Below are 72,089 nucleotides of genomic sequence, written 5' to 3' on the forward strand. Positions count from 1 at the left end.
TCAGCGTGCTTATGTCCTCACTCACACGTACCCTAAGAAACTTCTCAGGAGGTCACACATCCCAAAATTGTCCCCTAGTGATGCACGCTTAACTTTGGAGTTCTTATGTGATGAGCTACCGAAAAAAAGATACATCTTCTTGATATGAGTAGTGCATATCAAATCTTTTAAGCTCTCTTCAACTGTACAGTCCATTACATTGAACAGTCTCGGAATCCCTCTCATTCCGGTGTGGGATCGGTTCATTCACGTTCCCTCCACATAGAAGCCTGCCAGAAGCTGCTCATTGTCCGTGCAACCTCATGGCACCGGCGATCACCCCCACCCTCTTCGGCCCCGGGCCTCACATGCCCACCAGCTTCCGCTTGGTTCGTCCCCGAACCACACCGTACTAAGAGAGGTCGGCTATGAGACCAACTCTAACGTACCGTATTTTGAACTACTTCAAATTTGCGGAAAAATAAAAATTTTCTTAAATATAAAATAAACTTTCAAATTGTGATCATAAATCAACTGTCCAACCAAAAGTATTTGTAATAAGATAGATCACATATAAAGTTTGCTAGAGAAAAATACTTGTTTAAACATCATAAACCAAAATGTAAAATCAGAGTAGTTGAAGCATTGCATAAAAACTTAAAAACATGGGCGGTCCTCGGGTTTAGCCTCCCGCTCAGTCCAAGCCAGCTCATTGGTCCTCACCTCTCATCTCCTCAAATCCATCCTCACCTGCATCGATCAAGTCTAGTGAGTTTAAAGACTCAACATGCATAAACTAGAAATAACAAGTAATACGTAATAAAACCACATGCACCTTTAAAATAAGACGTACATACTTGAAACTTGAACTTAATAGCATAAACGTAGACGTGCCATCATCATAAGAATTTTCTTAAAAATACTTGCATCATACATACTTGAGCATACATAACATCATTTTGCGTAGAGATATGTTTCAAAGCAAGTGACCCATACATAAATACGCCTGATCAGACTAAACCACAGTACTGGGCTGGCAGGGAAAGTCCACTACCACATACATGAGATCCCCGTTCATAATTTAACGGGTGGATTGGTCCCTGGTCATACTTTACCGCTTTCCAATCCTGATCTAAACCCGATCATACTTTACCGGGGTGGAGAGGTCTTCGGCCACGTTCACCGACTTCCAAACCCGTTCATAATTTGATCACAAGACATTTAGCATACCTCAAAAACTTAAAATATTTTCTTTTGCACGTCGAACATACTTACTTGGCGTTGAGGGATTCGTTGGATCTCGCTTGGGGCCACTATTGCACATACTAACATGAATTCGAACCCTTATCTTGCATAACTTAGACGTATAGTCATGCTCACACCCAAAAATGACAAAACATTCTAAATCTCTCGGGACTTGACCTCGTTTAATCATTGTACTAAATCATAACATCAAACCCCAAAACAATCCAAAATAGAAAATAAAAAAAATTTATTATTTTAAAAAAAAAATTTAAAGGGACACGGACCCCGTGTAAGGGTCCGTGTTGAGGTCCGTGTAGATGCTGGAAAATTGCATTTTGAAAGAAAAATGAGCACAGACTCTGTGCCGGGGTCCGGGTACCCTCTGGACTTGCAAACTCGCGAAAATTCACTAATTTATTGATTCATTCTTCCAATCCAAGCCCAGGGACCATGAACTAACACCTCGAGACTCATCATAGGATGCTATTACATTGATTCAAACCCGTACAAACACTCCAAACATCCCCAAGCATCGACAAGCACTTCAATATAACAATAACCCGTAATTTGACATCATTGAGCTTCCTAAGACTTCTATTACATCCCAAGCCATTCCCGACCCAAACGAACCAGCAAATAACATCTAAATACATCCCATAACATATCTAAATGCACAAGAGTGATATATACATTAGACACTAGAATATGACGGTTGGGAAATGTTTTGTACTATTTCTAATATGAAACGATCATATTTGACTTTCTGACAGGTTGCTGGTACGGTTCGGTTCTAGGAGCAAACTGTTGAATGAATGAACTGGTCGGATGAGCAAACAGTTGAATACATCTAACCGGTTGGATGAGCAAAACGGTTGAATACGTATGGTCCGGTCCGATTATTATAATTCTTGATTCGTTGATTTATGGGCAACGTAATAAACATAAAAGTTGTAGCTCTTTTCTTGGTTTTCCATAGAGTCAAGAGTCACTCAATTTGGAGGGGATATACTCAAATACTAATATTACTCATGTCCAACCGGAAGTTGTATCTGTGTTGCAGACCATCAATTTCATCGTGATTTATCAACTTCTTAAGCTTCGATTCGGACTTCAACCTTTGATGATTTTTTGTAGATAATTTTCGTATATTTCCAACGCATTCTGAATCCTTCCATTATGATAATTGAGCTGAGAGATATGCTCAAAATACCAGAGCTGATCTATCGAGTCGTCCGGCTCAAGGATATTTGGCTGGTCGGATTTTGTGACCGCCATTTCTTCTCGATAACATCCAAATTCACTTGACCGTCCAGATTATTATTTCTAGAATTGAATTGGCTTTCCAACCGTTTTGGTCATTAAAAATTTAAATCATTAGTTTGTGAGATATCATCGAAATATTTGACATCGCTAGATTTTCAACTTGACTTCATTTAAGTTTTATCTTGTCGAATATCTCAACTTGACATCTTGAAACTACACACTTGATTAAATATGTTAGAAATAGAAGAAAAATTTTGATATCATTAAAATCAAGATTGCTAGCATTTTGGCAACCCAACAATCTCCTCATTGTTTAAGATCACAAAACTTGGATAAAAAAATTTTTTGTTTAACATATTACTCTCTTTTTTTGCGAGAATAAAAAAGGTTGATTTTTATTTTTAGAAAAACAAAATTAATCACAAAGTTTTTCTGCCCCTCAAAATTTAAATTCAATCGGCCCCTTAAAGTTATAATTAGCTATCCCCCTAAATTTTTAAAGGTTGAATTGATAAAAGTAGAGAGATGAATAATCAATGTAAATATTTTCAAAATATGCAATGCACAATTAATAACACAAAAATATCCAACTATGAATACAAGAATCAGCATCTATTTTCAATAAGAATAAGCAACTCAAACTCATAAATTTCAACCAACACAAAATCAAGACATGTTTGCCAATTCCAAAATTCATAAGCATTAAAAGTGTTTCTTAGTCATTTAAGCACACTCGAAAAATGAAAGGGAATTTTTAATCAAGCTAGAATAAGATATAATATCTAACTGACATTTTACTCAAGTATCATAGAATAGATACAACTTGGAGCAAGTGTACTGATTTTTCTTGATGATATGTAACTGAAATTTTAATATAATCTTTTTTTTATGAGTGTAACATCCTTGAACTTCTTGACAAAAACACCAACTTTTGTCCATGTACTGTTTTATGCCGCAGCTCACATAATCTGACTTCAACGAATAATCTATTTTTACTCGAGCATGGCCAAGCTGCAAATTTTATACCGCTGTGATCATCTACAAGTGTAGTTTGCAACGCAAAAGCGGTTACTACAAGCTGCCAGAAATCTCAACTATGCATATATGTTAGACAAACATGAAAATTTGAATTTTTAAATATCAAATTCAATTTCAAATTATCTTTCAAGAACAACCCGCTCTAATACCACTTGTTAGGATCAAGTTAGAATTTAGAGGGGAGGTGAATATACATTTTTAAAAATTTTATTTAAAGCTTGAGCTACAATATCTCGTTCTTGAAATGTTCAAAAATCAACCGAACACCAAAAAATTAAATCGAGTTTGGTTCTAAAACTAAGCAGAAGAAACTCAAAATAATCTAACTAAAAATCGATTAAATATTTTGTAAAACATTTGAAATGAATGCAAGTTGGATGTATGAAAATGTTTTTTTGAAGCATTTAATCAAATACTTTCTATGAAAAATTTTTGTATTCTAAAGAACACATAAAATGCTTCAACAATCTATACAAAAATAACAACAACAAATAAATGCACTGAAAAAGTTTGAAGGTCAAATCCTTCTGCATGTCCCCTTCTTCCTCATTGCCACAAGTATTTCACTAGGACACTTTGATTTATACAATTATTTGTACAAACTCATTTCAACTTATAATTTATTCCTTGAAGACTGCAACTTCACAATCTGCATAGTGTTTAATGTCTTTTATGTCAAGACTACAAACATAATTTTTAATGCCTTTATGTACTATCACTCAACTAAACTTTGAAGCTCATGTCTCTTATATATGTGAGTGACTGTGTGTGAAGAAATTAATCTATTACATTGTATATACTCTCGAATGTATCGTCACACACAAGGATAAAATATATCAATAAGATAATACATCTATTTAGACTCGTCTCCTTGGACTTTCTCTCATTTTAACTAATTTTTTCATGTAGATTGTCCATGCTTTAAATTTCCTTCAAAAGCTTGTATTTGATATTCAAGATGTTGTATATATAGTCTTCAAAGTGATATATAAATTAGACATAAGAATATGATCGTTGAGAAAAGTTTTGTATCATTTCTGATATTGAAACGATCATATTTGACTTTCTAACATGTTGCTGGTATGGTCCAGGTTCTAGAAGTAAAACGGTTGAATGAATGAACCAGTAGATGAGAAAAATGGTGAATGCATGTGGTACTAGTCCGATGATTATAACTCTTGCCTCATTGATTTCTGGGCAAGAGTGATATCATAAAAGTTGTAGCCATTTCTTTTACTTTTCTATAGAATTAAGAATCACTCAATTTTGGGTTCATATGAGAGAGATATGCTAGAAATAGGGCCATTACTCATGTCCATCCGGAAGCTGTATCCGTGTGCAGACCAACAGCTTCATCGTGATTTATGAGCTTCTTAAGCTTCGATTCAAACTTCGACATTTGAAGATGATTTGTAAATCACTGTGTTATATTTCCAATGTATTCTGAATCATTTTATTACGATAACTTGAGATGAGAGATATGACCAAAATACAAGAGCTGGTCTATCGAGTCGTCTGCCTCGAGGATGTTTGACTGGTCGGATATTGTGACTACCATTTCACCTCGATAACATCCGAATGCATTTAACCGAACTGAAATATTATTTCTAGATAATTGAGTTGATTTTCCAACAATTTTGATTGCTACTCATTTGAATCATTACCTTGTGAGATCATGGTAAAATTTGACCTCGTTAGATTTTCAGTTTGACTTCATTTAAGTTTCAGCTTGTCAAATATCTTAACTTGACATCTTGCAACTACACATTTGAGTAAATATGTTAGAAAAATAATAAAAATTTTGATATCATCAAAATCAATATTGCTAGTATTTCGTAACCTAACAAAGTATATAAATTTTCGAAAGATAAATTCAGTAATATTTTGAAAATAAAGATTTTTTAAATGGTTGATCAGTTCATCATTTTAAGGTGATTTACCTTTTAAATTAGTTCACATACCAAAAATGAGAGTTGAAACTCAAATTCATAAATTCGATAAAATAAAACAATAAGTGCATCACACATCTTTTTTAAAAAAAACTAAATCAACATTTATTGATATTTTGCAGTAATTTTGCATTTTGCATTACTCCACCACACGCATTAATTTTGAAAATACATTTTCGTAACGGCTATTTTGTAATGGCTATTTTGCAGTGGCTAGTTCATACTTTTATCCACACACACACACACACACACACACACACATATATATATATATATATATATGTTATATATATATATGTAGAGGCCTAAAAATCCGTGCTTGAAAATTTGCGGGAAATTTAAAATTTTTCTTTTCAAATAATTAAAATTGCCTCAAGTCATAAATGAACTGATACATAAAGTTTGATGTTTAAAATGGCAGCGGAAGAAATTAACATTTTTCGAAATAACAATAAAAAGTTCATCACGATTGTTGAGCAATAAAATAATAAATGCTGAACTGAGGTCCTCGGGTCCTACTACTGCCGACTCGAGCTGGCTCACTGGTCCCCGCCCTTGATCCCGTCATCAACATCAGTACCTGCAACAATCAAGTCTATTGAGTCTAAAGACTCAACATGCATATGCCGTAAATAACAAGTAAATAAATAGTAAGCTTGCATGCAAGTGGAAATATCATGTCATGAGACATATCGTGAAAATATCGTGTCATGATTAATTATAGTACGTGCATAACTGAAATGAAAATCATGGTGAAAATGTTTGCTCCTTGGAGCCCTGTACTGAAATAGCATGTAATACTTTTCTGGTGAGATTATGGTCTACGCAAGTGGTCCCTGAACTGAACTGAGCTGAGCTGACCCGTAACTGGCGACCGGGCCGGTAACTGGCGACCGGACTTAATAATGTACGTCTGATCAGACTACTGCCACAGTATACTGGGTGAAACAAGTGAACTGACCGGTAACTGACGACCGGGCCGGTAACTGGCGACCGAACTTAAGCATGATAGTAAAGTGACCACAAGCAATATCGCATAAATCTCAAAATAAGTATTTTTGCACGTAATATAATTAATTAACACAATTAAATATCCTGTAATAATTTTACTGAATGGATTGGATCGCTCCCAGGCTCGGTGCAACCTACATATGCCATGAAAAATATGCAATAGATTTATGGGACCAAACTATGCAATAACATCCAAAAACTGAGACAAGTGCGCCTAATGACTTCGTATTTAATCATGAATCCGAACCAACCCGAACCAACACTGAAACATCATATATTCATGATTAAAATACGCTTAAAAATGATGAATTAATGCCCCTAAAATGGTGAGGGTCGAATCTAGGTAAATGGAGGCCAAAACATGAAACGCTCTTTCGAGAGTCAATTTGGCACATCGCACCGTAAATTCTCGTACGACCTCAAAAATGATCCGAATCACGAACGGCCAAAAACATGACCTTACTAACTCGATGAGGCACTGTCCAGTCCAAGGCCATGGGCTAAAAGCCAAACAAGAACTCAAACGACGCCTGAGAACAACAGCATGCTTGTTGTCAAAATTACAGCAGCTGCACATTTTCTTTTCTTGTGTCGTTTTCAAGACTACCGGCCATTGTGGCTTGAACCACCTGACCAGAGACTCTTACCAACATCCCAAGGAATGATCTGAACCATGGCTAAGGGCCATAGGCCAGCCACCATTTGCACCATTCCAGCAAACATCAGAAAACTCCAACCGAGAGCACTCATATAGGCGTGTGTAGTGTTGTGTTTCATTTGCTGTCTCGTGTCGTCCAGTGGCCATTTGATTGATCATGGCACGATCTAGACATCTAGGGACATGGTATGAACCGTGGCTAAGGGCCATAGGCCAATCCAAGATCCACACCATTCCACAATATTCGAACCATACAGGCTGTGAAAATGAGAGGGCCGAAAGTGGGGAGGGGCTGTTTCTGCGTTTTATTGTAAAAACCGATTCACCATGAACCAAGCCTCCAAAAGGGCGACTTAGTCACGTCTTAGACATGCTAGGGAAGTGATTTAACCATGGCTATAGGCCTTGGGGCAGCCATGATCAGATTCATTTCTCCTTTGACAGCAGAAACAATTTTCGAGACACACTTGGGCAGAAATGGGGAGTTGCTGTCATTCCTTGCTTTCGCCTAGCATGGGACTCAAACCAATGGAAAAATGTGATCCTAACATGTCCTACTACATGCTTAGGAGCAGCTTTGGGAACCTGGAATCGATTCAATACCTGAAACCCACAAAACAAAGCAACCTGTGAAGCTGTCATAGAAATCGAAAAAAATCTGCATGTTGTTTCTAAAAAAATCTTGCTATGTTTCGGTTTTTGCCATAGAAATAATGATCATGCAATGAAAATAAATGATAATAGGACTTGATTGAAGAGTCAAGGAAGAACATATGCATGCCTGGTTTCGTTTTGAACGAAAACGAATGAATAAGACGATAAGGCGCGGAGGAGGTGGAGCGCTTTTGCTACCTTTCTTCTTACTCGATTTTTCTCTCCTATCTCCCACTGAATTCTCACGGTTTTTTTCCACTCTGAAATACTCTCTAATTCGGTGATGGGGGAGGGGAAAGGGTGGTTAAGAGAGTGAGGGAAATGGTTGCAAGATATAGGGAACAAATCAAGACCAAGTCTCCACCTTTTGAATTTTGAATTTTGGTTTGATATCAAATGATTTGTTGGTGTTTGTTGGGGTGAGGTGGCCGATTATTTACAAGCTAGTCTAGGTTATAATAAGGTTGATTATTAATTAAATGGTGCTCCCAAAAATAAAAGAATTATCCTACTAATTAAATGCAAAGAAAGGGTCAAAGGTGGTGAGGTGGCAAGGCATGTTGCTTAATCATCTAGGGGCCGAAATCTTACAATAAAAATGAAGGGAAATTGTTGTTTAGTTACTAAATTATAATCCTTAAAAGCCTCACCTATCCTTTAAATAATTTAGTGAACTAACCCCTTAATTATGGAACCTAAATGAATTTATTTTTTTACTCACCTCAAGTAACTAAAATAATTCCTTAAACATCCTTTTTAACTTAAATCAACTTACTTGCTAGCTAAAATAAATTCTGGAAATGATTTCTTAATCATAAATTCTATCTCAAAACTCCAACTCCAGTCCGGCCTCACTGAATTAACTGAAATGATAAAAATTTAAACGACTGCATAAAATAATAAAATAATTAAATTTAAATACTCATGCAATAAAATCATTTTAAATTTAAATACTAGAATTATGCATGACTTAGATATTTATTATTAAAACTTTACTATATTATATGTAATAAAATATAAAAATATGAAATAACATTAGTAATCGAAAAATACAAACCCCACACACACACTAAACTACATGACTTAAAAACATAAATTGCAAACCACGCACATAATAAAATACATGACATCAAATAGAAATTTCAAACCACATTATATGTTCAACTTTTTTTTTGAGCTGCTCACATATCGCTAGATGATTATGAAGTTGTTCATCTGTCATGTCTCGTGTGTCCATTACGAGGAGTTTATGAGCTTGAATGAGTTGATCCACTCTCTTGTTGTTATTATATTCCTCCATCTGTGTTACTGACTGTTTCATATCCTCAATAATTTGATCAACATGGGTTACTCTTTCTTTGCCTTTCTTTTTTGTGGCCTTATGTCCCATAGCACGAGACGGGGATTCATTGTACTTTGCATCAACACTTGGTGTAGCATTAGATGAATCAGCATGTGCACCTGATGATTCAGATGTCCTTGCCTTCTTTGCAGACCGGTGTCATGAGGATTGAGGAGCATACATAGGACTATATTTAACAGTCCTCCACACGTGTTCATATTGGAAAGTAGATTTGAAGGTACTCTTGTATTCTTCATGAGCATGCATCATCAAATCCTCGTCATTCCATCTACTTAGTCGATCAGTGTACCATTTATTGTAGATTCCATTATATCAATTCACGATCCTTTTCACAGCAGCCCAGTGTGCTTTGGCTTTCTCTGCAGTCCTTTATTTAGCTTTCTTGTCTCGATTGGTATTGTAGTATTCTACCATCCGTTTCCAAAAAGACTCACTCTTCTAGGCATTACCAACAGTTGGGTCTTCGCTCATCATTGTCTATGTTGCTGCAAGGAGCTTATCATCTTCCACTGTCCTCGTTGTTCTCTTGCCATGATCTCCATCTGAATCTTGGCTCGTCTCGCTTGCGTGATCTAGAGTAATATTTTCAAGTCCTATTTGGGACGAGAAATGAGAAAATTATGAATTTTGGAATTCATAAGTTGCTTCTAGCCCTTTATCACTGTCATTTGCATCAACACTAGCCGTTCTCGATTCAGTTGATTGAAGCCCCGATGATTGAAGAGGATTAATTCCATGGGATGGAGCTTGCACCAAATATGGTGGTGGATATGAAAATGTTGCAAATTCTGTGGTTGTTTTGTAAGAAATGGAAATGGAAGATGTTGGACACTCGGAAGAACTCGAAAATTTTCTCTACTTGAATTTTCGTCGATATTTTGAGAATTCAAAAAATCCCTAAAAAAATTATTGGAATTATTATGTAATATTTATTTGTGAGTGAAATATTTATATAGGATGTTGAAAATATGAATTTTAATTTCTTAAAAACTGATGTATTTATAGAATTATTTTTGAATGTTGGCTAACGTTCATGCCTATCTCCAACATTTTAGTCCATTGGATTTGCAATATAATTAAAAAAGTATATTAAAAAAAGAAATAGATATCCTGCAGCGAAAGAGATTCCATGTACATTTCATTTTAATAATTCAATATAATTAAAAAGTATTAAAAAAAAAAAAAACCAACCTATCGCTGTAAGCCTTCTCACGCGCGCGTGCAGTTCAAGCCAGCGTCAACCTCACGCTGGCAAAAACAAGGAAAAAATGAATAACCGGTAACCGGTTACAAATTTGTAATCGATTATTCATTTGACACATAAATCAATAAGTTACAATAGTGAATATTAAGAATTGGAAGATATTGGATGACATCACAATTGCAATACCCACTACTGTGGGTGTCCTAAGTTAGCCGAATAAAAATATTCCAATAGTTCTGTAATTAACTTTCAATTAATTACAATTTAATTTCGATATATAAAATAGGTTAATTAATATGATATGCCCAATATGTTAAAAACTTTGAATACTCAATACGACAGTGTGTAATTCCATATAATTAAAATCAAAATATATTACAGATAATAAATCCGATTATTTGTTTCTATCATTTTGAAATCGAGAATCAGTTATAACAAACGACTCATCCAACCATAATCATAATAATACTAATAATAACATGATAGTCTTATTATATTATCCTCATGTAAACATGGTAAAAACTTGTGTGAGACGGTCTCACGGGTCGTATTTTGTGAGACGGATATCTTATTTGGGTCATTCATGAAAAATATTACTTTTTATGCTAAGAGTATTACTTTTTATTGTGAATATCAGTAGGATTAACCCGTCTCACAAATAAAAATTCGTGAGACCGTCTCACAAATAAAAATTCGGGAGACCGTCTCACAAGAGACATACTCTATAAACATTTATTTGTCCTTAACTTCTTTTTCATTTTCTCTATGAAATATTATAGATTAAATATATATAAATAAAGTAGATGATTAGTCATAATTTTAGGACAATGCCTGGAGATAAGTTAAACTCAATCATGAAAATGTATTAATTTATCCCTGACGATGGACATAAAGGATCAATAAAATTTAAGATTTGTTCAAACAAAAATCATAACAGCTCAACTTCTTGTGTGTATTTCCATTTTATATTTATTTGTTTTCTTTTATTTATTCAAATAAATAAAGGAAAATAACCCTCCTTATTTTTTTTATTAAGACAGATGATATTATATTTTAAATTAAAAATAATATTATTAATATAAAAAATAATATTATTTAATTAAATTGAAGATCCGGTTTATATAATTAATGTGTTTGATAAATAATGAATATCGATTTAAAATAATAAGCCTGTAAAATTGCTTATCCAAAACTCGGGGGGCGAGAAACAGTGGCGAAGGTGAAATGGCTCTCCACTTCACTACTCCTATCTTCTATCCAACGTATTCTTCATCTACGACGTCTGTACCAGTTGCTCACCCTTGTAAGTTTGTTAATGCATTGTACATTAATAATTTGCACGATAATGCTTTTTCCCCCGCTGAATCTTTCTGCTTGAAGAAATGAATTTTTATTAATATATATTGGATTTAGGTTTATAGTTTTATGATTTATAAGTAGAATTTCTTTTCAAATTGCGGTTTCTTGTTCATGGTTTCTGGGTTTTGTTTTTCGCGTCTAGGGTGTGGTTCTTGCGCGTCGTTCTTCTGCAAATTATTTACAATAAAAAGAAATGGAATATTTGTGGTATGTGTGGCTTTTTCTTTGTTTCCCTTCTGTTTTTGAATTCTGGGCTCTGAACAAGATTGACAAAAAATTGTCTTTTTCCTTGTATTTCTACTACAACCATGCAATTTTCCTGTTTAAAATGATTAAATTTGGACAATGTGGAGCATATAGACCACATCTTTACAGATAGGTCTGTGTTAAAGGTACTTTGACTTATAATCTGTTCTGTATTCTAAATTGGATTGGCTGTATTGTTGTATGCAAACCTTAACGACACTTTTAGATTTGTTCAGAAACTAATTGTATCTGGTTTTTAGCTATGGACACAAGTGATTGCCTGATTGGAGTTGGAGATATATTACAGGTTGCTTAGTTGTGATGTTAAGCAAGGTTGAGCGGGGAACGTTACACCCTTCAAATGAAAGGTGGTTAAATCTCATATGTAATTTTATAACCTCGAAGGAGGATGCAAAGCTGGGGTTAAGCAGGGAATATTACACTCTTCAAATGAAAATGTAGTTAAATTTAGTGTGTAATTCTTGTAACCTCGAAGGAAACGTCTGGACCGTGAAGCTTATTTAGAAAAAAAAGGTGTTTTTCTAAAAGAATGTTTTTGTTTGTATTTATTAATAAAGGGAAAAACTCTTGAAAAGCCACAAGCCAGAAAAGTAGTCTTTAAACATAGAATCGCTTCTATTTTCTTTTAAAAACCTTGCTTAATAATATACTTTTTAAGCCGAGTATTTTTGTATCCAAACTCGCTCTTAGTCTCCCTGTGAATTTGTTTATTTTAGCATTGGTTTTTCTGTTTCTAGTCTTCTGTTTAGGCAATAACTTCATCGCTAAGCATCCAAAACCATCTGTTGGATATACGATTCGAGCATCTCTTGTCTCAAAAAGCAGAGATGCATTGATTGTTAAGGCATCTTCTGATGTTGATGGAACGGGAGCCAGTGCTCCAGATTCTCCTACTCATTCGGACACAAATGAAACTGTGCCTGTTGAGAATCTCCCTTTGGAATCCAAGATCCAGATGAATCTTGAGCAGAAGATGAAAATGAAAATTGCAAAGAAGATCAGATTAAGGAGAAAGAGGCTTCTGAGAAAACGCCATTTGAGGAAGATGGGACGATGGCCACCTTCAAAGTTGAAGAAAAACAAGAATGTGTAAACTTCATCTCAAGATAACTTGCAGTTTCTTTCATTATTGTTTGCTTTCTGTATAATCGCGTTTCATCAGTTTGTGACACAAAATTTATTTTTGTTTATTATAGTGCATCAATAGACTAAATATCATTTCACCTTCTAAAGCTACTTATGGATGGAATACGGCTGTTTTTTTGTTTGGAAACATGGATTTTATCCCCATTGTTTTTTCCTGCAAAGATTTATCGGTATAAACTATTTTTAAATGTGAGTTCTGCTGTTTTTGAAAGATAAAATTTATGCTCATCCTATCTTATTTCTTGTCTTGACAAGTTCTAGCAGGGTGAAAATCTCTATTTTAGTAGTGGATCAGATCGAATTCAACAGTTGAACCATTACACACCTTGAAGCTAGAATTCATTAGATTTCGTCTCACTTGTTTCAAATTTCATCATCTCATTTTTTTAAGACTGCTAAACCACGGCTTCAACTTGTTAGTATTTGATTTCAAATATATTTATGAAATACTAATAAATATAATACTCACAAACAGCTTACAATCTTAATAAACATAGTATTTGAATATATTCAAGCTCAATGTAAAATTTCAATATTTAAAATGCAAATCAATTGATATTTCGAAAAATTTGCGAACCAACCCGACTCATTTGCATCTTTAGAGGTTATGTACATCTTGAAATTTAATAATTCAGTTGAAGAAAATACAAAACTTGTATAAATTGGTATATAAATATGATTGTTCAAGAATTGTCTCCAGTTAGATCCATTATATCTATGTCTATGGAAGGAGGAATGTACACTCAGAATAATCTATGGACTATAATGATGATCCTCCAGAGTCAGCATCAACCATTCTAAAGTATTGGCTAAAATACCACTTCCGATATATCAAAATAAAGCTACATATTAAAGTCAAGTACAACATCCCACTCAGTCATACATCTAAAAGGAAAAATACAAGAAAACCCTCGAGTTAGATTCTGTTGAAGATGATTTGCATTTGCGTCTGAACTGTACATTTTGCAAGAAAAAGAGGCAAATCGCCAATTGTTCTTGATCATTTTCTGCTGTGGTAACAACTATTCGGAATCAAGTTTGGAACCTGTCAGACCAACATGTCGCCCCGTAGAATGTTAAGTTTGCAGAGAGGGCACGTTGCGTTGATACGAAGCCATTTCGCAATGCATTTATGGTGGAAATGATGGTTGCAGGGAAGTGAACATAACTCCACTCCATCAATATATTTGTACAGGCATATGCAGCATTCCTACATGGTAAAAATAGTCACACATTTGGTATAATGAGTGATTAATGCCTCACGAAATGATAAAAACAAGATTTATGTGATCGGCTATAATATGAATCCAACAACTAATTATGAATAAAAACAAAGCTCACAACATAGGGCATTGGATACTCAGAGCATTAAACGATTGTTCCAATTTGTAATTCATTATAATCGGATACATGATCTTAGTGATATGAACGAGCCTTTGCCAATATACCAAAAGTTATATTTTGTAGTGAAGGTAACTCAAATCTTTCAAGTAATACAGCAACTTCAGAGTCATTTATATTATTGTACCAATTGACAATCACACAAGACAGTAAGGATAGTTGTTGCTTTTCTAGCATTGGGGTTTTGAATTTTATCAAGAGGGAGGAAATTTGTATTTTTAAAAAGAATTTTAGATAAATTTTGAAATTTGTTTCGTTTAGGGGACAGCTTGGAAGAGGAGAGATACTTACAGAATCCTCAAGAGGAAGAACAAGCTCAGCCATAGAATTGCTATGGCTTGACAGTGGCGTTAACTGAACTTGTTTCCTTTCATTTTCGAATGTGTGACTTTGGTGGCTATATAAATATTTCGGAAGAGATCTGATATCATTTTCTGAGGCCCCGTCGCCAATGGTCATTGTGTATGCAACTGCAGCTAAGATCGGAAAGCAACAAAACAGTACCAGAAAAACAATACAAGCCACCGCAATGCAGAAGATCAGAAAGAATACGTCGAACGCTAAAAACACCACCAGCAGCCTGCAGTTTAGAGCATCCATTTCACAGGGCGTTGAATATCTTAAAAACTTCAATGCACGATTTTTTTTATTTGCGAAATGTACAAGTATGGTAATTACCAGTATAAACGCGGAGAATCTTGCAGAAGCAGCTGGCCTCCCATGACTATCCAATAGAATCCAAAGACCCACCAGATTGATGAAAGAACAGTACTGACGGACTCCAACTTTTGGATTATCCTGTGGAAAAAATAATTCTAAATATGCACTGTCCTCCAATAAATTTGCTTCCTCTTGGCCAACATGACTATAATGATAAATTAATTGAAGTAGAATAGCATACTCATTGCTGAAGCCTCGAACCCGGAGGAATAATAGGTTTGGGAATGTACTTCAGAATTTCATCTTGGTATTTATTATAATTATTCTAACAAGCTCATTGTGCATAATCTCACTGTCTGCCCCACTCTAGAGAGACTAGTGCATGACAAGAACAATATCCACGGGCTTGTTTCTGTATTCACTTACTTTTGTGGCTTCAGTTATCTTCAAAACGAGATGTAGGGGGAGACAAATGGAATGAAGAAAATATTCTGTAGCAACTAAAACGTTCCTTAAGTCAAAGTATATATCGATTTGATTGTTTGTTGGCCATAAACTTGACTTTAACACACAATTTTTCATCGTTACAAGCTTCACACTTCAGTTAGGCCAAAAGGAGTTGAATCCCTCCCTCCCTGCCTCTCTCTCTCACACACACCACACTCACTCTAAATTTTAGAACTATTCATTGATTGAAGAAAGGATTTGGGATCAGTTGTTCATATTGGTTTCTCTTCATCGATTACATCCATTTCTAAAGGCATGTCATTTGAATGTTTCTCTTCATCGACAAATTTAGCTCCATCAAATTGGTAGGACCTTCGCTTAAAATAGCTAGATCCTGATTCCAGCAAATTTTTCCCTGCACGGGTGACACTTAAACCATTTTGGAGCTACCTTCATGTTCATCTTGTTCCTTGTTCAACAACACACCAGCTTAAGATTTTTATCTCAATTACAAACTCAATTCAGTTACGTCGATTATGACACCAAACGAACTTCTCTTAATTATCCTAAACCACATCAGAAAAATTATTACCAAATTTCCTTAGGCGGATGCTACTCATACCCATTTGGTGATATGATCATGTTGTATTTGGTCCAGTCTCATTTTATTGTACACATCCATCACAAGATTTTTTCTCTAAAACTGCACACAGAAAAATTTACAAGAATTCCAACCTTAAATCTATTTTGAGAATCATCCCCCCACACCACAATCCAACCCGAAACAAATTATATACACGGGGTTCCACTCTATTCATTTCGTCGGAGCTAAATATGGAGGTTATAAATTGATCATATGTCCACTTATTATATGCCTTGCCATATAGTCAACGATTAAGATATTTAAATTTTAAATGTCATTCATCTATAATAATACCACAAACTCCTAACAACTAGAACTTTACATAACAATCGCAAAAATAACTCAATATAGGCCTCTAGCATTTTCATGATTGCATCAGGGTTAACAAAATATCAACAAACTCTTAATCCAATAAATAAGAACCAGTCAAAAAAATCATTACTACATAAAACCAAGAAGTCGTCGTCAATTTCTATCCCTCAAACTTGCCTTGAGCTAAAAAAAATAAAAATATTGAACTAAAATTTTACCTGTTGTGACGGAGAGAAGTGAAAGGGAACATCCCATAAAAACGAAAATCTTGATAACCTCCAAAATCATCATCAATGCTCCGCCTTTGGTACTCAGCCCACACAAACACCATGTGCAGAATGCATTGCAAAGCATACCCACTAATCCACAGCCTCAAAGGAGTGCAGGGCCTCTCTTGAATGGTGGTTAAGATCACAAAGACATAGACCAGAACAAATGCCAAATTCCACACCATATCAAGAAACAGAAAGGGTTTTGAGTGGCCATAATCCCTACTATTTTGAGCTGCTAAATCATCATCCTCACCAATACCATCATCATCAATAATGTAGATTTCTAGTTCATTATCAACCAAGATCCTATGCTGGTCAGAATCGGTGGCTATTCTTGTAAAAAGGTGCGTGAATGAAGTGGCTATGGAGTTTCTGGTGGGCCTCACGTCGTCACCACCTCGGAAAAAACGCTGGTATTCTTGGTTCATTGTTTCGGTGTCAGTATTTGGTGCAGTGAAATGGGTAAGATGGAGCCGGAAAGTGCCTGGTATTATACGAAAAATGGAAGCTTGGGAAGGAAAAAGGGAGGAGGAAAATGGAAGTTAGCCCGTGGCCGTGTATTTATGGTGTGGGGGCCTGATTTTGGGGGTTCGAAAATGTTGTCAAGTCATACAATGGAAATGGTTTTGACTAAAGACTAGTAGACAACCTAAATCCTCGTACACAATTTTGCAGTGGGAAAAACGACGAAAAAAATAGATGGAAATAAAAAAAAAAATTGAGTTTTTATTAATAAATATATACAATAATGGATTATACAGTATGTTATGCATCTTTCTTGAGTTCTTTTTATATCTGTCTTGCTACTTTTAAGTAATGTTTTAATGGTTCATGATTAGATGATCTTGGAAATTGGGTGTAGTTGATGATGATCTAAAACAAAGAAACCAGATTTGTTTGGGATTAGGCGTGTAAACGAATTAAATCGGTTCGAAAAATATTTGAGCTTGTCAAATTCGATATGAACAAGAATATGTTCGAAGTCTTTTTCGAGTCAAACTCGAGATTAAATTATTTTGTTCGATAGTTCGCGAGCTGCTCACGAGTCTTAATATTTATTAATATAATATAATTATATATTAAATAAATTAAATTCGAGCCTTTCAAGTATTATTTTCGAGTAATATTTCGAATAATTCGCGAACATATTTGAATCTTTCTAGCCGAACTCGAATTCGAGCTTTAGTTCGAACTGAATTCGTACCACATATTTAAAAATTTTCGAACTTAGAATCGAGCTCAAACTCGAACTTGAATAAAACTAATTCGAGCCTTTAAATTTTATTCATTTACGACTCAATTCGGTTCACTTCGTTTACACCCCTATTTGGACTGGAACATAAATTTATAATTCATTCATATATATTTTATTGCAATTTTGTCTTTAAAAATGACAAAAACTTGTGTGAGACGGTCTCATTAGTCGTATTTTGTGAAATGAGTCTCTATTTGGGTCATCCATGAAAAAGTATTACTTTTTACGCTAAGAGTATTAATTTTTATTGTGAATATCGGTAGGATTGACCCTTCTCACAGATAAAGATTCGTGAGACCGTCTCACAAGAGACCTACTCTTAAAAAAATAGTAAACTGCATCCAATAAACAATTTTGTTTGTTTTTTTTTTTTTTTTTGGATTCACTTGTAACATACCCCCATAGAGATATGATGACTCTCTGCCTTTCAAATAAAAAGATTTAAAAATTTAAAATTGGCCAATTCGTTCTCCAATAATAATAATAATAAATTTGAATCCAGCGGAGAAATAATTTTGTACAACTACTGAGCTACACATAATAATAAAGTCTTAAATAGCACAATATACAAAATTCAATCATCCATAAAAAAATAATTTCTCAATTTAACAATCAAAGATAATTCAACCCATCGTTAAACAATTAATAATCTTTCTGTGTGTAATTCAAAATTATATATAAAAATACAGTAGAAATTAGGGTTCGATTTAGTAATAGGAAGGTGATTGACTTAATACTTACTCTCTCTGGCCATTATATACATGCATTTTTATGTTTCATAGAAAATTATTAGGAAATAAAATTACACTAGAAAATTTTTATTTTATCGTTATTTAATGAGTGTAGTAATATGTTATAAAATTATTGGAAGTAACCGATATATTTTATGAATAGAGATAAATAGGTAAAAAAATTTGAGAAAGTAATGCTAAGCATAGAAATTGAACTATTTATTTGGCATATATAGATGAAAAAGAATACATCTTTTATATTTGAGACGAAAAAAAAATTATTATGTTCTTTTAACATAATTTTTATTCCGGGCTTATGATTTACTAAATTCACGAGTTTTGGTGCACATATATTCAATATTTTACTACAAACGAGTTCACTTAAGTGGATGGTAAAAAAAAGGTCTCTCATTACATTGTCACCCTCCGAGTCCGAGCCTTCGGATTCGAATCTAGAATGCTATGCTAAGAAAAATGTGGCTGTTGTGAAACCCAAATGAACCATCCTCACAGCCAAATCATAAATTGTTACTCATTGTGAGACGATCGATATCACATCTATTGCTATTTATTTGTGGTTTTAACAGAAAATATGGCATGATTCTTGGGTTTTATATGTTGTGAATATAAGTCTCTTGTACAGGTTGTGAACTTGGGTAGCAATAAATTCCGTCTCAAGATTTCAGTTGATGGGGTGGGAAAGAATTCATTTGAATCACTTAAAATGGTATCATATGATTCACCAAGGTATGCCTTCATGAGCATCTTTTTCTCAGTTTCTTGCAAATTTATTTCAAAAACCACTGCAATTTCAAGAAAATATACGTACCTTTATCCTCACATTCCAAGAACTAGGAGTCTATATGCCTTTGAAGAATCAAACACTATAGCATCTGGATTGAAACTATAACAACAAAATATTGTGTGGCTGCTTCAAGAAAACTCGTATAAAGATGAAAACCACGCGTTCTGCGTCAATCATTGGTATTCACGAACAAATGTGCATTGCTTGCCATTTCAACAACACTGCTACAACGGAACACTAATATGAATAATTTCTTGTGTCCGTTCAACGTGGAAGAGAAGGTTGAACCATTTAAGTTTTGCAAACTCATGTGGACTATCAGATAGTTAATTTTTTGAATTTTAGACTGCAGTCAGTAGATTTGAGACAGCTTTCTTTCACACCCATAGGAATGTGACAAATGATGTTACAACCAGCTGGCCTCAAGCTTCTATCAACTTGTAGAGTTGGCACCATCCTACCTTCTTAAGGACGGAAGATTGTGAACCAGTTGGACATGAAAAAAAACTTTGAGCAAGTTAGAGACTTTGGCTAAACTACTGATTTCGGTAATGGCTAAAGCAATTTGCTTTCAGTTAACGCTCTATGTGTTGGACTCGTGTTCTATGACTTCACAATCCCGGTGGTATGACGACCCAACAAGCACATGAAAATGAATTGCTGCTAGAGGGACTTCAATTTTCAAATTTAGTACTCATACCCCTGAATCGGAGATGGGTCCGGCCCACTCTCGGTAGCCAAGAAAGGTAGGAGCCCAGTATTCAGAATGTCCTGGTTCTTCTCACCTCGATGTGGGTAGGAAGGCATCCAGGAGGTCATCTTGGCTGACCTCCCAGACGCTCGTAGTCGTAAAACAGGAAGTGATGGTTGACCTCCTTGTGCCGACCTCCCATGCCGACCTCACAAATTATGGTATCTTATTGATTGGAAATGCCTCGGCCGAGCTCCCACCGGGTCCAGACTACAGATGGGCTCCTGCCTAGGAGAGCTTCTATTCATAAATTAACGGGTAGCCCACCAAAATAAAGCCCAGAAAGGTAAAGCCCATTAAGATTGAAGCTAATTTTGTACAAGATTCTGAGAATCTAAATCTATCATATCATGACTCTATTTTTCTCCTATAAATATCAGGTTTCATTAATTGTTTATTCATTCATATATTCACACTCTCCGCACACACATTACTCTCTCAGTTTTCTGTTCTCTGACTTGAGCGTCGGAGGGGCTACACCGGAACAACCTTTCGGCCCCCTTCTAACGTTCTTGTTTGTGCTTCCAGATTTAGAAGGTCTGATCCGAGCTCCCCAAGTGAAGATCCGACCTCCTAACTACAATCCCGGATTTCAGCAACATCAAGTATTTATTTGTCTCTAGATCAATAAGAAAACCAGCCACAACAAGTGCCTTTAAGTGAATTCCCCTTCCTGCATCCTTTCCAGTTACTGCGTACTCACTCACAAAATCCTGATAATTAATTTATCGTATGGAATATTTAGGAATTTCTCCGAACAAAATACATATATGAACGATTTACCAAATAGCTTTGGACCATGACCTGGGGTGTGATCAAAGTTATGAGCCATCGAAAACACAGTATTTGCATCCGTGTACATCAGAAAAAATGATAAAAGAGTACTAAGAAAGAAGACAGTGCTGCCAATATTACGCAAGGATTGATACGTCAAATTCGGATTTGTACATGAAAATCATACAAATCTGGAGGGTGATCCAGCTGCTAGCTGATTCTAGCCATTGTAGTTTGAGATGATTTTGTTATTTGGGAAGACTCGTTTTATAGCGTTGTAGAACTTATTGTAATTTCTTGAACTTGTATAGCAACACAATAAGTAAACAGTTCAAATTTTCAATCAATGATCTATACAAAGACAGAATTATAAAAAACATTGAGATAGTTTTTTATATGACGAACTCATAATCTTGCCTTCTTTTACTTTAAGATTGATTTTGAGCTGATTTCTTTCTCACCAAGTCAAGGGGGTTCTCGTTGTAGCTTTCTTTAAGCTTTTTCTTGACATCTTCTAGGGATATACCGTGTTCAAACTTTACATCTTATTGTGTAAAGCTATCTTGAGAAATTTCATCTCTTCTAGCTGGAGGACTTGTTATGTTTTTATTTTGAGCATAGTTTCTCAAAATTTTTTGAAGTCTTTCTTTTTCGGTGTAAAGGTTTTCTTTTATCATCATGTTTGCTATGAAATTGGATCCCTATTTTTCAGTAAAATGCTTATGTTAGTTGATGGACCATGATTTTTGATCGCATGGTGTTATAAACACTAATCTCTTAGTCTTATTTCTTGCATGTATATTTTGAATATTTGTAGGAAATTGTTTTCTAAACAAAATATTTGCTCATGTATCATGAAAATAAATATGTTGTATTTTCACTTTATACAAAGTGTTTGTCCTATACCTTCAGTTAAGATTTATGTTTCTTAATCTTATTGCATAATATTAAGATATCTTTTGAGAAATATCGTCCAATTATTAGCGTTAATTCATCTTTCAATTCTTTAGGAAAAACTCTTTTTTCGCTATAAAAATTTCAGCTCCTGAATCAATATAATCAGCAAAGTATTCTGCTTTATATTATTCGTCAAATATCTTGACGAGTATAAAGTGAGTCGTACAAAAGAAAACTTAAAAGAGAAAGGCGACTAGGCCATAACTTTATCAAAATTCTATACAAGTAAAACACAACAGCAGTGAATCTATGATATAAAAAACATATAAATATACACTAAAAGCCCTATATAAAGTTCTAAACCCTCAAAAATCTGCATCTACATTGTAGAACATTGCAATATATCATCCTGATCAGGTCAAATAAGGCCAGCAGAAACCAGGACTCATGGAGGTCATAAAGAAGTCAAACACTGAGGCGTTTGTCCTGAACGCTCCAGTCTGTCAAAATCCTGATCTGTTCATGTCTGTAAAAATCTGTACTGAAACTAGGTCCAGGGTTTGTGTTCCTCAAGAAATGTTGATCCAAGAACTATTTTTTCAGGTTCTTTAAATGAAATTAATTTAATTTGAACTTCCAATTCACAGATGTTTATTACCCCCTAGTAGGTTCCTAATATAGATTATTTCAAATAGTATATGATATTACAAAAGAATTAATTCATCTGCTTATAATATAAAATACCATTTCAATTTCTCTCCATCATTCAAAGAATCTAAGCTTTCCTATTCTTTAAAAGCTTTTTGCTGTCGGTTGGGTTTCCTGGACATGTGTTTTTCTCCACCTGTGAATTGTGATTATATCTCTTTGGAAAGATAGTCTTTTTGGTTGTAGTCTAAGCCTAAGATTTTTTTGCATGATCGACTTGTCTTGGATGTAGATATATGTTTCTTGTATTAATGAAAACTCGATTCTTTTTAGGTAAATTGCATGAGCAACTTTCCTAAATATTTCTGGTATTCTAATAAACAATTCTAAATTATGTATATGGCCTATTAACTTATTTCATCAACTTTTTTTCTTGAAGTTTAGTTGTAACATCAAGGTTGGGTTGAAATCTCGATCTTCTAAGTTGTATGAAATTCTTGAATAAATGAATCCTACAATTTTTTATGCCCAAAGATTTTCTGAGATAGTTCAAAGTATTGAAACTTGAAGATCACAATCGTTTATCTCATATTGCAATATCTATGTTGGATCTTCCTTCTTTGAATGTGACTTTTATCATGATTTGGATTGGTCCAATGTGAATCTTGGACATAGTTCTTGTTATTTTTTGCTTGAATTTCTATAATTTCTCTATTTCTTATTCAAAGGAAAGCTGCATCTCTGTCTAGTTTCTTGTAAGTTCCATTGAAATTGTATTTTGCCTTCTAGAAACCTAATAGATCAGATGATACTTTCAGTTTTTTAAGCAGAGATTTTTAAGAACTTTTCTATCTATCTTGAAAATAATCCTTGATGTCTCTGTAGAAAATTATTTTTTGTCTTGATCCTTTATACCGTATTATGAGATATTGTTGTATGACTGAAAAAACATGACAAATTTCCATGTGTTTCATGTCAAAACACTTCTTCTTTAGTCTTTATCCGATTATGCCTATCTGTCAGATCTTTTTTGACTCAAGACATCTTCTTTTTCATATTTACTCTCTTATGATGGAATATTCTCAAACTGATATACTTGAAATAAGTTTTGGAAATAAACTACTTCTTCAATAACGGGAGTTGGCTTGAAGCGCCTTATTCTTTTTTTCTCGTTTACTAGGCAGTTGGTTGAGATGTGTCATCTTGCTCCAAATGTCCAACAATACTAGTCTTTAAAACTTACATTAGTTATGGTATGAGCTCTTTTGAAAGTCTTTCTTGTCGATGTTCTTCCGGTGCTTCGAGATAAATTTGAGGCTTGGGATGGAATCTTGCTTCTTGATGACCCACATTTACGTCGAGTTTTGTAAGATTTGACCTTTTTTCTGGACCATAATATTCTTGGTTTTCAAGAACCTCTTTCGATTCTCCCACTTATGACATAAAGTGAGAATTTTTTTTGTTCTGCCTTTGTGGTTTACATTCAATGATCGTTGGAAGATCATTTTCTTTACAACAAAAATTAGTTTGTTTGTGAATACCCCTTACTCTCTTGTAATTCTTTTGTAATGATGCTATGTGACACTATTATGCCAATATTTTTTCTAAGAAAAGAGACTTTACTAGCCAAAATATTCGGATTGCCAGAAACTTATTCCCTTAACAACATTCCTCTCTATGGACTGGACATTTTGGCCAAGAATAGCAGCATTGTTATATTATTTTGACTCCTGTATTTCATCTATATTTAGTTAATACATATCGTATTCATCTACTTGACATATTTCGTGTAATTAAAGGTTATACAGAGCTTGAGTGTATTTATTTTTCTTCTTCTTCTTCTTTGTATCTTGAATGTTGAAATAGTCGAATTATGCTTTGAATAAGGTGATCATTCTTCCGGATATTTCACTAAAGATTTTTCAGCTAAGATTGACTCTTTGGTTTCTGTTACAATGATTTTCAACGTAATTTTACTGATCCCATAAGACTTATTTCTAAAATTTTTATGAATATTTCTTTGTTGAGATCAAGAGTTTATACAATGATCCTCATAGCTTATGTCTAGTCATCTCTGAAATCTTTCCTGTTTTTGAAATCCAGTACATCAAAGTTAAGCACAACCCTAAAATAATGTATTGGTTCAAAAACATCTTTTGCTTATAATGTATGATGGAGTGATGTTTGATTCTTCCTTGATCAGGTTCTTGTGAAGTGTGGTTCTCCCTAAACTTGGAAATCGTTTTGGTGAACTCTCATGTTAGTGTCATAAGATCCCACAATTTTCTTTGGTGATTCTTGAGAAGTTATCATATTAATTAGGAATTGGTCACCTCCAGTTGGGTCCATTTTCAGATTTACGACTTTAAAGTTTTCAAAATATTATGCAAGATCTTGAATATCATTGATACTAATCATTTTTATAGTTTTCATCAGGTTATATTTCTTTCCTGAGGCCGTTTTGAGAAGATTGATCATTTTCTCGTCATCGTTTAAGGGTTTTCGTACCACTTTGGCTTTTTTCCTTTTGATGTGAAACGGGTTTTGAACCAAAAGATGGTTCTAACCTACCTCCCATAATCCTATTGCTGGAACTGAGTTCGTGTTCTAGACTTTGGATTCGTGTTTGAATACCCTTAAAGATTACAAGAATTTCTTCATGTTTTTTGAGGATTTATTCAATTTTTTGTGATACATAATATAACTTTTTGTCATAATTTATATTGTCTTTTGAATTTTCTAAGATCTCTCGATATTTTGAGAACCCGATATTATTTCTAAGAATCTAGGATATTACCTAGATCGTGTGATGATTTCTAACATTTATCTAACCAATGTTATTTTGAGATTTTTTTTTGAAAATATTTATGCTTGAAGGACTAAATTAGACAATTTTTTTGAAAGATAAAAGTTTAATTTGGGAACATAAAAAAAGATCAAATTGAAATTTTATTAAACATTTTTGTCCATACTCATGCATTTGTTCTTTATTTCAGTTGAGATTTATTATTGTAATTTTATACAATAAGATTCCAATAAGATCATGAAAACCAAGACAATATTTTCAAGTAGGCCGAAGGATGTGGCTTTTGCTCGTGCTGGAGGCAGATGAGGAGCACTTACGTTTCGTAATAAAGCATATTTAAATTAGCAATATATGACATATATTTATTTTATTAATTGAACGATAAATTATTATTTATTATATTTATACAAATAATTAAAAATCATTTTTTAAAGTTAATTATAATTGAATCATTCTCTAATTTTTTTTCATTGCATCTAAAATTTTGAAATTCATCCCTCAAATTGTAATAAATTAAACTTAAATTAAGTTAAACCCATGGCCACGATAAATACAACGGGTAATGATAGCAAAAATCTAAAGTGCGCATCTGCTGATTTTTCGAGTTTGCGAATGAGTAGTAGTACAAAATGCAGCTGATGCGCAGAAATTAGAACTCTCGCTCAGTCGCTCAGAACTCACTCGGTGGTAATTTTTTTTTTTTTAAATGTCAAGATCTGTTCGTATGACCATGATGTGGAAGAAATCCAATGACTTGTTATCTTTCGGATTTCTTACATTTTACAATTTAGTGTTTTGCTTTTCTTCGCAGTTTGTTCTTCCGTTTTTGAGGTTTCTTGGGTTTTTTGAGAGATGTTGGAACTGAAATCCTTTGGTTTTTTCTTCGTTTCTCAATTGGGTTCTTGAATTTTTTAGCTTTGCATGTGTATTATACTTTGAAAATAGTTTGGTTTGTGGTTTTTTTGGGGGGCTTATTAGGGATTCACTGTTCCTTTTCCCCAATATTTGATTTTTATTGAAATTTTCATTCCAATAATTGTGACATCGTTTTGCATTTTGCAGGAGGCAGATTCGTACAAGCGTCTGAGCTATGTTTTTCCTGGAAATGTGATGTGATTAATTTGCTGAGTTACTATTTAATGACTAATGTTTGTCAGTTGAAAAAGACTAGCTTTTTTTCCTCTTGGTGCCTTTTAACAGTTCATTGATTAGTTTCTGGGGATTTCAGTGCATATTTTAAGTTAAATTTTAGGTTAGCGCAATTATATAGGGAGTTCTGCATTCTGATTCAATGGAGCAAGGCTTTGGTTCCGAGCCAAATTTTTTTCCTGGGTCAATTGATAAAACCCGGGTGTTGGATGTGAGGCCGTTGCAGTGCCTCGCCCCAATTTTCCCGAACCCACCCAATGTGACCTCAGGTTCGGCCCACCCGGCACCCTTTTCTTGCTTTCCACCCTCAGGGCCATTTCCATCAGGAGTCCGACCATTTTACCCTTTTCTGATTCCCAATAATTATCAGAACACTACTACTGCTACCCAAAACCAAGATAATTTAGGTTCCGATGGCCCCATACCAGCTCCTGTTCCACTTAATTCGTATATGACCCCAAAACCTCGAGCACAAGGCCGACTTGGTAAGGGTAAGAGGGCCATTAATGTTACTAAATATGTTGTTGTGGAGGATGATGGGCATAATGACTCACAAAATGACCAATTTCCTAGTGGATTCAGTGCAAATGCCAATGATGCGGAGAATGGTAGCAACTCGGAGTTGAGAAGTGGCAGGCCAAGGAGGAGAAGGGCCAGGAACAGTGATGACTTTGATGTGGAATCTCTTGTTAATAGCTTCTTGATGCCATTTAAGCTTCATGAGTTTGATGACTTTAGAAGATCTAATGGTGACAAGGAGACTGTTAGAACCATACTCCTGGTTTTTAGTTTACTAAGGAGAAGGCTTACTCAGCTCGAAGAAGGGAGTGACTTGGCTATAGCGATTGCTAGACGTCCGGACCTGAAGGCGGGTAAGTTTTTGCTGACCAAAGGGGTTCGGACAAATAGTACGAAGAGGATTGGGCATGTACCTGGAATCGAAGTTGGCGATATATTCTTTTTCAGAATGGAACTTTGCATTGCTGGTTTACATGCCCATAGTATGGCTGGGATAGATTATTTGAGTGTTCGAGTTACCATGGAAGAAGAGCCTGTCGCTGTCAGCATAGTTTCATCTGGAGGATATGATGATGAGGGAGATGGTGTAGACGTGTTGATTTACAGTGGTCAGGGTGGAGTGCAGAGGTCAGATGGGCAAATGTTTGATCAGAAGCTTGAAAGGGGAAATCTTGCTCTTGAAAAGAGTTTACATCGTGCCAATGATGTAAGAGTTATAAGGGGTATAAAGGATTCTTTGTCAACCGGAAAGATCTATATCTATGATGGCCTGTATAAGATTCGAGAGTCATGGGCGGAAAAAAACAAGTCAGGATGCAATGTTTTCAAGTATAAGCTGGTCAGAGTACCAGGACAGCCAGAAGCTTATTCTGTGTGGAAGTCAATTCAGCAGTGGAAGGATGGATTTGCTAGGCCTAAGGGTGTGATTCTTCCCGATCTGACTTCGGGTGCTGAGAGTCAGGCTGTCACTCTTGTGAATGATGTTGATAATGAAAAGGGCCCGGCCCATTTCTCATATATTTCTACTCTGAGATACTCCAAGCCTTTTTTGACATCTAAACCTTTTTCTGGTTGCCATTGCTTGGGTGGATGCCAGCCAGGTGATACCAACTGCCCTTGTAATCGTAGAAACGAGGGCCTTCTTCCGTATTCTTCGACCGGGGTTCTTCTAACTAACAAATCTTTGATATATGAATGTGGACCGACTTGTGCCTGTCCTCCAAATTGCCGGAATCGAACGTCTCAAGCTGGTATTAGAGTTCGTCTTGAGGTTTTCAAAACAAAGGACAATGGTTGGGGACTGAGGTCCTGGGATCCTATTCGTGTAGGAGCTTTTATTTGTGAATATGCTGGGGATGTAATTAGTGATACCGGTGGTTTTGGAAGTGAAAATGATAATAGTTATATCTTTGATTCCACACGCTACTACGAGCCATTAGAGCTTATACGAGACAGTTCTGCTGGTTATAATAAGGCCCCATTCCCCCTTGTTATAAGTGCAAAAAATTGCGGAAATGTATCTCGTTTCATGAACCATAGCTGTTCACCAAATGTGTTCTGGCAGCCAGTTTTACGTGAATGTAACAATGACTCATATCTCCATGTTGCATTCTTTGCTGTCCGACATATTCCGCCAATGCAAGAGCTAACATATGATTATGGATTGGTTCCATCCGGAAAAGGGAATGAAGGAAAGAATAAGTGTTTATGTGGATCTGAGAAGTGCCGAGGATACTTCTATTAATGTTGTCAAGTACGAGAACATATAGATTTTGGTGCCCTATGCCTTGGAATAAAGGTGATATTTCTGTTTTATTGAAGCTTATTCTGTTGTCAGTTATTTCACCAGCATCGACATTATCATTTGTCCATCACGACATGATTGATTTCTTGGTAAATATTTTCCAACTTCTACAATGAGGAAACGTGAATTTTTCAGCTTCTATTAGTTTTTCATTACTTTAATTCTTCCCTGTAAACAACATGTTTTTACCTCACCATGTGAAATAGTTAAAGGAAAAGGTTACACAGCCCTTTGTTTTACTTGGCATCAAAATATTGGAATTGAAACGTATGAAGATTCAAATACTAATTATATTTAGATTCTTAAGCCTATAACTTGTTGATGAATTATGCACTATGTTTAGTTTGACATCCATAAGATTGCAAAATAGGGCAATTACATGTTTAGAACTGTAAACAAATATTTTCATATATTTTATCATTGAGATACAGGTTTCATATATTTTATCATTGATATACAGGTTTTGAATTTTACCTGAAACATTTATGACTCAACTTGTGATTTACATGCAACCTGTGTACCAGTGACACACTTGTACATAAGGTCGAAATCTATCTTGTGTTATGGTGCTTTTGTTGCACTCTCGAATAAATTTTGACGCCCCCTAAGATTGATTTTGGTATCATCAAATTTATTCTCCATATCAATAAGGCCGCCTGCATTTTTCTAACATTATGACTTGTGCACTGCAAAAAAGCTCAAAATTTGACTCAACCTTCATACCAAACTAATTCATCGGTTAATTCTGTAGGCAATAGGTTCCCCAGCCAGATGAACGGTGTTTTTGTGCCTCAGGTAAGTTTTTTCTGCACATTTACCTGCCAAGAAATGCAGCCGTTAGAAAGTAATTCCGGAATGAGGCATGAAGAAGATAATTTCCTTGGCTGATTGCTGGATAGTGTTGGCCTTTTGTTTCTAGTACTAACACTAAAATTTGTGAATGAATTGGGAAGTGTGTGTGATGGGGAGCTTATGGACTTGGATTTGGACTCCGTTGATTTTTCGAATTTGGGTCATTTGGATCTTTTGATGGTATTAACTATGTGTAGCTGTAAATTTGACTTTCCCATTGCACTTTAATATTCGAAAGTTGAATGGTTAATATATACATATGCATAAATTAGTTGGAGATTTTATATTTTACCCGAGCCAGGAAAGGAAAAGAGACTCTCCTAGCTGCCCGTTTTCTGGTCGACTCATTACACTTTTCTTGAGGAAACTTGACACAAGATCTATGAGAGGACTCATGGTTTATACCAGGGCGACTGGCTGAGGGAGAGGTAAAATTTATATCTTCATTTTCTTTTAAAAAAACATGGTTTTGAACATAAAACATTATTTGTATCGAAAACGTCTACTTTTCCTTGCCCTTTCTTGCAGAAGATCTAGAAATGGCCCGTACGAACGTAGCCACTGCATTGCTAACTATTCATTGATATAGATGAAAAACTCAAAAGCATAAGCACTGATTTGATTCAGAATCGGAACGGATATGGGGTTTGTACCATGTGACATTTCTGCTGATTCAACGTCAAGTTGTGTCCTGAAATTACAAATAAGTAAAACATTTGCAAAAATCTGCAAACTGGAAGATATATAGCGTAAGGGTGGAGGATTGGAGTGGCAGAGTGGCGGTCAGTGGGAGAAAGAAGAAAGAATTAATGATCCAGAGAGCGTTGGTTTCTATACACGTTTTCAGTGGTGTGCATGGAATCACGCCACACATAATGTTAATAATTTTAAAATAATATAGTATTTTATTCTTCAAAAAGAAATAAGTATTTGATGAAAATAATTGAAATATTTGTAAGATTAAGGGGTATTTTTTAAAAAAAAAAAAAAAAAAAAAAAAAAACTAAACCTAAATCTGTCATACGAAGATAAATCATTCAAATCCACGTGACATTTAAGAGTACTAGCGACCGAAGCATATACATCCGTAATATTAGATATTTGATATGTTTTTTTGATCAATTTATAAAATGAATATTGGATATCTATTATTTGATATGAATATTATAATATGATGTAAATTATAAAAAGAAATTTTAGTTTTTGCATCAATTTATACAATGAATTTTTTTGATATTATTCATGAATGTTTAGGCCGTGTATTCGTATGAAAACTTAGAAAATGAAGCAATTACTGAAATTGAATACCTAATACAAGAAACTTAGAAAATGAAGCTATAGGATTAGCATCAATAGTAGCGTGTGGAGGAGAAGAAGTAGTCATTGGTACTATATAATTAATAATCTTCCTTACCAATGAGCTCTCATCGATGACAGAAGAACGACGATAACAAAGACTTGTATTGTCCGTGTACCAACTCCTTTAGTTTTTTTGGGTTTGATCCAAATGAAATAGGCGAATTAATCATATCTCCCCTGCACACTAAATTATGGTATGGAACTTGAATGATAAATTTTTTTTCCTGAAAAATAAGATAGCTTCGATTTCAAAAACATAACTGAAGTTACAGAGCCTATGTTGACAAAACCTATTATCTAATTAGAATTTAATAAAATCTCGCATATTAGCTAACCATCAAAGCAATTAACAACCTCCTCAACTAGATCCATCTCCTTGACCCCATTCTCATATTTTCTTACAACACACCAATTCTGGAGAACATGCACACCAATGTTTAGGAAAATAAGCCAAATCTTCTGCTTCATCCTATGTTAAGATTGAGATTTGGATCTAACTCAATCCCAAAAACTGTGAGACATCTTAACAAACCCTTTTACGCCCAATAATGAACAAATGGAACGTGGAGATATTAACAGGTGGCCCAACTATGAGCAGTCTAATGCACAGTGGGTCTGGGCTCTAATACCATGTTAAGATTGAGATTTGAACTTGACTCAACCCCAAAAACTAGCTCAAGAGAGGGATTGTCCAAGTTCATATATGAAACTCCCAGGAACTCTATACAAGCGATGTGAGACATCTTAACACATTGTCTTATGCCCAGGAATGAACAAATTGAGCGTAGTGACATTAACGGGTATGTTAAGATTAGGACTCATGCCTAACTCAACCCGAAAAGCTAGCTCAATAGGGGAGGATTGTACAAGTCAGTATATGCAACTCTCAGGAATTGTATCTAACCGATGTGAGACATCTTAACACATCATCACGCCCGTGAATGAACAATTGGAACGTGAAGATATTAACGAGTGGCTCAATTTACTTAACCCCAAAAGCTAGTTCTGATACCATGCTAAGATTGAGACTTGAACATAACTCAACCCCAAGAGCTAGCTTTTGGGATTGAGTTAGGTTCAAGTCCCGTTAAGATGTCTCACATCGGTTGAATAGAGTTCTTGTGAGTTGTATATATAGACTTGGACAATCCTCTCACCTTGAATAGTTTTTGGGGTTGAGTTAGGTCCAAATCCCAATATTAACATGGTATCAGGGCTCAAATCCACCGTGAAAGTGAAAATTTCAAAGATCAAATCCGGTGAGTCGTTTTTACATCTGTCTATTTTTTGAACTCTTTTACTAAAACATGCAGACTCTCCTTAGAAATTTAGCAGCCAAGCTAACTTTTACAACTTCCAATAATGGAACCTACTTAAAAAATTATTTATAAGCAATATGTTAGATCTCCATCAAACTATAGTCACCAAATGCAACTCCTTAAATTCGACTATCTCAATGGGATACATAATCCAATACTTGTGTGACCCTCAATGGTTTAGGGATATAATTAACCATGGGTTCATTCAACTCAGGTGATTTGAAACAACATTTTTTCTTGTACTGACTTACCCTAATTAACCTCATTATGTGCATCAACTTCTTGATCACAAGAACGTCAGAACTCAAGTCTGATTCACCCATCGATCATGGTAAGATCATCTATAGCATCTCGCCATAATGCCTCGAGTATCACTAATAGTTCATACAAGAACCAAAAATTATGGTTAACATACAATATGATTCCTTCACTCACATATCCAGATCGAATCTACAATCATTGGTATATCGAGAGTTGCAAATGAATTCGATAATGATGTGATGTATCTTTGAGTAATAATAGTGGAATCATATATGCAACTAGAGAACCACCTTCCCTAAAGCACTTATCTTAATTTATCAGATATTCCTTGCACTATTAATGAAACTTCTACTACTCGTTTTTATTTAAATTGTACTAAATTTTTTTTCCTCCTATTTCTTTCGGCCGATAAATATATATATATATATATATATATTATTTTGACACTATGTTAAATAAAACATACCAACTAAATATTTGAAAATCCAAAAGTAAGCATTCAAAACATAAAAACGTAAATCGTTTACCAAACCTAAAATAGCATTTTTCAAAATAAAGCATAAACTTTTTAATCTCTCAAATCTCTCAAAAGCACGTAAAAGTCGTAAAATCTTTAAAGCAATGTAAACCATAAACATAAGTGCGAAAAACTAGCGACAGTCCTCCGATTATGGGCATATTCAGTCTAGCTAGTTCAAGCATCAAAACCTCCATCAACATCAAGCTCACCTGCATCGATCACATCTAGTGAGTCTATTGACTCAGCAAAACCATAATCTTGATAACAAGTAACACATGTACATCCACATGCAATAGTGAAATTACTTTTACTTAAAATTACTTTTCGTAAACGTAAACTTTAAACATTTTCATCATAAACGTGTCTCATATATCATATTCTTTTTCATATCATCATATACGTATTAGTATTCTCTTTTTCATTGAATTCAGATTCTTAATTGTGACTTTCGTTTCAGCTGAAGTTCGATGGATCCATCTACGTATTAACCATGCTATCAAGCGGCGGGAACATCACTGACACTCTCACCAGTCAACTGAGCATTGTCATTACATATCACCATATCATCGTATCATTACATCATCCTATTAGTCACAATCAATTCACATCCTTCAACTTTTCGTATTTTCATCACTTATAAAATTTAAGCATATACATATTTCCCTTTTGATTTCGAAACTAAGCATGCAACACGTATTTTAGCATTAATGTTTCATCATAAAACTCCATAAATATTTAAAATAAACATATTAACATATTTTAAATCATTCAGGACACTGTCAGGACGTCTAACATTTTTAATGTGTAAAATGACCGTTTTACCCTTTGATTGTAAAATTCTCGATTTTGACTTTTTCTTACTTTTATTGATTCGAGACCATCCCAAATAATTATATAAGCTTAAATCTAATTTTTAATATTTTTATTTGGCTTAAATTCAGGGCTTTCGATTTAATTTTCTAATTACTAATTCGTGAAGCGTTTAATTGCCGAATTGATTCCAACTTTAATATTTTCTTCCCAAATATTAAACATAGACTCTTTATACCTAAATACCCCTCGTGAACCATCAACCCACCCCTATGGCCCATGGTTCGAACCCTTAGTCATTTAAACTCCTAGTTCGAACCCTTTGTCATTTAAACTCCTAATTCGAACCCTACTAGTTTCCCTCGAGCTATCTCTCGTTTTTCTTGGACCATGGCCAAGCCACCTCAAGCCAACCCCTGACCAGACCATATATGGGCCCTACAGACCTGCCTTGACCAAATAAACCATCCCCTATCCCACTCCTTCAGTCCCAGCATGAGTCGCGGCCGTGACTTGCTTCCTAGGAGTCTAACTCGACTAGGACTCTATCCCCGAGCCACCACCCGGGCCCCATCTCTCCGGACCAACCCTGGACCACCCTGACACCTAGCCTATACCACCCTGACCAACCCTAGACCCTCCATGCAGCAGCTGATCGCGGCCGCCCTTTATACACGTGGGAAGAGTCCATGAGATTATGGTCTCTTTCCTATCGACCAACCAGAGTTAGGACCCTTCCAGACCCTTAACCATGACCCTCACCAAGCCCCAGCCCAGCCCTGGTCAATCCCTCGGTGTCTAGCCCCTTAACCGAACCCTAGTGCACAAACTTGCACTATTTCGTTCAAGACTTCCCTAGCCCTTGTCCAGCCCTTAGCCATGACTCGTGTGACCCCTAACACGCTGGAAAATTCATCCCTCCTAAGTGTCCTATAATGGCAGCCCTTTCATGTATCGTTATAATAAGTTTTAGAGCATAAAATCACGTCATATGCATGAACATTCATATACACGAAAATAATTGCAAGGCAACCATATTTTCATGCAAACACAATTCAAACACGTAATATGGTGTGATAGATGAGAAAAAAGATATTTATGACGTGCCTTTGCATGTACTACACACGAAAAAGTAGTTGAGATGCGAAGCACGTCGACGAACGGAACCCTACTTTGATTTCCTTTGAAAACCGTGACCTTCCCTTGAATAATTCTCGTGTGTGCGTGTGTTATGGCTGGCAAGAGTTCTTGTGTGTGCTGTGTGTGTGTTGGGCTTGTGTTGTAGGGTTTAAGCTTTTAATTTGATAAATAATTCATGTGTGCAAGCTTAGGCCCATTAGTATGACATACTAGTCCCATTAGTAAATATTTTGTTTAGGAAATTTGGTGAAAATATTAGCCGAGTTCTCGAAAAATTTATATTTTAGTCGAAAATCGAACACTGGTTGAAATACGACTCTGCGTGTAAAAACACCTCAAAATCCCTCATTTTTTAAAATATCATTTAAATTAGGCCATATATTAAACAATTTAAAATAATTATTTATTAAAAATATTTTCCCTTATTTGGTCTCCGTTCCTCGATCGCTTTTCGAATAACCTTAAAAACAAAATTTTTATGCATTCAAGTAGAAAAGTACTTTTTTAAGCAGGTAACCATGCACACCGTATTTAATTCATGCAATTAAAACTATTTACTTAGTCATTTTCCATTTTGCCTAAATTTGCATGCAGTTGGATTACGTTTTCTTATTTTAGACCTTAAAATTAACTCATCAGATCACATAAGATATCTACATCCGTATGTGAATGGTGAATCTCCGACTACAATGCATGAGCTCCTACGTATTTCGGGACTATACTCAACTTTGCCACTTGGTGACCCTCATGAAGTCGGTAAAGGAGTCAAAGTACATCTATAGTACGTAGAGCCTCCATGATGTCCGGGGTTTAAGGAATAAGGGTGTAAAACCATAACTGCAGACTATTTCACTCGATAAGTGAAAACACTTAAAAAGTCCGATGGATGATTGTTCAGTGATCCATCTCAAGATCATTCATCTATATGAATGGACATCTCCATACCCTTATTAATGAAACGTGACGTTTATATCACAGATGCTAGTCTCGAGCTCGAACGATATTTATCCTTATTTTATGTGGCTGAATTGACTAGGAATATATTTATAATATACAGTATACACGTGATGAATTTCACGATCAACCTTGCGAAATTGACCTCATGGTACTAAACTATATTTAAGGTTTTTATCTATACAGTTTCTATGAGTATACAGATAAAGTAAATGTAATAATTAGATAAAATCGTAAAATATTATCAAAATAAAGATTGTTTTACATTAGCGTTAAAAACACACAAACAACAAGTTGATTTATTGGGCTCTTACTCTAACATAATTTGTGTTATACAAGGTTATTGTCGGCTTCACCATTTTGTCATGTTATTTGTTATTATTATTATTTTTTTGAGAAACGAAATTCATTAATCTCTAATGTCTTCTAGTACAACTTCTTGTAACAATGAAGGGAAACCATCGATGTTCCAAACAATAGAAGTAGAAGAAGCATGGGCAAATTGTGCTAGACTATGAGCAGCAATATTAGCTTGTCTTTGTATATGTCGGATCCTCATGAAACATTAATTCTGCAGAAGATAGTGAATTTGAGCAATTAAAGAGCACTCAGTACCATAATACTCATTAATAGAGATCACCAGTCGGATCGTTTATCATGAATCGATCCTTCCCAGTAAAACGCGGCGTGTTCGAATTCTGAGAAAATTCAAATGTTGGCAAAATTATTTGTAATGCAAAAATTCAGACTAGATAGAATAGCAGATCATGTTTTATGAGTTTAGAGTGGACGCAAACATTTTATTACGATTGGTTTTGACATATTGTTAGTTATCAAGATTTTTACTTGATTTATTTTTACGTACATTTATGATGGTCGAGTTGGCAATTTTTAACTGTAGTAGCAAGGGTCCTGTATAGGGTTGTGCCACCGCCAGCTTCTGCAACTCAGTATTCAAGCCTCAAGTCTGTAAGCTTTTACGTTTCAAATAATTTACTGCTATCACCTGCATGTTTACATGATATACGTTTTACGATGATTTACAGTACATTTTAGATGCTTTCATGATTTAAGGATTTACTATTATGAAAACTAGATTAAATTGCATGAACGTTTAGAATTTGGACTGTATTCAGATATCATGCCTCCAGACGCGCCTCCAGTATAGACTGTCGGGATGATTTTCTTGGAGGCAGCATAGGCCCTCCACCATCTCCACCGCCAGGGGACGCAGCTACCCGCGTACTGGAGGGTATTGCTAGGCTTATGGAGCTCAGCAGGATCCCCGACCACAGATTGACATTTATGATCAGTTCAGACGGCTCAACCCGAAGGAGTTCGGGGGCACCACTGATCTGTTCCTGGCAGAGGGCTGGATTCAATCTCTGGAGCTACATTTTCAGTACTTGCAGATGAGGGATGGCGACCGAGTCAGTGCGCCACTTATATGCTGAGAGATGAAGCATCCCTTTGGTGGGAGAGAGCCGCGCATGGAGTGGACTTGGCTACCCTCACTTGGGATCGGTTCAAGGAGATCTTCTACAACATTTACTTCCCAACTAATGTCAGGGGCCGCCTGACGAGGGAGTTCATGAGTGTCCAACAGGGGGACTCATCTGTGGCATAGTTCATCCAGAAGTTCGACATGGGCTGTCATTTTGTGCCTCTTATTGCTAGAGATTCCACCCAGAAGTTGAGGCATTTTATGGATGGTCTGAGACCCACGTTGCGCAGGGATGTGATGCTGATGAGACCGACGAGCTACGATGAGGCCACTGCCTGCGCTTTTCAGGCGGAGCAGGCCCTGGGGGACATAGAATTTGAGATGCAGAAGAAGAGGCATCAGGCCCAGTCCAGCTCCCGGCCGCAAAAAAGCAGTTTACCGGGCCGCTGAGGCAGCAGGGGCAGCAGAAGCCCTTGGGACAGGTTAGGGGGCCCAAGCAGCAAAGACCCCCGCAGGCACTAGGAGCGCCTAAGCCAGAGGACCATCAGCCGTGCAAGCAGTGAAACCGGTTCCACTTCGGCAAGTGCATGTGGGGGACCTTCAAGTGTTTTATTTGCGGGCAGGAAGGTCACAAGGTGACAGATTGCCTTAATAACAAGGGCCCCAATACTGGCAGAGCATATGTGATGCATGCTGAGGAGGCTGAGGTGGAGCCAGATTCTATGCTGATCACCGGTAACTCTTATGTTTAAGATTTTAATTTATCGCTTAATTGCATGAGTTATATGATTGTTATGAGAATTAATTTATGGGATTGGGAACATAGATTAAATTAGGATGCATGCTCTACCTAGTTGTAATTAAGGGTTGAATTGCATGAATTGAGAATTTTAGGGACCTAAGTGTAATAACTGATAATATGAGGACCTAATTGTAATCAATATTTTAGGGAGCTATTTTTGAATTTTCTGAATTTTTGGGATTTAGTTCTTAGTTTTCGAGAATTTTAAGGTTTTATGGGGCGAAACTCGAAAATTTATGGGGTCAAGATTGCAAATTCGAAAACTTTTAGGGCCAAAATGTAATTTTCGAAAACTTTAAGGGCCAAATTGCAATTTATAGAATTTTTAGGATTTAAAATTCGGCACTTTTGAAGAATACTTGGGTTAAATTAGTAATGTTTCGAGGATTTTGGGATAATTGCTGATAAAAATTTCTTAAGCTTCAACACGATCAGATTTGATTGTATGTTTTGTCGCAGGAAGAATATATATTTCAGGTGTAGCTACGCATGCATTGCTAGACTCCGGAACTACACACTCATTTATATCCGGATCTTTTGTCAAGCGACTAGGAATCATACCAGTGGCGATGGATTCAGGGTATCGATTCCATTCGGGAATCAGATGTTCACTTCCCAGATAGTGAAGGGATTGGAGCTCCGGTTACAGAAGAATGCGGTGCAGTCAGATCTGATAGTGCTACTGTTGCCAGAGTTAGACATAATTTTGGGTATGGACTTGGCTATCCTTGAACAGATCTGTCATAGATTTTCGACAGAGGTCAGTGTCTGTCCGACCGCCCAACAGTAAGTCGTTTATATTTGAGGCAGCCAGACACCAGCAAATGCCTCACATCATTTCCTGCATGTGTGCGATGAAGCTTATGAAGAGAGGCTGCCAGACATTTTTAGCAAGTATTGTGACAGTGTCAGAGTCAGTCAGTCAGAGGCTAGAGGACATCGTTGTGTTCAGAGATTTCCCCAGTGTTTTCCCTGATGATGTATCAGGCATTCCACCGGATAGAGAGGTGGACTTTTCTATCGAGCTCATGCCAGGCATCGTGCCTATTCCTAAGGCATCATATCTTCTAGCACCTGCAGAGATGAAAGAACAGAAAGATCAGATACATGGCTTTACATATGATCTTTCTAGATAAGGGTTTCATTTGCCGTAGCTTTTCTCCATGGGGTGTGCATGTACTGTTTGTTAAGAAGAAAGATGACAGCATGCGGCTCTGCATTGATTACCGAGAGCTGAAAAGTCACGATCAAGAACAAGTATCTACTGCCCAAGATCGAGGATTTATTTGATCAGCTTTAGGGAGCATCAATATTCTCGAAGATAGATCTCCTCCGGATACCACCAGCTAAAGGTGAGAGAGTATGACGTGCATAAGACAGCATTCAGGATGAGTTATGGGCACTATGAGTTTATGGTGATGCCCTTCGGTTTGACGAAGGCGCCAGCGATTTTAATGGATCTCATGAATCACGTGTTTCAACCTATTTGGACCAGTTCAACATAGTTTTAAGTGACGATATCCTGATCTATTCGAAAAGTATAGAGGAACACAATCAGCATCTGAAGACTGTACTGCAGACTTTACAGGACAGAAGACTGTATGCCAAGTTCAGTAAGTGCGAGTTCTGGCTTGACAGAGTGGCATTCTTGAGCTACATTGTATCCCGAGACGGAGTGGAGGTCGACCCCAGCAAGGTCGAGGAAGTCCGAGATTGTCCAGTGCCTAAGAGTGTGACAAAGATCCGCAGCTTCTTGGGATTGGCTGGGTATTACCCGAAGTTTATTCAGGGCTTCTCTTCTATCGCGGTGCCTATGACCGTCTTGACGAAGAAGAATGCTAGATTTATTTGGGGACCGAAGTTCCATGAGAGTTTTGACTAACTGAAGCATTCATTGACTTCAGCGCATGTTCTAGCTATGCCATCAGGGCAAGAAGAGTTTGTGCTTTACACAGATGCTTCGAAACTCGATTTGGGCGCAGTTTTGATGCAGCATGACAGAGTTATAGCTTATGCATCCTGACAGTTGAAGGTCCATGAGAAGAATTATCTGACTCATGACCTCGAGCTAGCAGCATTGATATTTTCCCTGAAGATTTGGACACATTATATGTTTGGGGAGAAGTGCAGAACTTTCATTGACCACAAGAGCCTGAAGTACTTCTTTATACAGAAAGAGCTGAACATGAGACAGAGAAGGTGGCAAGAGCTAGCAAAGGATTATGACTGTGACATTAGTTACCATCCGGGTAAAGCTAATGTGGTTGCAGATGCTCTGAGCAGGAAGAACGTGGTGATTGCTCATTTGTCGGTGCAGAGACCGCTGCAGGCGAAGATTCAGAGGTTTGAGCTTGCAGTATGCCAGGGTCGATGCCCCAAATATTTCTACTGATAGTACAGCCGACTTTGAGAGACAGAATTCGGGTAGGGCAGACTTCTGACGAGCAGTTGCAGAACTGGAGATAGAGGGATGAGGCTAAGAGCCGGAGACTATATACAGTTTTGGACGATATAGTCAGACATAAGGACCGACTGTGGGTTCCTAGCAGTGATTTCCTGAGAGCAGATATCTTGAGCGAGGTCCACAGCATCTCGTAATCCATCCATACAGGGAGTACAAAGATGTATAAGGACCTTCAGTCTCTTTATTGGTGGCCGGGCATGAAGCGGAATATTCTGTGATTCATCTCTGAGTGTTTGTCATGTCAACAGGTCAAGGAAGAGCATCAGAGACCTGTAGGGAAGCTGAGACCACTCCCTATTCCCGAGTAGAAATGGGAGAACATCACCATGGACTTTGTGACGGGACTACCAAGGACTAATGGAGCATATAATGCTATTTGAGTGATATTTGATCGGCTCACTAAGTCAGCTCACTTTCTACCGATCAGGAAGACTTTCACCATGACTCAGTACGCAGACCTGTATATCAGAGAGATAATCAGACTGTATTGGATTCCAGTGTCCATCATGTCAGACAGGGATCCAAGGTTAACGTCTGTATTCTGGAAGAGTCTGCATCAGGCATTGGGTACTAAGCTGCTATTCAGTACTATCTTCCATCCTCAGACCGACGGACAGTCAGAGTGGTTTATTCAGATTCTAGAGGACCTACTCAGAGCTTGCATGATCGATTTCTAGGGCAGCTGAGAGTCGAAGTTATCTCTTGTGGATTTACATACAATAACATTTATCAGGCATCGATCGGTATGGCTCCATATGAGACATTGTACGGGAGGAAGTGTAGGTCGCCAGTGTATTGGGACGAGTTAGGAGAGAGGGCAGAGTTGGTACCGGATATTGTCAGTCAGACTGCAGAGTTAGTGGTCAGGATTCGGAACAGGATGAAGACTGCACAGGGCCTTCAGAAGAGTTATGCAGATCAGTGGCGTAGGGATCTGGAGTTTGCAGTAGGGGATCATATATTTGTGAAAGTCGCACCGATGAAGGGTGTGACGAGATTCGGGAAGAAGGGCAAGCTCAACCCTAGATTCATCGGACTGTTCGAGATCCTAGAGAGAGTTGGGACACTCGCTTACAAAGTGGCATTATCGCCGAATCTGACGGGAGTTCATAATGTGTTCCATGTCTCTATGCTGCGGAAGTACATGTCGAATCCTTCGCATGTGCTGAACTTCGAGCCACTTCAGCTGACACCGAACCTGTCTTTCGAGGAGAGACCCACTCAGATATTGGATAGACAAGAAAGGAGGCTACGGAACAAGGTGATCCACATGGTCAAAGTCAAGTGGCTGAATCATTCCGAGGAGAAGGCTACTTGGGAGACTGAGGTCGAGATGAGGAGTCGTTACCCGAAGTTGTTCGGTATGTTTTAAATTTCGAGGGCGAAATTTTGTTTTAAAGGAGAGAGAGTTGTAAGGTCCAGGAAATTTAAACTACGTAACCTGCACGCATGCAATCTATGATTTTATTTAAAATATGTGTTTAATGATTTTTATGCATTTAATGCATGATGATTGCATGGTTAGAGTTTATTTCATGATTATTTTAAAGTTTCATGCATTAGGGTTTTAAGTTGCACTTCGCGCTCGAACAAGGAACGGAGAATGGGGATAATCATGAAAAATATTTTTATTGAATGATTAATTTTAATTAATTAATATGAATTATTTTAAGTGTGTTTTTCAAAAAGTGGACCTTGGTGGGTATTTTTACTTGTCGGGTCGTATTTTTTAATCGGTGTGCAAAATGTATCGAATCGGAGAACTTTTTGAAGGCTCGGACAATATTTTCAAAAACATGCCTAAACAAAATATTTTTCGAGAGTGATATTGGGCTTGTTGGGTTTGTTTTAATGCCTAATGGGCTCAAAACCTTTTTAATTTTTAATTAAGGCCATTAGTACATATTTTATTAACCTAAATTACACTTAATCAAACCCTAACCCTACTTAACCCCCTTGGCCGCCCACCCCTTATTTCAACAGTCACTTTCTTGTCTCTTTTAGCAGCCACCAGCAGCAAGATTCGTCCATTGCATTTCTTTCAAGAAAGCTTCTCCCCGCCTCTTCGTTTCACGTTCCACACGCGTATCTTCAAGCTTTTGATCATTTTATCATTAAGGCAAGCTTGTATCTTCTTTATCTCTTCATTCACGCAAATATTATGCTGAAGTTTATGTATATTCGTGAAAATCATTCGATCCATCTTGTGTTCACGTTTTTGTATAAGCTTGACATGAAAATTGCATTTTTTTCGTGACTCATGCTCACGTTTTCATGTATTGTAGAAGGGGCTGCCAAGTTTTTTATGCTAAGGGGCTGTACAAGGTGGTAAGGTGTTGTCATGAGGCTGGGGTCGAGGGCTAATCATGTTAAGCTGAGGGCCGAGGGGTGTTGTACGGAAGGGGTGACTCATTTCGGGCGTAGATCAGGTAATGGGCTGAGCCGGCAGTGCAAGGGCTGATCCAAGCCATGGACCAGACCCTGGTGGGTCTGAGACACGGCCTAGGAAGGCTCGACCACTGTTGGAACCATCCCTGAAGCCGTTCAATCATGAAAACGGGAGATTGATCGCGGGTTGTGTGCTTAGGTTGAACCTCGGGTGTGCGTGTGTTGGGGGGTGCATGGGGCTAAGTCCTTGAGATGTTTCGGTCCAAGAGGGTCCTATGGTGGTCTAGGAGGGGCTAGTTTGTGTCTGGTCGTAGCTGGTTAGGTGTAGGTTTGATGTTTTGGTTCGAATGTCGCGGCTAGGGTATGGCTAGGTTGAGCAGAAATTTCCAGTAGCCTTTGGGCTTGTTTTCATGGGTCATAAGTGGCCTCATGGTTTAGGCGCTGGTGGTGTAGGATAAGATTATGGTTTAAGTTGAAAAAAATTTGGTTAAGTTTCGGGTTGATTCAGGTTAAAATCGGGACCCCGGTCCAAGTTTTAAAATGAATCGATTCAGTTTTGATACGGGCTTGAGTTTACGCCTAAGAAATATTCTTAAATATGTTCTGAGGTGTTTTGAGGATTTTGGTAAGCTTTGGGTCAAAATTTTGAGGTTCAGGGGTAAAATGGTCATTTTGCACCCGGGTCGAGTTTTTAGTCCTGGCAGCGCCCTGAACACAATTTTTCATGATTTAAATGTTTATTTATCACGTATATGACTTTTTACGTAATTACAAAAAATACGTTGCATGCTTGATTTTAAGGAAAAATTTACGTATATGCATGTTTTATAAGTGATGAATACAATGTCACGTTTTTTAAGGATGGAAGTTGGTTGTGACTAATACGATTATATGAGATATTATGAGTTGAGGCCAATGCTCAGTGGACGGGTAATGCTGTCGCTCATGTCCCCGCCGCCGGATACCGCGGTTATATTAGATGAATCCATCGAATAGAGCTGATACGATAGAGCTAATTCGAAAGTCATAATTAATGAACAGAATTCAATTAAGAAAATGTATATGTATATGCTGATATGAAGAGACATGTTTTGACACATCATGCTATATTACGAGACGTTTACGTTTATGATTTTAAGATCATGAAATGTATGTTTCTTACAGTATTTTTCACAATTGCATGTTATGTATATGTATTCGTTGTATGAATGATGCAGGTGAGCATGTCGATGAGGAGGCTGGAGATGCCGAATCCTAAGTAGGTAGGGCTGGATGTGCGCACATGACACGAGGACCATATTTTCCGCACATCGCGTTTTATGAGTATAGACTGGACGTGAACATTTTATTACGCTTGGTTTTGACATATTGTTAGTTATCAAGATTTTTACTTGATTTATTTTTACGTACATTTATGATGGCCGAGTTAGCAATTTTTAACTGCAGTATTTTATCTGTTATTTGATAATTATTATTTTTAAAATGTGTACTTTTCAACAGTATTGCATGCATGCAAAATTTTAAATTTCAAAAATAAGTTTACCAAAAAAATAAAAAAATTAGTTGCATTTTTAAGTAGTAGATGTTTCATATCATCTTCATATTAGATTTTATTTTTTGTGATTTCATTTTAGTTACAAATATTGATTGATAAAAATATTGATATTGATATACACATAAATATATATTAATAACAAGAAGATAGATATAGATTAATAATAACAAGTTGATTTGATTTTCAATATAGATATTGATATAAATATTGTAATATACATAGACGCACACACAAACACACACACACACATATATATATATATATATATATATATATATATATATATTAATAATAAAAATATTGATTTAGTTTTACATGTATTTTATTCTCATTTTAGGAATATATCCTCTTAACATCTTCAGTATTTTATAAGTTATTTTAATGAACAATCATGTTGTCTTTTCACAATTGAAAAAAAAATATCTTTTATCCACAATTATATATATATATAGAGATGGGAGAGAATAATATCACAACTTTACTGAACAGTGAACACTGCTCTTTTGAATCAAATATATCATGCAATGTGCATAATGATGATAGAGGGGTCACGAAGTTTTAGTTATAGTTGATTTTCACTTTTTTTTTTTCATCGTCAGATTTGATGTCGATTCTTTTTCTAATACTTGATTCTGTATTTTTCATTTGATCTTTTTTTTTATATCGCGACCTATATTTTCCTTGTTAATGAACATGTTGAGTTTTGATGTTATACTTCAGTTGTTCTAATTGTGGACAAATTTAAATTAATGTTCTACCTAGTCATTTGATATAATATAATTTTTGACAGAGAGATCGATAAAAATGCAGCAACCTCCTCAAACAATGTCATTCAAGCTGTCTGATTCGCATCTTAAATTATAATTCGTAACCATATGCATGTAATAAGAGATTCTTTAAATTTGTTTAATCTTTGCTAAAGATTTTTTTTTAATAAAAAAAAATTTAAAACATGGTTATTGTAAGAGGCTAATTGCATTAACCACCATTGTGAAAATTCTAAAAGGCATAAAACTCCGTAAAAAATATATTAATAAGTTAATAAATCCTTCATTTTTTAAAATCATACACATATGTATAAATTTATCTGCTAGGGTTCTATGTCTAATTTTTAAAAACACGATATTTAACATGTTAATTTTACATAAGGTGTTTTTTTATTATTTTTTATTTTTTATAGGGAGTGTTATACAATTGATACTTATTGTAAGTGATGTTCAATCTAGCAAAAGAAGTGTTCGACATCATTTTGGTGAAGCTTACTGTCACGCCCAGGACCGAGGTTAGTCGACATCGACGTTATTCAACAATCACATAATCGCTACACAATAAACCTCGTAGTTCATTATAAACCAAAACTTGTTTATTTCATAATTAACTCAAAATAATATTGTTTTACATCGATAAATTTTCAAAACGAAATAAAATGTGCGGAAGAAATGTACAACTTGAATCAAAACTTAAGAAGAACATAAGCGAGTAATCTTCATGTCTCGAGATTTCATCATCAGCCCTAAAACATGTTTTGTTCATCATCGTCTACTTGATTTTCGTTCTTATCTGAAAATGGTAGAGTAAGGGGTAGGTGTTTCGGGAAACATTTAGCAATTGGAGACCGATCGTAACAAACAATACCTATATACATATAAAATGAGTTTTTACGAAAGATATAATACGTATAAACATAATTCTGGAAGTGACATGTCGCAGAACATGTCACATGGGTCAAGACACGACATAGTCAGAATTCGAAACAAAGAATAAAAACATGTCATAAACAAAACGTGATAATATATATGTAGCGCTGAAATTTCAGTTCATCATTCATGAATATGTCCTCTATATTTACTCCTTTGAGGGGCGAGGCCATTAAATCGGTTTTATACTCACCGAAGGGGGCCATAAGTACAGTTTTATATCTACCGCACGGGGCCATAAGTATATGTTTCCTATATGTTACTCCTCTAGGGAGCGATGTCATTGAATCGATTTTATACCCACCAAAGGGGACCATCTGTCCTCTATATATTACTCCTCTAATTGGCTAGGCCATTGAATCGGTTTTATAACCACCGAAGGGGCCATAAGTACGGTTTTATAACCATCGAAGAGGCCATAAGTACGGTTTTATACCCACCGCACGTGGTCATATCTTATCATGTTTTCTTTCCTTCAAAATCAAATCATAACAGTGTATCAAAATTCAGATATTAGAAACATAACTTAACAAAACAATATGAAACGAAATGAATGACAAAACTTTGAACAAAACTTAATGAGACATGATAGAATGAAATGATTTCATAACAATGGGGCATAGCATGATCGAATAACAAATTAATTTTGAAGTCATGATAAATTTTGCAAAAAATTCCTTTTTTTTCAAATTATAAAAATGTTCCATCTTTATTTAATATTGATAAAATATCATAATCGTAGCACCTAAAAAATGATTATATGATACTTGATGCACATGACTTGAATATTAAATAAATAGTGATGGAAACGACACCGTTATTTCTTAGTTTTTTCCTTTAACCCCAACCTCATTGCTGATATACTATTTCGCAACCTCGTCAGGATAAGACACGATTACGAAGATACGATTCGATCCGATTTTTTAATTCTGAAACCATTTCTCACCCTCCAATGTTTCAGTGCAGGTTCTACGGATCTAAGCGTTTTGAAATTTGATCAAAGGTTTTGAAGTTGAGCTTCATTCTAGGTATGGAGGATTTCTGTTTCATTTTTAGATTTGTGTATTTTTGTGTGTCGTAGCCCATAAACATATGTTTTCCATCCATCTTCGTCCTTGCAGTAGTTATGTATAATTTTTCAGATGAATTAGGTGTTTGGTGCATAGAAATTAGAAACAATTGCGCCATTAGATAACAATGAGTGTTGGTTTAGTTCAACAATATTTCGCTCCTCTGGGAATGCTTTGATAATGTCTTGTGGTATGTATTTTGATGGATTTAGATTATATTTACCTCAAGTTGAAGTCTTTTCATTTCTGTAAATCCCTCTGATGTTATGATTCTGAAATGACAAAAGTTGTGTTGTGTGAGATCAGGGTTTGTACACCTCTATTAGCAAGTTAAATGGCTGGCTCAAGGGTTGCTCACGTCACTCTGAAAGGACCAAGCGTGGTGAAGGAGATACTCATAGCAGCTGCACTCGGCCTCGCTGCAGGCAGTTTATGGAAGATGCACCATTGGAACGAGCAAAGAAAAACAAGGGCATTCTATGACTTACTGGATAAAGGCGAGGTCACTGTTGTTGCTGCAGAAGAGTAAAACTTCTGCTGTTTTTCTTGGTTAATGGTGGTCAGAATCTTCATTGCTTTGGCTCTTTGATCAGAATTGGGCCTGTTTAGTTTGGATTTCATACCAATAATTGCAGACCATATGTTCTATCTCCTACATGTATAGTTTTCTGGTCTCTGTTATGTTGGAAAGATTTAAGATGCCAATGCTTTCAACTATTACAATCGAATATATGCTTGCTGAATTTTTTGTAGTTTGTTTTTTAGCCCTGGATGTTTGAATATAGAGACATTCATTGGCATGGCAGAAGAAGCAGCAATGCTATGCTAATTTCATTTATCCAGATTAACTTGCAATAAAACTTCCATGAGAATGATTTATGTTATTTGAACACTTTTTTTCAATAAGATTGGGTAAAAATCCAAGAGGGGTTGTGGAGTATAAAAGTCAGTAGCATATAAAATAGAGGAACTGAAACATTACTCTCAATAAAACATGACATTAGCCTGCGAAAGTACATTATCCACAACACAAATCGCATTAATCAAACAATCTAAACACCACCATTCTTTACAAGTGTTGAAGACAATTAAAACATCGACGCTATTGTCAAACAATTTTCTTCCAAATGATAATTGCTCTCTTTTTCATGTATGTAGATGAATGAATTATGATTTTAAAATAAATCCAAAACTGATTAAATACACACTCATCTCATTCATCTGCATGCATGAAGTGAAACACAAAAGTAAACTGGAGGCCTCGACTGATACGCAACCATCTTTACAAGCAACGAAATTGTGATTCTCCAACAAGGTGCATAAACAGAAACCATCAGCGACGCAACAAAATCCTTTTCGTCTATCCACCAGTGCTATTAAACTCGTTAACCTTGGATTTTCTACAAAAGCCTAATATCACGAACGGCCCAATCTCCAAACCATAACATCCCAAATACTTTAAATTCGAAACGTCTTCAACCGAAAAATTTTCCTGAAACGGGGAGCAGACTGGCCAGTGTATGCAAGGACACAATCCTAACAAGACGACTCAACTTCCTTTCCATTATCATCGTCACGAATATGTCTTTTTAACCTTCTTAGCCAGATTTCATAGTCCACAGGATAGGGTGTTCCACAAAGGCTATCAACATAATCTGCAAATGCTTTCAAGACCGCGGAGATGTCACCAAGCTTCTGCTGAATCACCCTCCTAGACCAAGAAATTTCTCTCCATTGTAGCGCGCTTTCCACAGAATCCAGAATGGGTAAATCCCCACCAGATGAAAAATATAGCATGTATACCAGGCTCTCTGCATCAGAAGCAGAACACAACTTCCCCTCTTGAAGAGCAGAAGTAGACGAGAAATGAAGATTCAGCGGTGGGCGGTCTCTATCTTCTAAAATGGCATGCCCCCAACCTATAAGAACGTAATAACATTGCCCGATGCTAGATTTCACACAAATTACATTTTCAGGTCTTACGTCTCCATGCCGAATTCCAGCTGAAGAGGCAGAAGATAGGGCTGACAAACAATCATGACAACATCTAATGGCCTCATCCGGGCCAAACTGGTTTGCTCTCACCATGTCGGGAATGGTCATGCCAATTGGACTGGTCACTAAGACGGGAATCCCACACCATGGGTACTCACAGTTACGGCCTGACCTCTGCTTATGACACTGACCAGGATGAACAATCCGACCAGATGCATTCAGACGAGGAATATACTTACTTGACAAACCTTTTTGTTTCATAACACTCAACACTTTAGTCTGCCTCTGAACCCGGTACCATAATTCCATACCCTCTAACGCCGGCTCAAGGTGAGAAGGGTGTGAACCAACATACAGGAACAGATTCTTCCCCGGATTTTCAACAGAAGACGCGAAATAAAACACAATCTCCCCATCATTCAGAACTTTGTGTATCTGATAACCATTTTGCCGGCTTGAATCTTCTATCAACAAAATGGATCCAACTTCTAGCTCCACCGTTTTTCTGGGATCCATCTTAGTGGCTTCTTTTTGAAATTCTACAATTTCAGGAGAAGAAGGGCGATGCTGGAAACGAAGCAAACGATTACCATCAACATTTGTGTCTCTCAACTGCCTTTCGGCTCTCCTTGTTTGAAGACGGGAACTGTGGTCCGCAGCTAAATCTTCAACTGTGTTCTTAGGCATTCCACAATATTGAGTTAAAGAATGAAATGTAGCATAAAGAACTTGTAAAGCGCCAATATCACTCCAATTAGCATTTCCAAGCTTGTTCCAGATCTTTTCAACTGGAGATATTGTTATTTGGGAATGATCTTTGATCCAAGCGGCAGCAGATTCATAGACACTATCAAGATCCAAGTCCAACTTATTCAGATCCCCCTCAACTTTAACAACTCCACCATATTGAGAATCAGCAAGAAGTACGAAAATTGAGTTATAATTTAGATGCCTATGCGACTTGCTGATACTTCTAGCAAGCAATACACGAAGAGCAAAGAACAAAGCTTCACCTATAATAGAGAGTTGGGGCTCGTAGTTGCCGTCCATTGAAGTAAGACTTCCAATATCAGGCCTTAGCAGAGCTAATTCAACAATATCGTCCCACTTCCCTTGAGGATGTCTCGGGTTCTTCAGCATTATAGCCGAGGCACATAACCCCTCAAGCTTACCTTTAGAAATAGCCTTTTCTGCTTGGTAAAATCTCGAGTTCCCACCGTATAATGAGGAAACATAGAAAGGCATTTGATCTTTCCCATGACCCCAGAAAGCTTCACACAAGCCGCTCACACTTGCATGCAGGAAGTCCTCAAAAGCAAGATAAGCTGTCGATTCAACAGAGTTTGATATCGGTGCATTTATAGCGCTAGGCATCCTAATTAGTTGTTGAAAGGGTACCCCTTCTAATGCATAATCAAATTTTTGCAAGTCTACCAACTCAAAAGGAACATCAAAGGCAGGTGGCACACCATTTTCCGTTATATCCTCAAACCAGCCTATAAGATTTGCATTTAAGCTTTCACTGTTAACAAATCTACGAAGAAACTCCTTCCTATCATGAGTCCTATCCCCTGATGAAATACTCAATTTCTGTGTAGCAGAATCCACCGAATCTTGATCGGGTGATACACCTGTAGATAAAATTGTTAATTTCAACTCACTATCTTTACTTGAGGATGAGTTTAAATTTGAGATGAAACTGAACAGAGTATGAAAATAATTCAAATAGACAGAACTGTCTTATGGATAGGCCCGAGGGACAAGTCATTTCGAAGAGAACAGCGCAAGTCCAACGTATTTACCTATTGGAACAACTAGACTAATAAACTGACAAGAAAATATAAACGTAGTTTTGGAAGTTACAAGGGAACTATGCAGAGTTTGTCTGCATAAATATTATAAATTCATTAGCAGATTGCCCGAATAAACTGAACCCTGTATTTCTTTGATTGACCTTGTGTCCCTAGAACTTTTACCATTTTGCTGAATCTTAAGCATTATTAATGAATCTGTATATTCTACAAACTATGCATCAAGATTACGACTCAGAACTAAAACACAATAAAACCTTAAAATGTCAAGGCAAATATAAATGGAAAGCATTTTTTTCGACCTAGCAGGCATGACACACTTATATTTATTCACTCGTAGTAAAAGTCAGGCCTTTCAAAATACAATTCTACGCAGCTGCACCAAATACATTGATGCACACTTCAGTCTTACTCATACATCAATAAAATTATGCACATTCTAGTATAGAAATCTTCATAGGTTTAGAAGCAAAACTTGTCACATGTTTTATACAATCCTTCGCCTGTATGTATGTATCAGGAAAAGTGAAAAATCGAACATCCACACACTCTGAAGGACCAAGACCTTTTTTCCTACAATCCTTGGTTCCCATAATCACATTGGATCCAGACTAATCCGGACTCCGGTCGGCTTGAAAAAATTATGTGGAGCTTTCCTGAGGTCAATGGTTCATTCGCAATAAACGGAACTCAAACCTTGACAACTGACCTCCTCGCTACTTGGCCAGCCAAGTTAGGACCAGGAAATTTAATCGACAATGAACTCAATTTACTTGAGAGACATGACCCATAATTTTTCATCCACTGGGCAACTTCCCCACCATCACGAACTAAATAATATGATGAAAATCGAGAAAATTTCACCATGCACATAGCACCAACTAATAAAAAACGGAGCCCGATTAAAGTATGAATATAAAAATAACAAAAAGAAAGAAAAACCCACGGTAAGAAACCCACAACTAATTCCAGGGATAAGATCCGAAATATATGGCACAATCAAGTCAGAATTCAGTAAACCCAACGTCATCCAACTTCAAAGCTCAACCATTTCTTAAGAAGTAAAATTAGGGTTCAGATAACAGAGAAATCTGAAATGCAATTATACCTTCCATGGTTCAATTTTCTTCTAGATCGTTGACATCAGCAATTCTGTAACAATCCCATCTCTCTCTCTCTGTGTCTTTGGGTACATTTGTTTCTCTCTCTGTATGTATATGTAATGTGCTCAGATGCATCGGTAACATGAGAGAAGCGTGTCCTATGATTTCCTGCCATCCTATTTGGTCGTCAAAAGAATATATTTATTTAAAACGAATCGACAAGATTCACATTTAATTAAATTTAAATTTAAAAATGATAAAAATTTGTGTAAAATGATTTCACGAGTCGCATTTTATGATATATATATATCTTATCTGAGTTATCTATGAAAAATATTATTTTTTATGTTAAGAGTATTACTTTTTATTATGAATATCGGTAGGGTTGACCGTCTCACAGATAAAGATTTGTGAGATCGAGAAATCTAATCTTTAAAAATTACATTTAAGCATCAATTGTAATTGGTTATATCATAATTTTGACGAATTGAATGTTTAATGGTTTTCGGGTACACGTTTAAGGAAAGTCAAAGGCTTATGCAGTTTTATAATCACAGAAGATATTTTTTTATCAAATCATAAATCTAACTGGTTGGACTAAAAATAATATAATATTAGTGCACACACGCGCGGGTGCTTGTATAATATTTTTTATAATTCATTTGATTTATATTTAAATAATGATCAAAATATAATTATAAGAAATGGTGAAGGACTACATTGCAATTTTGATATATGAATTAAAAAAATAAATAAAAAAAAATCAAATAGTAATTGAGAACCTACGACTTGATATTTAGGAAATAAAAACTCTTTCCGCTAAGCTGCATATAAGCTACATTAAAGTTTTAACAATTTATTAATATATATAATTATTAGAACAGATCATAACATCAAAAATTATTTATTTTAAGTATCTCAAACTTAATAATACAGTATAGATTTGGAACATTGAAAATTTCGAAATAATTGAAGTTTCATTTGTATTAGAAAGGTTACGATAACATTATTCTAAATGTTATTTTTACATACTGAATGAGTTATTTGAACTTACAAAAATTATTCTAGTTTGGAAACAAAAGTGTAAGATTATTTAGTGTCAACTGATGTCGTAACTAAAGATATTATGGTAGAACCTTTCTGTAAATGGAAAGGAGGGAGGATTGAGCAATATCAAATCTCAATGAAATATGTAATGTGATGTTTGAGCCACACTTCCAATGCTAACATACATTCATTTGTCCATCATCATGATGCTTGGACGACTTGTTTCCGATCTCAAACTTGGTTTCAGGATCTTCCAAAACAATGGGCCATTCGATATCCCCATCACTGATTTGTGTACCAGCTTCTAGTTCGAGCATTCCAGAAGTTGTACCTATATCATCAACTCGAGCTTGATGCGATGCCTCAGCACCTTCAACCGTGACTGTAGTAGTATCCATGGACATTGATTCAGCTTTCTTGCAAAGAAAATCATAAGCCAACTCTTTATTCAGGATATTAGCATGTTCAACTACACCCCTTTCAAGCATTTTAATCTTCGAAACACATTCCAGGTCCTCTTCATATATATATATATATATATATCGATCACCTCCCTCGACTTCTCCAAATGCATGTCATGTTCTATATTATTTACTTCAGCAAGGTTAATAGCATCAACTCTCATACGCCTAGCTTTTTCAGTACAGTCTACTTGTTTCTCAAGGTCATTTAAACCCGATTTCCATTTTCTCACACTGAAGCCCCTGCCACCATCTAATTCCACCATCATTTCTTCATCAATGTTCTTGATCTCATCCTCCTCTTTGATTATTGTATGCATACAACACGAGGGCCAGCAGCCTCTGAAGCACTGGATGGGATAGAAATAAATTCAGGGCATGTTGGAGAATGTACATTTGGTGAGATATCATGGTTAACCTCCTGAATCTCTCGGTTTTTCAGAATCTGTTCAGTTTGGCCTTCCTCAAACTCTTCATGAATAGTAATAACAAGTACATATAGAGTTGTTGTGTACATGCATTTACACATGTCAACGGATTTCTATATGTACAAATATTATGAAGCAGTAACAAATTCCAGAGATCAAATATTACTGATTCTGTTTTAGAAAACGTGGCACGCCCTATAAAGTATGATTAAATATTTACAAGGGGATATATATACTCAAGACCATAATTTGGTATTTTGCCAACATTTTCGTGGAGAAGGATTAAGAGGCTTCAGAAGCATAAACAAGGATGAAAAATCGAGAATATGCCCAAGAATTTGATTAGGCATTGATGATAAAACAGTGTCATCGAATTTTGATACATATGCTTTACACCTAGGCTATTGCTCTAGAATTCTTTCATTAGATTTCAGTAAACAATATCTGTGAATGCATAAATGCATGTAATGAAAGATATTAATAGTAGAAATCAACATAAATCCAAAAGAGGTTATTGAAACCTTTTGTGAACAAGTCACTCCGGTATATTATTTAATTGCAACAAGTTGTTCATCAGTAGGCAAAACTAGAATAGATAAAAAAGAAAAGCTGAAAAGCCTGAAAGTTTTTCTCACCTTAGCTTGAATAAGCTGCTCAAAAGTTGGCTCATGCACTGCTTTATCATAAAAGAGTCACACTTACTTCAGCAGAAGGTGTAGAAATTAATTTATCATATGCTTCATGGTAAATATCGGCATCAGAATTTGGTGATTGAACAGTTTCTTCCTTGTTCATTGAATGCTCCTTAGTCAACTGACCCTCCGACTGCCAAGAATTGCTTTGAACTAGAGACTCTTTTTCCGAAATTGGTAAATGCTTTTCCTTCGATTTGCCTTGATTTTCATGTTCAGAAGATTTGAAATGGTTTTTATCAGCACGTGGACAAGGAACTTGACCCTGAGTATGTTGATCCATCAGATTATCATCTATAGAAGCTTCAACTGATTCTTTCAATCTCTGACCAACAAAAGAGAAACCAGAGCATATATTATCATTCTTCTGAGAGCTTCCTATCCTCCAACTCGTCAACCGAACCAAGTGATTCTGTTTCAGGAACAGAACTCACCTTGGACTCACTTAGTTCACTTGATTGTCGCTGGGATATTGAATAGATATATTCTGCAGAAACCGTTAGCGTCCATTTGGTTTTTGTCTGTCTTGCCTGTTGGGTGCAAAAAATGAAGATCCCACATTAAAACTTTTCCGTCTTTGAAACAAATGCTCCCTTGATTGAACCGTGGAAAATGCTTCTTGAATTCCATCTCTCATAAGATTGGACTTCTCTTCACTTGAGACATAAGGAATGTCAAAAGGGTTTCGCGTCGCCAATAAAATAGGAGCTGAACCAGGAATAGGAGGTATCCCTGAATTATCATATGAACCATGAGGATGGTCGAATGGATTTTGTCTCACCGTTGAAATGGGAGGAATGTTGAATGAAAAATCAGAATTTTCAAAGTCTATCAAGTTTAATTCTGGCACCATGCTAATATTTTTCCTTGATTTCCTCCTCAAAACTAAATTTTCCAGCCGTTAGTTTCTTTCAATTTCCGAGATTCTGAGATTCACAAGATTCTTTTGATCCTCTTCTGTCCATGTAATACTGGATTTGTCTGCTCTTCGTAGTCTCCTTTTCCATCTTCACCATCTTCAATATCCTCATCTGCAACTTCCAAAACCTCATGATTTTCAGACTCGTCATCTGACTCATGACTACTAGTACTGGCTTCTAAAGACAGTTCAGATGCTGCATCAGAGCCATCATGGGATGTATGAATAGGTTGTGGGGCATCTTCATCTAGAAGAGTGTGAAGTTCATTGAGCATTGGCATTATGTCAGCCATAGAAGCATCTGGAGACTAACTTTCGGCCATATCCAAACCCAAATCTGAATCATCATCCTCTCCCTCCTCTTCATCCTTTTCTTCATCTTTATCTTCATGAGAACGAGGAGGAGAATCAACGTATCTACATTTACTCTCTCGGAGTCAAAAGAATCTGCCGTTGATGTCTCATCGTCCATTTCAAGATGTTCATCATCACTCATCTTCAGAAGTGAAGCATGGTGGTTTCCATGGTGTCCCCATCACCAAGTCTCTTTTTATTCCTTTCAATTTTTTCCTCTGAATCCATATTACGTGACTCTCTGTTTGCTTTCCAATTTCCACTGTTTTCCAGCTCAGTTTCCCTCAAACTTTCCTTAATCAAACTCTTATCAAACTTACCAGCTGAGAAACATGATTTATCAATTAACTCCTCCATTTCATCCATTTTCTTCTCACTGTATTTAGCATAATAGCTCTCATTTTTCTTAAAAACAGTAGCGCCTCCTGAAGCACCGCTTTTCATCAAAAAAATGTCACAAGTCGTTTTCACTTCCATTTCAATCTCGGATATGCTTGATTTTCTGTAACTTAGAAGGGTTCCAAGTAAAATAGTAGTGCATACAAGGACAGGAAATGCAGGCAACAATAATGAAAAAATAAAAGGAGATGTTCTGTACAAAAATATCAAGAAACAAAGCATGCCCAAAAGGAATGGATGATTGCAAACTGATCTAAAACACCATTTTATTGAAAAAACTCACGTTTCCCCAGCTTAACTGAAATCTCCGATAATCCAATACCCACTTCCCAAATTCTTACTTTCGAAAAGCAATCTGTCCTTTCAAACCTGCCATACCAATTAAATTCAGAAAAAAGAAGAAGCCAACTAACATTAGTCATCAGTTCAAGGAATGAAACAATGTACAAACATAAAAGAATCGAAACTAGTTACATTATTCAAGAACTCACCTTCATGCAATATGGAATTAAAGTCTTGGAAATCGGATTTAAGAATCAAGTAGTATCTAAAAAACCCAAAACAAAAACAAGACATGAAATACCAGAAAGAACATGTTTCAGCATGCAGAAAAAAAGAAAAAAAAAAGAGAAAAAGACAGAAAAACTGTGTGTTGACGATGTATTTTGCTTCACGTTCACTTTCTTTTCTTCGACGGAATTGTATATATATTAGGCGTCAAAACGCATAAAAAAATGCAAAGAGGCATAGGGGAGGGAATACATAAATGCTAAAAAGCAGAACTTATAAAAGAGAAAGTTGGGATCTTTCCATTTTATTTTCTGTGATTCAAATGGTCACTTTTCAAATATATATATATATATACTAGTGGTTAACTAACGATCAAAACATAATTACAAAATTTATATATTGTTTAAAATCGTTTGAATAATATAGTGTTTAAGAGTATTTGTCAATCTAAACAGATCAAAACACAATAGATAAAATAACATTATGATCATAAACATATATGTTCACTTGTTCATATGACAAATTTTTCAATCAACCTGATCATGAAACCATAAAAGATTCTTTTCATCCAAATACCATTCATAAAGGAAAAACATTAAATATAAATTAATAGAGTAATGGATTTTACCAATGTCCAAACAACAATGTACTTAAATAAAGTACATAAAAGGTAATATTAAATATCACAAGAATATAATAAACGCATGAACCAAAAATAAATATCACAAGACATAAATTTCTTACCAACAAAAATACAATTAAATGATAACTACTAAAATGAATTAAATCCTATTAACTTAACATGGACAATGACTAAAAAACAAATGTCACAAAGAGGAAAAAACATGGTGAAAATAACAAAAAACGAATGTCGCAAAGAAGAAAAAGAAAAGCATGGAGAAAACAATATAAAAAAAAGCGAAGAAGAATGATACAACAAGTGAAAACAGATTACAGAGGGAATACTAATGTTACAAAAATATGATAAACAAATCAATATAAAAAAAAAAAAGCGAAGAAGAATGATAAAACAAGTGAAAAAAGAATACAGAGGGAATACTAATGTTACAAGAATATGATAAACACGTGAAAAAAAAAAGAATACAAAGCTAATACTAAAGGTCACAAGAACATAACAAACACATGAACAAAAAATAAATGCATAAGACATCAATTTCTACCGACATAAATGCAATTGAATGATAACTACTAAAATGAATTAAATCCTATTAATCTTAACATGGACAATGACTAAAATAACCCCATCAACTATGTCAAAATGCAAAACACGATGTCATAATAGTAAGCTCATAAATGGAACTCATATATTTATAGGTATATAACACGTGAGAAAAAAAGAATACAAAGTTAATACTAAAGGTTACAAGAACATAACAAACACATGAACAAAAAATAAATGCATAAGACATCAATTTCTACCGAAATAAATACAATTGAATGATAACTACTAAAATGAATTAAATCCTATTAACCTTAACATGGATAATGACTAAAATAACAACATTAACTATGTGAAAATGCAAAACACGAGGTCAAATAGTAAGTTCACAGATGAAACTCATATATATATATATATATATATATATATATGATAGTGGCCATCTTATATGGTGATCATGATATATCATTTTAATTACATTAGATGAAGAAGGTTTGGATTTACAAATTTAGAATATTATCGGACAACTGGTGTTTCTTGGCCGAGTAGGTCTCTTGTGAGACGGTCTCACGAATCTTTATCTGTGAGACGGATCAATCCTACGATATTCACAATAAAAAGTAATACTTTTAGTATAAAAAGTAATATTTTTTCATGAATGACCCAAATAAGATATATGTCTCATAAATACGACCTGTAAGACCGTCTTACATAAATTTTTGCTTTCTTGGCCATGGCCAAAAGATGTGAGGTTGAATTTGTTTATTGTCAAGGATACAACTATATTTTAAAAGTACTTATGTTTTGCATTGGAACTTTTGAAAATAAGTTCTTAGTACTTGTGGATGATAGATTTGCCCATATATTCTTTAAACCATGTTTTCAAAAGGAGCCAGAGATAGTCTGATTAGTCTTGTAAAAAGATTGCACAATGAACAAGCTTAGCTATGATTTAGCGTGGAAGATGATATTCAATATCTTTGTTTTTATTTTACTTAAGTTTTATAATAATTAGTATTTTATTCGTACGATGCACATAATATTATTTTATGTACTTAATTATTAAAAATAGTAAATAATAACGTTTGAAAATTTATTAAAATATTTGATATAATATAATAATTATTTAAAATTTAGATATTATTACAAAAATTATTATATAAAAATATTTATATTATTTCAGATAATACTTAAATGAAGATAATAATCTTTTGTCGTTAAATTGACTTCTTATTTTTGCTGAATTGAACTATTATTAATAAAAAAATAGAAAAATATATCTAAAAATTTATATATTATTTTGTCGATCAAATTTTTAAATAATAAATAAATATTTTTCGAAAATTCAAAAATATTCATTTATTAGATGAACGAAGGATCGTTTGCAGAGCACCTTGAGGTGCTTCAATCAAAATATTCTCCAAGAGCTGCAATAGCTCGTGTTCTAAGAATGTATACATCGATAAATTAAATCGAGTTTGGTATTAAAACCAAGCGAAAAACACTCGAAATAATCATTCGTTAAGAAACACTGGTATATTTTGTATATCCCGTGTAACTGAATAACTGAAAAATGGTATATTAGTTTTTGCATTCATCAGTTCAGTTATGGTGACAACTGAACCGACGGATACTCTTGCTGATCCAAATAGTTTGAAAACAATAGTTAAACAATTAAATACACAAGATATGTTTATGAATGTTCGGAGACTTCGACTGCTCCTACGTCACCCCTTCTACCACCTCGGGTAGGATTCAATAGAAGACTTTGATTAGTTACAGCAAGTGTAATAACCCACCCAACTTAGGACTTACCCACTGCCTAACTGAACTCGTAGTCTAGACTGAAGGCAACACCTTCCAGCCAACACTTCTTTAACGTCTATGTGAGAAAGAATATATACACAAGTTTATTGTCTTTGTGCAAGACTGTATATGAGGAGTGGGGTGTGTGTGTGTGAGAACTGATATCTGAAAACTACCCGAAAGTGTTCTCACACACTGAGGGAAAATATGCTTCTAAACTAAGCTGATATGACTGAGTATTCTCTCTGGGAAAAATGCTTCTTTGCAAGCTGATAAATAAATAAGCGTGCGCTTTTCATTTTATCTTCACACACTTTAGTATGTGTTCTCTCTTCGCACCTTTTGCAGATGGTCTTGAGTGTGTATATATAGAGGCATTGAGACCGTACTTCAAGACTCATCACATGTGATCGTTACAGCTTTGAATGCGTTCCTTGGTATATGTGTCTTGACTTTTCTGACATGCCTCCAGGAATCTCTCGGCTTTAAACTTTGCTGCAACGTCCATTATTGTAACGTCCCGAAAATCGAAACGTGAACAAATGCATGCAAATTATTAAATTTCTTTGGTATTTTATTAAATTCTTTTAGAGCATAAAATGCATTTTTATTTTATTAATTTGTGTTTAATTAATTCATGCATGATAGAATTTATTTAACGAAATTTTAAAGGTTCATGCATTAAAGATTTTTAAGTCTCATTTCGCGCTCGAACGAGGAATGTAGACCGGAGAATTTTGAGGAAAATTATTTTAATTACATGATTTGTTTTTAAATATTAATTTAAGATGTTTTAAAGGTATTTTTCAAGAATTGAGATTTATTATGTATTTTTAACTACAAGACTTTAATTTTTATCGATACGCAAATTTTAGCGAATCGGGGAAATTTTTGAGGGTTCGGCTTATATTTTCAAAATCTTTCCAACACGAAATATTTTTCGGGAGTATGTTTGGATTTAATAGACCGAATTTTAAGCTTATTGGGTTCAAAATTCTTTTAAACTTTTTAATTAATAACTAGTGCTCATTATCTTGACTATTAGCCATTTAAATATGGCATTATTGGATACCCTACATCAATTAAAATACCACCAGCCGACACCCCATTTATAATTCATTATCCTCTAGGTTTTCTCACCAGCAACCTCAAGGAAATATTGGCCATCTCCATTCCTTGCAAAAGAAACTCATCTGGTGACTCCTCGGCGCGTGTTTTCTCCAAGTTTTCGTTCAAATAAATCCAAGGCACGCTTTGTATCATTCTTTATCCATCATACACGTTTTATACGCTGATGGTTGTGCTCATGCATGAAAATTTTCGATCTAAGCTTGTGTATGAAAGTTCTTCGGTTTTCAAGTGCTTTCTTGCATCCTATAATTGACACTCACGATTTCTGATCCTGTGCAAGGGGCTGCCGATCTCTGTTCATTAAGTGACTGAACATGATGGTTTGAGGGAGTTAAGAAGGTAGTGAGAGAGGTTAGACGTCGTGGAGTGGAGATCGAGAGGTGTTGTCTCTAAGATGGCTCGTGGGAAGGAGATCGCGTGGAAGGGAGGGACCGGCGGTGCGATGATCTACCCAAGGCCTAGACCAGATCACGGAAGGTCTGATCATGGCTAAGGAGGGTGTGAACGCTGCTGGAACCACCTTGGAAGCCGATCGATGAGGAGGGAGGAAAAGCCGCGGGTTGGCTCATCTTGTGGTTTAGCGATCGGGAGGGAAGGGTGTAGTACATGGGAGTGTAGGCGTGAGTTCCTTGAGTCCAGAGGTGTCCTAGGATGGTCTAGGGAAGATAGATTCATTGCTGTCCAGCTGGGTTTGAGATAGGGACGTAAATTATGGTAGGGGTGCAACTAGAGTTCAAGTGAGTTCTTTTGGAAAATTTTTCCAGCAGTATATGGTTAATGGCCGAGGGGTGTAGAGGTCTTGTTTGGATGTTTTTAGAGCCTTTTTTATGTTTATTAGGTGTAGGAGAAAGTTGGGAAAAATTTGGTTAAGTTTCGGTTCGATTCGGGTTAAAACCGAGACTCCGGTGCAAATTTTAAAATAACTCGGTTAAGTTATGAAATGAGCTCAAGTTTACGTCTAGGAATGCTTATAAATATGTTTCGGGATATTTTAAGGATATTGGTAAGCTTTGGGTCAATTTTAGAGCTTCGGGTCAATTTTAGAGGTCGAGGGGTAAAACGGTCATTTTGGGTTTTCCAGGGGCAAAATGGTCATTTTGCACCCAGGGTGAGATTTTGGCCCTGGCAGCGCCCTGAGCACATTTTATCATGTTTTTAAATGTTTATGCATCACGTTCATGAATTTTATGAAATTACGATAAATACATTGCATGCTTGCTTTAAAGGAAAAGTTACGTATATACATGTTTTTATTAAGTGATGAATATGATGACACGTTTTGAAGGAAGTGATTTAGTTGTGACTAATACGATGACACGATGACATGATGATATGATTGGAGATATCGTGAGGGAAAAGGCCCCAGAGGGAGCCCGTTTACGGGAGAAGGCCCCAGAGGGAGCCCGACAATCGTATTTTCATTGACATGATATGATGATATGATAGGCCAAGGCCCAGTTGACGGGTGAGAGTGTCGCTGGTGTCCCCGCCGCCCAGTACTGTGGTTACACGTAGATGGATCCATCGACTGACATGATGATACGAAAGTCACAGCTAATGAACTGAATTCAATAAAAAAGAAAATGTTTACTTATACGATGATATGAGATGACATGCTTTGACATGACATGATTTTACACGAGACGTTGATGTTCATTCTTTTAAAGTTCATGAAAGATATGTTTACGTATATGATGATATGAGATGACATGCTTTGACACGACATGATTTTATACGAGACGTTGATGTTCATGCTTTTAAAGTTCATGAAAGATATGTTTACGTATATGATGATATGAGATGACATGCTTTGACATGACATGATTTTATACAACACGTTTATATTATGCTTTTAAGTTCATGAAAGATATGTTGAGTATGATATTTTTCACTGCTGTGTGCTAGGTATATGTACTTGTTATTAACGGTGCAGGTGTGTTGAGTCTTTAGACTCACTAGGCGTGTGTGATGCAGGTGAGCTTAGTGATGAGGAGACTGGAGGTGTCGAACTCTGAGTAGACAGACCTGGTAAGGTGACACGACCCGAGGACCGCACGTTTTCCGCATTACGATTTATGAGATTGAGAGGAGATGAATATTTTCATACGTTGATGATTTTAAAAATTTTATACGATTATGTTTACGTATAATTTTAGACGAGTTGAGTTATTTTAAACTGCGCTATTTTTACCGACAAATATTTAAGATCATTTCTTTAAATGTTATATTTTTCTATTACGACTTTTACTCCTTTACGTTTACGTTTGATGTTGGTCATTTTAAACTGTGATACTTTTATTGTAAAATAAAGACGATTATTTTAAATGATATTTGGAAAATGTGAGCTTTATGCAGAAAAAAAAATATTTCCGCATTTTTAAAAATGAGCGAGACGTTACAATTATTGTACCTTTGATCGTACATATATTTGTATCTTTGTGCGTAGCTGGAGTCCACTAAGATGAGTTTGTCTTGATCTACAATTGAATGGTTTCTAACTGATGTTCCTAACTTGTCATCTGAACTAATCTTCTGTAATGCCCTGGATTTGTTTATCTGTTAATCTGCGATTATTGATTTATGAATTGATATGATTCTGAAGGATCGCTCCGAGACTTGATTTGAGTTTGTTTGTGAGATTTCATGTGCGAGGACAGTACCCCTCGCACATGTGCGCGACATGATGCGCGCATGTACGCGAGGTAGGCAGAGAACCTCGCACATATGCGCGACTAAAACCCGCGCATGTGCGCGAGGGTGGCAGAGAGTTGCAAAGAACCTCGCGCATATGCGCCGGGTGAGGGCGCGCATATGCGCGAGCTGCCGTGATGTTACGCGCCGAGACAGAATGTCTCGCGCATATGCGCCGAGGAGGGTCGCGCATATGCGCGAGATGTGCTTTGCAAAGATGAAGCCACATGGCTTGGACATGCACGAGATGTATATATATATGCAACCTTCATTCATTGCATCAGAAAGTTGAAGAAAGGAACGAAATAAAGTTACGAAAAATCCTTACGCCTTTTTATATTTTAGATTTGTGATTGTGCAAGATCCGTCCGTCAGAATTCCAATCCGACTTCAGTACTGTGTTCCTATCGACAAAGACTTCAACTTGACATAAGTTTTATTGATTTCTGATATGATTTGAAATTATGATATTGGAGGAATCGGATATAATTCATATATGATGTTTTTGACATAGTAGACATCGTAGAATCGAAACCGGATCGAAGAATAGATACGGTATGAAATTGTTATGATTTTCAGAGCTGAATTGATTGAGATTTGATATCAGATTTGTATTGTTACTGATTATGAGTTGTGGGTTGGTATATACTGATTTTGTATTACCGGGATATATCCAATTTGTACTGTTATGTCGTCAGAATTTGATAAGACAGAGATGTCTCGAGTTGAGTTGTATATTGATATAGTATATTCGATTGTCATTGCCAGATTGAGTAGTGACAGCGGAGACTTCAAGACTTCGTCAGATTGACAAGAGAAATGTATAAATCAATGTTGATCCGGGATTGCACAACTCGAGTTTGATTTAACTTGAGTTTCCCAAAATCACATACTTAATTGTCATTGCCTGTTGCAATGTCTGAGATTGAGATGTTTATTCTATTGATTTATAGCAAAGCGTGTATGGAGTCATGGGCGGAGATGCCTAGTCATTGGCAGGATATGCCAAGTCTGTGGCGGATATGCCAAGACACTGGATGTTTGATTTATATCGATGTTTGCTTAGGAGTTGATTTATTCCTATCGCTGATATTCGATATATGAGACAATGTCCAGGAACCGGGATCCCTAGATTAGAGATGAGTCGAGTCTGAGATGATGAGTCACGAGTTTATTTACAGTTTTATATCATTCATGTTTTCAGATTTGATACATGTTAATGATAACTGTTATATGCTTTTATATATGTTTTATATGATTGCATGTTTACATTGTTTATACTGGGATTATATTCTCATCGGAGTTATCCAGCTGTTGTCTTGTTTGTATGTGTGCATGACAACAGGGGGGACAAGATCATGGTCAAGAAGAGAATGAGAGATGACAAGTTAGCGTGGAGATTCAGACCAGAAGTAGAGTTGTTTTCATTACTGGTTATGTAGTGAAAGAACATTAGTTTGTTATGATATACTGTAATACAGGATTTGTATTTTGATATGTATATCAGATTGATTCCATTATGTTCCGCATTTGTATAAAAAAAAAAAATTAGACCCTGTTTATCTTAATTGATTAAATTATTCCTAAGAACGATTAAGAACTGAATAGCGTCCGGGTCCCCACATCTTCAGTTGTGCTGGTGAATTCAGTTGACTCGTCAGTTGAACTGGTCAGTTGGGTTCTTCATCACTTGAACTCTTCATCAGCTGGCCGGGATTCTGAAGGTCTTCTGCTGAACCACCTATCAACTGCACAATCAGTTGAACTAATTTTGTTTGGTCGATCAGTTGGTGTTTTCAGTTTACGTCTCGATAGCTTCAGTTTTACTTCGCTTAACTGATCAGTTCGAAGCCTGATCAGTTCCAGCTACCTGCGCACTAAGGTAAATCATTAGAAACAAAATAACAAGTTTTACCATCAAAATCAAGATTGCGAACATGAAATGTTCCAACAATGAATATATTTTGGTTAAATATTTTAATTAATTTTTAGAATATGTTAAATAATATTTATATTGAAATTCAAATAAAGATAAATAATAATAATAATAATAATAATAATAATAATAATGTTGGGGTCATATTAGAGTTTAGAGGAGGAGAATAAAACTATTATAAAATTTTCTAAACTTTGTGTCGTTTTTAACAGTTTTTATGATGTTAAGAAATTTTCTTGAATGACTGACTAGATTAGCTGAACCAGTAAAAAGTGAGTAAGTGCGGACGGTCCGACTTGATTAATGATGAACCACATTTGACAATTTAATGAGAAATGGTTTGAAATATGATTTGCAAGAATGTAAAGTGTCTAATGAAATGATACAAGTATTTTTATGAATGTTCGGAGATAAAGCTTCTATGTCACTCATTTTTCTACTGAGGAAGGTTTTCACGAGAAGACTTTGGTTTTATAATTTTTTGTAACAACTCAATTCAGTTAGAACTTATCTCTGCCTAGACTGAAACTCTTCACTTTACACATCTGAATGTTTAAGAACCCTTGGTTCATCAGACAATAATACAAAAACTCAACAGTCGGTTTGACAGCTTGAGATCTTGGTGTAGCACGAAATGATCCTTAATGATTTGATATACACTGATAAGAGTGTGCTAATTGAGCAACTTGATATCGAAAGATTAAGTGTGCTCGAAGATCTCGAAAAATGCAGACTTAAGAATAGTTCAGTTTCTATAAAAATGATCGATAGACTTCTTTTGAAAAATTATGCATATTTATAATTGAAAAGCTTCAACGCTCGGAGGTGATTTTCAATGATCGTTTGTGCTATCACTCGGCAGGATAGACATGTCGCTTTCAGTTGTAGTACATATCATTTAATGTTCGTTGTGCTTTTGTGACTTTCAGCTCTTGTTTTTCATAAAGATCAACCATGTCCAAAATAGGTAACTTTATGTCATTCATAGTTGATATGATGCTTGTGTAATAATTGTAAATTGGACAGACGTTCAACGAATTGACTTCCAGTATCCTATTTGAAATAACTCATTTTTTACCGATGATAGTGCAGTTGGGTCTTCAAAGATTTGAACTCGTGTACTGCCAGCTAGTTTGATAGATGATATTTTGCAGCTAAATTTCTGACATTTTGTGGCTTGACTTCTTGCCAAAACAACTTTATTTTCTAATGCACTTGTCTGAATGGTTTGAACTGATCCAGTGGTCTGAAATCATGAAAATACAATTAAGAAACGGCCGAATCTGAAACAGCTCGATATTGTTATTTTTTCAATAACTAAAAATTAGAATAATAGAAATACTCTAACTATTTTTTCCTTTTTGGTGATGACAAAATCAGATTGTAAATCTATACAAAAGGTTATAGTAAGCATAACAAGTGATGTGAAAAAACGAATGACTTTCATTGAGAAAATGAATTGTCATTTGTACATGTGCAATTCCTAATACACCTTCAAAGAAAATAAAAAAAAACCTATCTATTTTCTGTGGCTAGCACCTCGACCATCGCCACCTCCTCTTCTTCTGTCATCATCTTCATTTATTCTATTTTCATATAATCTCTTAGATTCTTCATATCTTGCTTTCTCAGCTCGACATTTCTGATCTTCCATTTTCTTGTAATTTATCACCATTTTCCTTTTTTGCCATCACCACATTACACATACTCAAGAATTTCTTGCAACTGGCTGCCAATATTGTCAAACTGCTCGTCCATATGCTGTCTGATTTGAGCAACTTGAGCTTTCATTTCATTTTCCGTATGATGTTGACTTCGAGAGATCTGAGTTGAAAGATCAGTGTTCATGGCAATGGCTTGACTTTTGATTTGGGTCTAATCACCTTTGGTCAGTCGGAACTGGGATTCAATGGAAAACATATTCTTGATTACGTGAGCCTTGCAACTATCGAACCGCACCCTATGAGAATAGTTTTTGAATTCTATATTATTTATGGCTTGAGAGAGTGAGACCAATTGAGACATAAGATGATTAAATGGAGTCTTGGTTGAATAGTATGATCTTTCATATAGGAAATCATCGGAAGAGGATAGGACAGACCAGATTGGTGTTCCAAATTACCACCAACTGGACTGGAGATTTTGGCAGTGACATTGGAAGCTTGAACATGTTCTAGCTGCTGATCAGCCGCTTCTTCAATTTGTACCCTCTAACCTCTTCTCCAAAAATGATCAACTCTTTGCCCGATCTAATTTCAAGTGAAGCAATGGGATATTCAATTTTCTATTCACCGGCTGAAGTGGTTGGCAGTGATTCCAGGTTCAGATCTTCATCAACATAATTTCCACTTTCTCTACAGTAAAGTCTTCTAGCATGGGAGAACATGGCTCCATCTTGCTTTGATCGAAGTCGAACTGGGAGAGAGACTTAACCACTTTGTCCACAGAGGTAAGAAGAATCTCTGGGAGATCTTCAAATTGTATTTTCTGGGAGGGGAAAATGGCGCTTCTTCTTCCAACTGTTCAAACCGGTCCTCTTGACCAATGAACTGAATGGTAGAATCAGCAGTAGTTGGAATGTGAGAGAGTTCTTCCACATGGGTGGGTATCTCAACCTCTTGATTAATTATCAAAATTTCAGCAAAATCTTGATCTTAAGGAGCTTCATTTTGAAATATTTTTGGTTGTTTCCCTTTCTCTATATGTCCTAGATCGAAGATGGATTCAACTATTACGCCCTCTGCGATTGGAAGCTGATAAGTGCAAGGTTTGCACTTAATTTATATGTTAATCCATTAGATCTATGCTGGTTTCGAGCAGATTTATGCTTGGTTTTTGTTGTTTTGTATAGTGCAGGGGATATACAACTATGGGATGGGTTAGAGCAATCAGATACGTCTTTGAGCGTAAAACAGCGAAAGACTCAGAGCCGCAGCGCCACAACAAGCGCTGCAGCGCCACAATGTACGAAACATAAGCGCCGCAGCGCTACAAGATGAGCGCCGCAGCGCCAGCAGGCCGAGAGACAAGCGCCTAGGCGCTGCACAAGCAGAGCCGCGGCGCCTCAATGCCGAGAGCTAAGCGCTTAGGCGCTAAGGGATAAGCGCCGCGGCGCGAATGCTCACGAACAACGGGCGCCTAGGCGCCACTTACTCAGCGCTGCGGCGCTAATGGCGGCGAAACAAGACTAAATGGGCTTCGACTTACGGCCCAGGACGGGAGAATAAAAAGAAAAACAAGGGTTCAGAAAAGGGGTTCCGAAAAGATTCTACAGGCAGCCGTCATATCATTCGAGAAGAGGAGAAAAAGTGAGAGCGCACGGAGCACGGGACGCGAATAACAGAGATAAAAGACGTTGGATCCGGACACGGAGACACACTTTCATCTCTTGCCAACACGTTCTTAATTCGGTTTCTTACTTTTACGTTTTTTATGATTACAAACAGGTTTTGTATTGATTTAAATTCGAGTATGAACTAATTCTATTTCTTAGAGAGTGATGTAGTCTTGGTTGATCCTATGTTATTTACGTTTTGAACTTTCATGAATTAATTCATCGTGTTTATTTGTGATTTCTTGTCATTAATGCTTTTGAATTACTGGCCATAATTCGACTGATCTAATAATTGAGATCTAACACTCGAGAGAGGTGATCAAAATTAGGACAGGGGAAATCGCATCGTCAGATGTTTATAACGTGCAAAAGACGTATAACTTTGGCGAATCCATAAGAGAACCTTGATTGCATTTATTACGTGTTACTTGATTTTGAATAAACATATTAAAATCGGTAATAGGTAATACAGTTCTAGTTATCACTTGAAAAAGGGAATAGAAATTATTGTGAGTTATTGGTTAGTAAACACGATGCAATTAAATAACATGTTAGTTAATTTTGATTTAGCATAGGGAAAACCAGACGAAATCATATCTCTAGATTTATTTACTCGGTGAATTTCTACTGCGTGCTAGAGTTACAGGATTTGTTATTTTATTTGAATTGATCATAAACCAACCATTTGATTTGTCTAAATAAAGTTGAGCTATGTCAATCATGATAATTAATATACAATTTTGAATAATTACTCTTCGTGGGATCGATATCTGTACTCAACCAGTACTCAAACTTGACACCGTATACTTGCGGTAGTGAAAATACGCAACAGAAGCTCAATCTCTTCTCTCATTACCTTAACTCTCATTAACAGAGAAAAATCATTCATCTCCCACTAGATTATAATCATTGCATCATCTTTGGCAGTTGGGAAATGAACCACGAAGTTTTCTCTCTTCTGCTAAATCAAGTATCGCATGATACTTTCTTTTAATTCCAACTCTATTAAGTCTTCCGCTAGAGAGATTCAGATATTACATTGGTTTTGTTGGAGATTTAATAAAATAAATATATAAATCATATGATTAAATCCATATATCACAACATGCTAGGAATTTATGTCGAATTATCAAAAAATATAAATAACAGTAAATACGTACCAGAATACATCGATTGATCTAGCGTCGGAATTATGGATTTTCCAAGGCAACAGAGAATCGACCACCTTATTCTTGCCTTTGATGGGAAAAGAAGAGAAATCTAGAATATGTGCGCCGTATATATTCAATGTTATTCTCTGTGCCTTGGGGACCATAATCTTATATAACCTTAGCAGTCTTCAAACCATCATAGAATACCTAATTGGGCAGGGTTTCTACACATAAGGTGGACCATATCAATTTACTTAATACTTTGGAAACCCATAATAAATTAGATCACTTTATTGAATCTTTTATTAGATAGCTTGTCCATGTACAATTAATTAAATTATGTTAGTCCACATAATAATTCCAACATGTTTCACCCCAATTCAGCATTTTTTGTTCTAGGACAACAACTTCCTTCACTTTTTTTACCTTGCGAATAACTTCGAAATGTACAATGGTTCAGAAGTCCACCCATCGTTCAAATTCAGCCATTTTCTCTTTGGAACTTTGATTCACTAGCTCCATTGTGAGGTTTATAGCGGCTTGAACATTGGAAAGATTGGGCTTGACCACAAGGATTTCCTTTCCTTTGGCCTTCAGATTGATAATTGGCAGACTAAACTGGTGAAAATTTTTGTATGCTTCCACAATTGAAATGCCTTTAAGGCTGAATATGGGAACAGCCGGAATTGGGGCAGGATGGAATGGCTCAGACGCATGCTTAATCATATTGATTCTCTTTATTCTAGGCTTCTTTGTCCACTCCTTCTTCTCTAATAAGACTTGGGTGAGAGGAACATTTTCTCTAGCATCTTCAACATCTAAAGAGAAAACAAATTCCTCTTAGTCTCTTTTTCCGGTGACTTGTCCTTGTCGATCGACTTCTTCATCTCCTTATTCTTTTCAACTTATTCTTCTTCTCTCTCAAGCTTAACCTCAAACAACACAATTTTAGTGGCATCTTCTTTTTATTAACTCTCAACATTTGGTCAGTTCAACAATTTGGTCTTGTGAAGTTGAACAACATTCACCATCTTAATCTTCATATGCTTCAACAACTGCCAGAGAGTAAATGCAAATCCAAACGATTGAGATTATTTCTTCACCATGCAGGTGAAGGTATTGAATAAAATTTCTGACCAGTTTACATTTACTCTGGAGGAATTGGTCGTCATAACCAGAAACTTCTCTGTTGTGATCTTGTTGAAGGCCCCAACCTTGGCCAACAACAGCTTGCCAACAATATATGCCAACATCCGATAATCCAACTTCAAATCAGTACTTCAGTGTGGAGAATTTCCTTCTGGAAGTTTGGAGAAGGAGCTGAGTCCGACCGTTGGTAGGTCGAATGTTTCTACAAACGACTCATGGGTTATGCATAGGTTGGTTCCTTGGACTATGCAAAAGATGGTTCCATGCTCCATCCTTGCAGTCACGAATAATTTTTCAGAATAAACTCTTAGTACTGAAAGATGCAACCCAGAAACTTCCTTAAGCCT

At 35.9% G+C, this 72,089-nt stretch overlaps 5 protein-coding genes and 1 long non-coding RNA gene across 7 annotated transcripts; 4 read left to right on the forward strand and 2 right to left on the reverse strand.

Moving 5' to 3' along the window:
- The first annotated feature begins 11,524 nt into the window (after positions 1-11,524).
- Positions 11,525-13,241, forward strand: LOC142530131 (large ribosomal subunit protein cL37 alpha-like). Its single transcript, XM_075635922.1, has 2 exons — positions 11,525-11,667; positions 12,728-13,241. Exons 1-2 carry the CDS (start codon positions 11,589-11,591, stop codon positions 13,081-13,083), a joined length of 435 nt encoding a protein of 144 aa, XP_075492037.1. The 5' UTR covers positions 11,525-11,588; the 3' UTR covers positions 13,084-13,241.
- Positions 13,242-13,789: 548 nt separating this feature from the next.
- On the reverse strand, positions 13,790-17,435 carry LOC142530135 (E3 ubiquitin protein ligase RIE1-like). Its single transcript, XM_075635928.1, has 4 exons — positions 16,818-17,435; positions 15,216-15,335; positions 14,829-15,117; positions 13,790-14,346 (listed from the first exon to the last, which is right to left on the reverse strand). The coding sequence occupies exons 1-4, from the start codon at positions 17,297-17,299 to the stop codon at positions 14,185-14,187; spliced, it is 1,053 nt and encodes a 350-aa protein (XP_075492043.1). The 5' UTR covers positions 17,300-17,435; the 3' UTR covers positions 13,790-14,184.
- An 8,649-nt stretch (positions 17,436-26,084) lies between these two features.
- On the forward strand, positions 26,085-30,084 carry LOC142530141 (histone-lysine N-methyltransferase, H3 lysine-9 specific SUVH1-like). Its single transcript, XM_075635936.1, has 3 exons — positions 26,085-26,225; positions 26,601-29,004; positions 29,762-30,084. The coding sequence occupies exon 2, from the start codon at positions 26,830-26,832 to the stop codon at positions 28,948-28,950; it is 2,121 nt and encodes a 706-aa protein (XP_075492051.1). The 5' UTR covers positions 26,085-26,225; positions 26,601-26,829; the 3' UTR covers positions 28,951-29,004; positions 29,762-30,084.
- Positions 30,085-47,361: 17,277 nt separating this feature from the next.
- Positions 47,362-48,388, forward strand: LOC142537379 (putative cytochrome c oxidase subunit 5C-1). Of its 2 annotated transcripts, XM_075642915.1 has the most exons (3): positions 47,419-47,603; positions 47,727-47,835; positions 47,952-48,388. In XM_075642915.1, exon 3 carries the CDS (start codon positions 47,980-47,982, stop codon positions 48,172-48,174), a length of 195 nt encoding a protein of 64 aa, XP_075499030.1. In that variant the 5' UTR covers positions 47,419-47,603; positions 47,727-47,835; positions 47,952-47,979; the 3' UTR covers positions 48,175-48,388. The 2 variants fall into 2 exon arrangements, 1 of the variants encoding a protein (XP_075499030.1); XR_012818535.1 differs by lacking the exon at positions 47,727-47,835 and having other exon boundaries at positions 47,362-47,603.
- A 275-nt stretch (positions 48,389-48,663) lies between these two features.
- On the reverse strand, positions 48,664-52,747 carry LOC142530149 (uncharacterized). The gene is made up of 2 exons (XM_075635947.1): positions 52,560-52,747; positions 48,664-51,271 (listed from the first exon to the last, which is right to left on the reverse strand). Exons 1-2 carry the CDS (start codon positions 52,564-52,566, stop codon positions 49,182-49,184), a joined length of 2,097 nt encoding a protein of 698 aa, XP_075492062.1. The 5' UTR covers positions 52,567-52,747; the 3' UTR covers positions 48,664-49,181.
- A 14,910-nt stretch (positions 52,748-67,657) lies between these two features.
- Positions 67,658-69,628, forward strand: LOC142537380 (uncharacterized). Its single transcript, XR_012818536.1, has 2 exons — positions 67,658-68,709; positions 68,820-69,628. It is a non-coding gene; the product is annotated as an uncharacterized LOC142537380 (long non-coding RNA).
- Positions 69,629-72,089: the final 2,461 nt, after the last annotated feature.

The sequence above is a fragment of the Primulina tabacum genome, chromosome 2 (genome assembly GCF_025594145.1).
Source record: "Primulina tabacum isolate GXHZ01 chromosome 2, ASM2559414v2, whole genome shotgun sequence".
NCBI lineage: Eukaryota > Viridiplantae > Streptophyta > Magnoliopsida > Lamiales > Gesneriaceae > Primulina > Primulina tabacum.

What these genes read in the sequence shown, in the direction of transcription:
- LOC142530131 (XM_075635922.1), top strand. Translation starts at nt 11,589, where the DNA reads ATGGCTCTCCACTTCACTACTCCTATCTTCTATCCAACGTATTCTTCA. An exon ending in TGTACCAGTTGCTCACCCTT is followed by an intron (nt 11,668 to 12,727) that starts GTAAGTTTGTTA and finishes TTCTGTTTCTAG; the next exon opens with TCTTCTGTTTAGGCAATAAC.
- LOC142530135 (XM_075635928.1), bottom strand. Translation starts at nt 17,299, where the DNA reads ATGAACCAAGAATACCAGCGTTTTTTCCGAGGTGGTGACGACGTGAGG. An exon ending in ACTTCTCTCCGTCACAACAG is followed by an intron (nt 15,336 to 16,817) that starts GTAAAATTTTAG and finishes TTTTTTCCACAG; the next exon opens with GATAATCCAAAAGTTGGAGT. An exon ending in GATTCTCCGCGTTTATACTG is followed by an intron (nt 15,118 to 15,215) that starts GTAATTACCATA and finishes TCTAAACTGCAG; the next exon opens with GCTGCTGGTGGTGTTTTTAG.
- LOC142530141 (XM_075635936.1), top strand. Translation starts at nt 26,830, where the DNA reads ATGGAGCAAGGCTTTGGTTCCGAGCCAAATTTTTTTCCTGGGTCAATT.
- LOC142537379 (XM_075642915.1), top strand. Translation starts at nt 47,980, where the DNA reads ATGGCTGGCTCAAGGGTTGCTCACGTCACTCTGAAAGGACCAAGCGTG.